General features: G+C 46.9%; 3 protein-coding genes across 5 annotated transcripts; 1 reads left to right on the top strand and 2 right to left on the bottom strand.

The window, feature by feature from the left end:
- Positions 1-12,967: 12,967 nt before the first annotated feature.
- On the bottom strand, positions 12,968-21,767 carry THNSL2 (threonine synthase like 2). Of its 2 annotated transcripts, XM_036383066.2 has the most exons (9): positions 21,529-21,767; positions 20,624-20,848; positions 19,778-19,972; positions 19,376-19,528; positions 18,438-18,668; positions 17,440-17,588; positions 14,565-14,690; positions 13,543-13,682; positions 12,968-13,422 (listed from the first exon to the last, which is right to left on the bottom strand). In XM_036383066.2, exons 2-9 carry the CDS (start codon positions 20,844-20,846, stop codon positions 13,188-13,190), a joined length of 1,452 nt encoding a protein of 483 aa, XP_036238959.2. In that variant the 5' UTR covers positions 20,847-20,848; positions 21,529-21,767; the 3' UTR covers positions 12,968-13,187. The 2 variants fall into 2 exon arrangements, with proteins under 2 accessions (XP_036238959.2, XP_054370737.1); XM_054514762.1 differs by lacking the exon at positions 21,529-21,767 and having other exon boundaries at positions 20,624-21,464.
- On the top strand, positions 21,613-34,362 carry FABP1 (fatty acid binding protein 1). Its single transcript, XM_036382577.2, has 5 exons — positions 21,613-21,672; positions 31,369-31,457; positions 32,487-32,659; positions 33,672-33,764; positions 34,312-34,362. The coding sequence occupies exons 2-5, from the start codon at positions 31,391-31,393 to the stop codon at positions 34,360-34,362; spliced, it is 384 nt and encodes a 127-aa protein (XP_036238470.1). The 5' UTR covers positions 21,613-21,672; positions 31,369-31,390.
- A 1,241-nt stretch (positions 34,363-35,603) lies between these two features.
- Positions 35,604-64,108, bottom strand: SMYD1 (SET and MYND domain containing 1). Of its 2 annotated transcripts, XM_036382856.2 has the most exons (10): positions 63,696-64,108; positions 53,481-53,657; positions 51,735-51,948; positions 50,196-50,326; positions 48,437-48,475; positions 45,557-45,749; positions 41,354-41,446; positions 39,745-39,908; positions 38,071-38,239; positions 35,604-36,617 (listed from the first exon to the last, which is right to left on the bottom strand). In XM_036382856.2, the coding sequence occupies exons 1-10, from the start codon at positions 63,830-63,832 to the stop codon at positions 36,459-36,461; spliced, it is 1,476 nt and encodes a 491-aa protein (XP_036238749.1). In that variant the 5' UTR covers positions 63,833-64,108; the 3' UTR covers positions 35,604-36,458. The 2 variants fall into 2 exon arrangements, with proteins under 2 accessions (XP_036238749.1, XP_036238750.1); XM_036382857.2 differs by lacking the exon at positions 48,437-48,475.
- Positions 64,109-69,967: the final 5,859 nt, after the last annotated feature.

Genomic DNA, 69,967 nt, shown 5'->3' with positions numbered 1-69,967 from the left:
TCCAACCCACTGATCGCTGGGTTTTGTGTCGAAAGGCTCCCTGATTACCTCATCATTAGCTGCGCCCATTAAACAAAATCCTAAAGGTTTTACACAAAGCTGAGGTTTCAGATGAGAGGGCGAAGGAATGACTCAGTGCCTTTAAACGCCAAAGTCTTCTCCTCCGTCCTGTTTGTACAGCACCTAGCACGAGGGGTCCAGGTGCATGCCTAGGGCTCTGAAACACCGCCACAATTAACTAATAAGTGTAATAGCAGCTGTACTCCCACCAGCACGGTTTCGTTTTATTATTTAAATATTCAGTTGCGCTGGGTAGCACCTCTCGGAGATGAAGTTTAATTCAGTGAGGTGGAAAATGTCCCCCCAGTGCCACTGGCAGCCAGTGCTGCAGCACAGGTACAGCCACAGGAGCAGCCCTCGTGCTGCTGAAATCAAGGATGGGGCAGAAGAGAGCAGCAGCCCAGGGTGGTGCAGCCCCCGGAGTGCTGGGGCAGAGCTGGGTGAGGGGGTTTTCAGCTGATTTAAGGAGCTTATTGGGCCGATCCGGGTGGTGAGATCTCCCTGGGATTCATCCTACTGTAGGCATCTCTGCAGCATCTCTCCAGCTGGCAGCATCTGGGGACATTGGTCACAGCAGTATCACCTGGAGTGGGATGCAGGAGAAGAGGAGCAGGGAGGGGCACCAAAACTCTCTTCTCCTCCCTTTTCACCTGGAGAGTCAGCAACAAACACCGATTTTCAACCCTAAAAAAAGAGCCGATACAAAACAAAGCAGCGCAGTGGTTTGGCAGCGCGGCCTGAGGTTTGTGCTGGTGCTCACTGAGTCACAGTCGGGCACCGAAGCCGATGGGAAGGGAACATCCAGCAGGACAGGTCTCCATGGGGACCCTGGGAACTCCCTACCCTGCTCCCGGCACCGGCAGGGAAATGCATCCTGGGTGGAGCCCAAGGCTGCTGGGGCTCTGGAAGCACTTTGGGGCTCTGGAAGTGCTTTGTGGCTCTGGAAGGACTTTGGGGCTCTGGAAGTGCTTTGGGGTTCTGGAAGCACTTTGTCCTGAGCCTGGAGCTTCCCCTGGTCCAGAGCCCATGGCTGGTGGGGCTCTGGAAGCACCTTGGGGCTTTGGAAGCACTTTGGGGGCTCTGGAAGCGCTTTGGGGCTCTGGAGGCACTTTGGGGGCCCTGGAAGCACTTTGGGGTTTTGGAAGCATTTTGCCCTGAGCCTGGAGCTTCCCCTGGTCCAGAGCCCACGGCTGGTGGGGCTCTGGAAGCACTTGGGGCTCTGGAAGCATTTGGGGCTCTGGAAGCACCTGGGGGCTCTGGAAGCCCTTTGCCCTGAGCCTGAAGCTTCCCCTGGTCCAGAGCCCATGGCTGGTGGGGCTCTGGAAGCGCTTTAGGGCTCTGGAAGCACTCTGGGGCTCTGGAGGCGCTTTAGGGGCTCTGGAGGCACTTTGCTCTGACCCTGGAGCTTTCTCTGGTCCAGAGCCCACGGTTGGTGGGGCTCTGGAAGCGCTTTAGGGCTCTGGAAGCACTTTGGGGCTCTGGAAGCACCTTGGGGCTCTGGAAGTGCTTTGCCCTGATCCTGGAGCTTCCCCTGGTCCAGGCACGGCTCGGAGCAGGGGGATACCAGCAGCTCCTATGGCAGAAGAAATAGTGCCATCTGCTGACATTCCCGCTCCGTTCCTCGAAAGCCAGCCGTGCTTCTCTGCCCCCGTGGCCGGCCTCTGGGGTCGTGCCAGCCTGAGAAACACCCGCACGGGGCCGTGCTGCGGGGGCATCCCCGCAGGTGAGCCCCGGGGACCTGAGACACCCCCAGACATCCGGGGTGGCCCTGTGGTTACTGGGAATGCAGACCCCAAGCACCCCTGGGAAGAGCTGGAGGGAAAGGTGCTGGTCACTGGCACCCAGCAGGGCTTAATTAACCCCTTCACAGCAATTAATGGAACACAGTGAAACCCCTCCAACAGGCTGCTCTTCAAGGGACATCCCCCATCCCATGCAATTCCTTAGTACAGCTTCTTCCACCCCAGCCTGTGGTCCTACCACCTGTGGGGGGCTGGAGTTACTGGGACTCCCAGAGGAATTACTGGAAAACAGCCCTTGGCTGGTATGGTGAGCATTCCATTTTTTTTTTCTTCTAATGAGCCCTCCCAAAATCACAAAAGTCTCAGGTCCCATACAAGTCCCTGGGAGGTAACTGCACTTAGCATGATGGCCCCTGCTTGAGTTCCAGACCAGATACAAGGAACAGATCTTTACAAGGAGAGGGGTGAGGCACTGGCACAGGCTGCCCAGAGAGGTGGTGGATGTCCCATCTGTGTAAATATTCAGGTCAGGTTGGCTGAGTCTGAGCACCCTGGTCCAGGCTGAAGATGCAGGAAAGTTTGGGCCAGATGAGCTTGAAAGGTCCTTTCCAACCTGGACTATTCTCTGGCTCTATAATAATACACTTATATACATTATATGCATTGGATCTATGTGACACCAGGACCGTGGCAGATGTCACTTGTCCCAGGCACTGGCAAGGCAGTGGACACTGCTCATGTCCAAAACTGCTGGGAGAAACTTTTCCCTGGGAGCATCTTTTCCCACACGGGTGGGAGGAACCCTGTGACAGGGAGATGGTCCCACCCTGCCGCCTCCCCAGGGACAGGGGACCAGGCTGAAGTGAGAACCTGGTGGAGCTCGGCCTGGGAATGGCCTGTGGAAAGTAAAGCTGCTGATTTGCTGATCTTCCAAGCTGACCTACCAATAGCAAAACCATCAAAGCAAGAGACACATTCCTGAGGTCTGACCCAGCACGGCAAAGTCAAGGAAAGATTCCCACTGAACTCAACAGCCACTGGACTGTGGCCACAACACTTACAGAGAGCCAAGACTTATTTATTATTTTTCCCCCATGGTTTTAATCAAGACTTCATCCCACTAGGGCTCTGTCTCATCCTGCAACAAGGAAGTCAGATTTATCCTACAGAGTCAGTTTAAGACAATAGATAACCAAATATATATAGTTAGACACATTACCATGTAGGTATAAATATAAAAAACATGTATATATTTTATATACATACAAATAACCTCTTAAACTAGAGGCTAGCATAAAAAACAGAGTAAACACTGTAATAGTTTTAATTATGCAACATATTCTGCCTAACATATTTATTTTTAATGGCAGACATTTTAATAGCTCTAAGGCCCTGAATTAGTCCAATATGTTCTTAACTATGTTCACTTTAAATACAAATGTTAATGACTTTTCCAGAGGGTCCAGTGCCCTGGATGAGCTTGCTACACAGCAGTATATTCTCCTTAGCATGTTTGCTTTTAATAACAGGTTTAATGATGCACTTGGGGCCTTAATAACCATGTTTAGTCACAAAGAGAAAAACCAGCTACAAAATACTTTCTCTAAAAACTAGGCTACAGGGGATTTTGCTGTTTCAAAGCCACACCAGCCATCCTTTAATGTGCCTCTGTGTGTTTTGGCTCTGCCTGCATCCAGGCTGGGGTGCCTGGCCATGGAGGAGCAGCCCTGATCGATTTTTGAGGCTGGTTTTGGGGTGCCTTGGGGACCCTGCACAGCAGCTGAGCTGTTCAGGGTGAAGGAGCACAGCCAAAGGTGGCCTCACCTTCTCCCAGCCCCAGTGCTCAGTGGTGGATTTGGGGAGACACAGGGCAAATTTCAAAGGGAGGTGTTCCCGGGCTCCAGCAGAGGCATCCTGGGCCTCTCACCGACGCTGCTGGCACAGACGTGCCAAAGGGAACGCGTTTGAAAAATCACACCCACCACCCATTAAAAAAAAAACAAAAACACAACAAAACACCAAAAAGCACCAGCAACAACTACAAAACCCCACCTCCTACATTTAGCTTGATGAGAGCTAGAAATACCACCAAATTCCGAGGCAGGCAGGCGACAGCTGCTCTCTCCTTTCATGCCCACCTCAAGCTGAGGACCTGCAGCCCCACTCGTGTCAGCCCTCCCGGCTGGGGCTGGGGGCAGGTGGGACCCCCGGGGCACATCCCTGCCAGCAGAGAGCCGATTCCAGCTCCCCAGAAGAGATTCACCCGCTGGTGTGGCTGGCAGGGCTTCTCTCCTGGCTGTGTCCAGACCTGTCCAAGGCCAGAGCTGTGTCCAGACCATGAAATCTCTCATTCCGGGGGGATGCTCAGAGCTGCCCCCATGACCTGCGGGCACAGGACCAGCCCAACCCTTCCCTCTCCACTCAGATTGAAGGGTCACCCCCCACAGGGTGTCACAGATGTCCCCAGAGTGCAGCAGGTCCCCCAGAGCATGTGCTGGCAGGGCTGGAGGTACCCCAGGGGCAGCACATTTCTCCCTCCATGCAGAAGCATTCTGGGGCATGCATCTTGCACAAAAAAAACCCTTATGGTTTGTCCTAAATATAACCATGGCAGACTTTGCCAGGCTTCAGCTCCACTTGCATGAAAAACACTTGCAAGGCTTGAACCAGCTCTGGTTTGTCTACCTTCTGCCCCAGGGCCTGAGTGAAAAGGGAGGGTGGAATCCAATAGCATGTTGTGCATAAAAAGATTATGCCAAAGATAACCTTATTGCTAATAATAACCCTGGAATCTATCCTGTGAATAGGCCCTATTGAATGCTTGAACACAGGCATTCCTCGGTTAGGTTTTTCTGCCTACAAATATTTCACTTGAGTCTTTAAATACTAATCACAGAATTCAGACGAGGGGGTTTTTATCTTCAAAGTGCTGCAGCGAAAAAAAAAATTAAAATTAATTCATTAATCAAGTATAATTAAAGGGTATAAAAGATGCCTTTTTCCAGAGCAGGGAGCCAACCAACGCAGCGTGAAGCCACCGTGGGGACTCCAAGCATCTTTCCCACCGCGAACGTGATTTTCCCGGAGCGGCGCCCGGGCAGTAGCTGTGCTTGTTCCCAGCAGCTCTGCTCAAGCTGTCTTCCTGACATGTGTTAGGCTGTATGTCTGCCACGCAGGAAATAGGGTTTGAAGCTCACAGCCAGGAGCAAAAGCTGAGATTGAAGCTTTAATGAAGCTGGGATTGAGTGGCTAGGGTGGTTCAGTGAAGCAGTAAATGCAAACACATTATCACCTGAGAACTTGCTCCAATTTCACACCAATTAACTAGGAATGAGAGAGGAGGGCTGGGGCTGGCTGCAGAGATGGCTGATAATCCTGTGAATGGGCAGAAATGGCTCGAACGCAGACGCGCTTGTGCCAAAACGAGTTTGTTAGATAACGCCAGTCCCGGTAATTTTGTCTTTGGGAGGGAGCATGTCATTACTGGAGCTGCTTTTATTAGCAAATATTAAAAACATTTGCCGAAATACAGTTGCCCGTGAGGGAAGCAGGGGTGGAAAAAGTAATAAAGCAATAGCTGATTATTTTATTCCTCTGCCAATGCGTCATATCGCAGGGGAAGGGAAGGGGAGAGGGAGAAATGGGATGGGATGTGAAAGATTATTGGGGCAAAGTCGGCAGCTCATGGAGGGGAATATCCCATCCTCGAGGAGCCCCTCGGATGCTCAGTTCTGGATTTCAGGTGGGTTTGACTTCTAATCCGCTGCCAGCAGATGTAGGTCTGAACAGGTCCCCAGAACTCACCTTGGCAGCAGCGACGGGGCCCATCCCCGTCCCCTCCACCCAGGAGCCAGCTCACCTTCACTGCACTTTAATATTTGAGTTCTTCCAAATTTTTTCCCTGCCGTGATTATTTCCATTTTAGGAGTTCAGGTGGAAGAAAGGCAGCACTTTAGAGGAAGTGCTGTTAAATGGATTTCCATGGATTGAATGCTAAAACAAATCCCACCCTCGGGGCCCCACATCACCCCTCCAGTTACTGCAGGTTTCAGTGTCTGGGAGCAACCAGCCAGATCCTCCAGATCCACCCCAGCCATGAGACATCCTGCAACCAGGAGGCTGCGCTGGAGCAAACTCTTGGATGTAAATAAAATCTCGTTTTTATTTTAAAAAGCATCAGTGATAAAAAAAGTTACTGCGAGTGCAAAGGCAAGAACCCCCTGCTGGGTTTTGTGGTGACACAAGGGGCTGGAGAAGATCTCAGGAGAAATCCCGTGTTGTGTGGTGAACCCTGGGGAAGGTCTGTGCCCCAAGGGGAGTCCTCAGTGCTCCCCCAGCTCTTCTGTGGCAAGGCAGCACCCAGGAAGTTGTGTTATTCCTGAGAGCTGCCTGCCCTGCCCTCCAGCAGGGAGCTCTAACAAAATAATTGCAAGAAAGGTGCAAACAGAGGAAAAGCAGTGACTGCAATCCTCTCACTCAATATTGAATTACTCCAGGCTACGGGAGGGACAGAGATATCTCCCTTTAAAATCAGGAAAGTGTTTTCTTCGGTGATGAAGGCTGGATAGCCAGCAAGGGAGCAGGACAAACCATAATATAGTAAAAAACCCAAGTATTGTCCACCCCATTAAGAGCCAAGGAGAGTGCTGGGGCTGGCTGCTGCTCCTTATCTCTAAGCAAAGTGGGCACTGGATGCTCCTTACCCCACTCTGAGCCCTGATTTTCAGCACCCTGCTCACTTCAGGTCCTCATTCCCTTCTGAACAGACGTGGGAAGGAGGAAAAAGCTGCAGCTTAAGTGAGCAGGGGTCAGTAACTGCTGAGCCAGGTGCTGGAGGATTCTTTCCCCAGGGCAGGCAGAGTGGGGGGCAGGGGGACACCTTGTTCCAGTTGTTCCAGCCATGGGAAGCGGGGATCTGTGGCATTCCCTGCTTCTGGCATGCAAACCACTCTCCCAAGCAGGAAAAACACTTCCAAGTGGCAGATATCCCATTCCATACACAACGGTGCTCCCCAGCCCCGGTGCAAATCCACAGGGCTCTTCCTGTCCGTGCTCTGCAGCCTGTAATTATCTTAAAGGCAACAATTAAAACTATTGAAACACATGTGATGGGTTTAGGGAGCAGAGCTTGGCTAATCCGCACAAGCATCCCGGAGGAGCGGAAGCGAGGCGTTCCCAGGGTGCTGGGGCTGTGCTGGGCAGGTAGGGACCAAGAGGAGCTGCAGGGCATCAAGCTCAGAGTGAGGAGGTGGCAGCAGCCTGGTCCCCAGGCACTGTGGGGAGTCCCCCAGGTGGCAGTGACCAGGCTAGGGGAGCTGCAGGAGGGTCCCCCTGCTCCTCACCTCGGCCCTTCCCAGGGTCACACAGAAAGTCAGTGACAGAACCATCCTCAAAACCTGTTAAGTTCTAATTGCAAACTTCAACACCAAAATATTTCATCTTCTTTCTCCCACGTCAGTCCAGGAATTAGCACAGTGAGTCCTGCTCCATTCCCTATACCAGATACCAAAATAAAGCCATGTTCAGACACAGCCCCTTCTCCCTTTCCCACTTCTTTTGCAGCATCGTGCTGCTGTTTCATTTCATGACAAAAATTCTGCAAATATCTGTGATGCTCTGCTTGAGGGGTCCCAAGGCAAGAGCAACGAGATGAATAGTGAGGAATTGCACAAAATATCACTGACCTGTGGTCATCACTTTTAATTTATTTGTTTTTCAGGAATCATTATTTTTGCTATTTTTCTGAAAGCATCACCCTCCTGGAGCCACGTTATATGGGATTTTCTGCTTTGCTTTCTTTAAGAATTGGTTTCTAACCTGCCCTAAAAGTGCTGAACCAGCTTTGGGAGCCTGAAAATGCAGGGAACTACAGAGCAAAAAAGAGAACACAAACTCTTTGTTCTCAGTATCTCGTGATCTTAAAGTGCTCGGGGTGATCTCAGGGGTGTCAGGGCAAGGACAGAGGCACACAGGGCAGCTGCTCACCAGTCTTTTCCAGCCCTCTTGTTCTGCTTTTCATCTCCCTCATAACACCTTCTTTGTCGTCATATGGTGTTGTAAATATTCCTAGAATTTGCAAAATTTCTACAGTTCCTTCTTTTTCCCAAAACTGAAACATAACTTTAACCATTTGAGCTAAAAGTGAGTAATTTTGCCTTTCAGATACCTTTTTAAGGCTCTTTTTTTTTTCAGTTTCTGCTCAAAAGAAGCTCATGTTTGCTGAAAAGAAAAAATCTTTTGATTCAATTCAAACAAATTCAAACTCCTTTTTAATTAAGCATTTAATTTCTGAATGCTTACTTTTCCCCCTGCTTTTTCCATCCTATTTCTCCTCCCTTCTCATTTTTAACATGCAAATAACTGAGAAAAAAATCCCTTCTTAGGCACTTCTGTTGCTGCTGCCCAACAGCCCCAAAGATGCTCCCACCCCATGCTTCCCTCACCACGGAAGGAGTCTCAGAGTGTCCCAGACTCCTTCTTGTGTTCCCAATTCCCTGTGGATTTCTGTCCAGCTGCATCAAAATCAAAAGATAGCCATGAGGCTGAGGGAGACAGAAAACCCCATAGCAAATCCAGCCTTGATAGGACCCCAAAAGGGCTGTGGCTGTTTTATGAACTGTGTCAGGAGTTATCAAGGCAGAGGAGCATCGCCCTGGGTGACCAAAGTGCTGCACTGCCCCAAATCGAGGATCCCCTCACAGGCAATGTGTCTGTGTTATATCCTCTGGGTATTTATTACACAAATTCTACACATCTCAGGTTATAAATTGCTCAAATGCATAATTAAATGTTTCCACTCACAAAAAAAAATTATATATATATATATATATGTGCAGCTGTTGAACACAGAAACTTTTCTCTCATGGACCATCTCTGACCAAGGCATCCTCTGAGTGAGCTGCATCTTCCCCCACCACTCTCATAAGCTTCACAGCAGACAGCCATTGTCTTTCCATGTATTTCTTGATTAACAGCAGCATTTTAAATCAGTGAAACCCAGTTGCTTTTAAGGGCAGAAAAAATTTGGGCTTAGGTGTCAGTCAGCATTGTGGTCAAATGGGAAATTTTATTTGGTGGTTGCCTTCCATCATGTGAGCATCTGACATTTTATTTGCATTTCTAGAGGCTTTAGTGTATTTTAAGATGGCAAAAGGAGAGGGCAGCAGGGCTGGGGGGAGCTCCAGCTTCCCTGAGCAGCACACCCTGAGTTGGGAGATTAATAATGACCAGAGGAGCAGCACAGGGATGGGAATTTTCAGCAGTGTCTGGTTTTTCACAGCAAGAGTGAAAAAAAATGGGGAAATCAAGAAACAAGTAGGCATGGAGAGAGAGGCATGGCATCCTATCTCCAGCTACTCAGATCAAAATGTTCATAAGGCAACAAGTTTCTTCTGGGCATGTTGAATGCATCAGGAGGATGTTCAGCAGCCTGTGTAGCCCAGAGATTAAACAAAGTGATCTCCTCTGCCTTTTAAATGTATGAAGCTGAGAGATCTTAAGGGCAAATAAACTTACTTTGATAGCAGGGCTGAGATCTTGGAAGTCACATTCCTTTAATTTCCTTGGGCTGGTTGCCTTCCCTGTGAAGGACATGCACAGGGAAGTGAGTTTTCAGTGGAAACTGGTTTTGCCTCATTTTCCACTTCTCTCCTGTTACAAGGAAAGAAGTGCAGAGCTCCAGAGGCCTACCTGCCTCTTCCTATGCAGACAGAAAGGGCTGGGTGTCTGTTTTTAATTACAGCCTGAAAGAACTGCATTTAAAAGACAACAGAAAGCTATTTAATTAATACTTATCATTAGCACACATAGGAATGCCTAGCAGCAAATTGCAACAACAAAGCAATTCCTTTTTACTTTTTTTTCCTTGCACTTTGGATAAATTCAAAAAAATAAGAGTAAACAAATGGTTTGCACCATGTTTGAGATGACATTTTACAGAGTGAGAGTAGTGGGAGTGTAGGTATCACCCTAGGAGAGCAGAGATGTCTGAGCAGCCTTCTCCATCTCCAGTTTTTCAATCTCCAGCTCTCTTGGCCAAGAAGCTTATCTTCATCCATCCATCTATCTATCCTTCTATCTCAGCATTTACACCGGGCTCATCCCCATGTCTGAGCGCCTACTTGTCTTCATACCTGTCCATAAATTACATGGGGGCCCCAGGGCATTATAAATAATAATTCAGCTCCCAAACCTTCAGAACACTGTTTTAAAGCATTGGCTTATAATTCACCACGTTGTGGGCTCCTCCCAGCTCATAAATGGAGTAGAAGGACGTGACAGCCCAGTCAGTGGGGTAATTGCCCAAAGATCAATTCATTGGGTGGCCACAAGCTGGAAGATGAGGATGGACATTGTGACAAAGCTCAGGGGAAGGCTGGACTGCTCTGCTCATGGGAAAGAGACTCCTCACCCACAGCTCCTTTGGGATTTTATATTCCTCACAATTTTATCTCAGGCAGAGCAGCAGTCAGCCAGTCATCCCACGTCTCCCTTTAGTGAATAGATCTCTTAATGGAACTCTTAATGACTGGAGTGTTGATCCACTGCATGGCTCTGCTGGCAGATGAAGCCACCATGGGGCACAGAGGCAGATGGCTTAGAGGGCAGATCCCACTGCAGTCCAACAGATCCCAAACCACACCAGGACAGGTGCCCCAATCCCTTGCTGGACACACCAACTACAAGTGAGTTTGGCTCAGGACAGCAAGTTGCTGTGGTACATGTGAGTTATTGAGTAGAAACTCCAGCTGAGCTATGACCCTATTCCTCTATCTCAACACATTCCATCTCCATCCCAAGACATTAGGAGTTGGGAACATGTCCCAGCCATGTCTTTCAGTGTCCCCATGGAGTATGGTCACCAGTTTGTGGGCATCACTATCTCCTGGATGACCTGTCAGACAGGCTTGGGTCAGGGACCTAAAACTGGAATTTTTGCTGGAGAAAAGCAAGAGCAGTTGATGTATGAGATTAATTATTTGACAAGCCTGTCCTGGGTTTGTGATCAGCTCTGGAAGGTGCAGGACTAAAATACCATAAACCCCAGGAACATGTGAACTGCCAGAGCCTGCAGCCACCCATCACTGTTGGGTGAGGAAGTACCACTTTTTGTGTGACTTTTCTCCCTCCATTTCCCATCTTTCCATCAAACCAGGCTGACCTTCCCTCTCAGCCAGAGACCCAAGGATGAGCGAGCAGAGCCCCAAGCACCAGTTCTGGGGACAGAGTGGGAACTCCCAGTGTGAGAATGGCCATGGATGCCATGGTGCCTGAGCAGGTGGTGGGACAAAGCACATCCATGGGGCCAGGTTCATTCCCACATCCCAGGCACTGGGCTGGCACACATGGCTGTGCATTGTCCTCTGTGGGAGCACAGCGCCTCTGCAAGCCAAGCCTGTCTTGCTCCCTCTGCCTTGGCTCCAGGCATGGAACATGCTTTTCCTGCTGTTCTTCTGCTCCAGAGATCTCAGAGAAGGTTTCATAGTGTCCTGCCCTAAAAAAAAGGTCTGATTTGGGCTGGGGGAGATGTAGCATCCTCACCCCATAAAGGTATCCTCAGGGATGGTTTAGAATTAAACTCCTTCTCATCCTGCAATGAGGCTGGACCCTTTACTCATCCTACTGCTTGAGGGCACTGGGATGGGAGCATGGAATGCATTTGTCACGCTTTCTGCTTGCAAAACACACCAGGATCTTGGCAGGCTGCAAGTCCAGCCCCACTCACCCCATCCTTCACAGTGCTCCCCAGTGAGGGGTTGGGGTCTTGCCAGCCAGGTTTGCAACCAATTGCAGAACTGGGTGCAATTTCGGGCCTCTCCCCTCTTGCAGGGTGTCTTGAGATATGATTAAGGGCTAAATTGCAACTGGGCCTGGCTGAGAACCACAAGATTTGGGGAGGCAGCTGTTAAGGGCAGTGGGGTCTAATAAGCATAACATCTGCATCAATGAAAGGGGAAACTGATCATGGGGGTCAAAAGGGATCAGGAAGTTTCTTATTGCCACCCCCAGAGATGTCCTGACCACCCCCAGTGAAAAGCCATGCTTTGGAGAAGGGTTATTTGTAAGGATGAAGATACTGCTTAAAGAAGAGGTATTTTGCTGGTTTGGCTCTTAAAGAAGAGGGTGAATGATGGCCTCACGAAACATCACTCCTGGACCCCACCTCCCAGCTGCTCAATCCCTGAAAGTAGAGCTGCTAGCATCAAAAACATCCAAGTGCTGTGGTTTTTACATCATTCTCAGCTAAGCTGTTTCCCTCATCCCGTTAATTAGGATGGGGCAGCCTCAGCCCCCACCCTGGAGGAGGCACAGGTCCCTCCTCTCCTGCAGGGTTTCGGTGGGATGGAAGGAGGTGGCACAGAGCCAGCTGTGCCAGAGGGAGCCAAGGAAAAGGCTGCCTGGGTGCCAGCAAGGCAGCTTGCAGCCCAGGCCAAGCTTCCCACTCTTCCCGCACATTCTGCAACATCCCAAGCTGAATCACTTCACAGAATTTACTTTTACCCTGTTAAATGCCACTAAACCTTCAAATTAATCCTCCCATTACAGGACTTCCTTTGATGTCAAAGGGGGAATTTTTTTTTTGATGGCAAAGGGGGATTTTTCCCCCTGGTATAATTATTCCTATTTTTCTTCCCCCTTTTTTAGGCACAAGAGATTCTTGCCAGATGCATGACTTGTGGAGGCAGCTCCCACACAAGGTATTTATGTATTTATATGTATATGATGAGAATGTGGTATTGAAAGACCTGAAGTTTCAGGCAGAAGATAAAGGGAATTTCCCATTTCCTACTTGTTACAGTGGAAGTTGCCTGGGAAGAGTCTGAAGCAGGACTAGGACCAAAAGCTGTGAGATACAGCACTGGAAAATAACTCTTTAAGAGAAACTTGTCCAGGGAAAACATCTGCTATTTAACACGATCACACAGCAAGTTTCAATGCCTGGGAACAATCCTGGCACTGCTTAAACTACAGGGATGGGTAAAGTGGATCCACCCCACTCTTGTATGTGTTTCCTATTGAGCATCTTGGGTGCTATTGGGATTGCTGGGCTGAACATCCCAGCACAGAGCCAGAATCACCGGACAATGCTCAAGAAGCAGGCAGCTGTGGGTAGTGCTATGACAGCTTTCTGGAACAGCCAGTAATGATGGAACAGCCAGGTTCACTCAGAGTTTTATTCAGTTTTTCTGATTTATTAGGAAAAAGGGATACAATTGCAGTGCTCTTTACTGAAAATGTTATGAAATTGTCCAATTATACAGGGAAGTGAATTTTTGCTAATACATCATTGCATGGAGACTCCCAGCATAAGACAGGGCTTTTCTGGGAGTGGAGAATGAGCCCTGGGACATTGTCCAGCTGTGCCCAGTGGTCACATCTGTGTGACTACCTGCCCTGGGGTGCAGAGTGACCTGCCTGTGCCTCCCACTGCTGTGCCACAGCTTCAATCTGGCCCCGGAGCACCTGTGCCCAGTCCTGTCCCCGCTCCAGGGCAGTGGACCTGGTCTCCATTGCTGTCAGGGCAGAGATTTCAGGGGGGATCTGGGAAGCCAGGCCAGCTCGGAGAAGGGCATCCTGAAATTTGGCTGCAGAGGCTGGAGCCAAGCAACACCGGGGGATGCTGAAAGTAAAGACAAGCAAAGAAAACTTATGGTGTAAGTGAGCTGGGCTGGAGATGCTGCAGGAGCAAGGGGATAGTGATGGTCCAGTCCCTAATGCTCCTGACCATGGCTGTCCCTACCTGGGTGGCTGTGAGTAGTGGTAGTGAGCAGCCACAGCAGAGTGGGGGCACAGCAGGTACTGGTTCTCCTCCCAGCAGCGCCGCATGGCTCCCACAATGTCCTGGTCAGAGGCTGAGCACGATCCCAGGGTCTCAGAGAGCTGTGGAGAAACAGGGAGGGTCACACAGGGCACCACCCCCCAGCTGGCTTTAAAGCAGGTGGAAATAGAGAGGCTGGAGGATGGGTTCCCCCAGAGACTGAAGGAAAAGGGGCTGCTGCTGCAGCCTGGGGATGAGGTACTGCTGGAATAAACCACAGGGATGGAGTGTGGGCAAGGGGCTTCTGTCCACAGGTGCTGTGAGTCTGGGTGAGCAGGAGCCAGGGCTCAGCTCCTCACCTCTGCACTGCTATTTCCATGCTCTGAGGGAGTTTCTGAGGACTTGTAAAATCCACCTCAGTGTAACAGTTCTTTTTGCTTTTAATAATAAAATAGTTTTTTATTTATCTTTCTGCAGCATAAGCAGGAGCGGACACTGGGCAAAGGCTGCTCTGTGAAGGAGAACACATCAAAAATTGGACAGGAAAAGGCAGGATTTTGTACCTGTCCCTCTCACAACTTAAATCTTTGGTTTTCTCTTGTATCTCTCTGCTTTGTGTTTGTGCTCCCCTTTGCTGTAACAGCAAGGCTGAATTGCACCAAATTCAGCAGACCCACTCCCAAACACCTGATTTGTGCCAGCATCCACTGTACAATGCCTCAGTGCATGGCCAAGGATAGGCCAATTTCATATGCTACCCAAATAACTGCAAGTAATTTTTAACTTACTTTTGTGAAGAAGAGAGAGCATTCTTAAAAAAAAAATATAAAGGGGTTTTTAGTATCTCCATGCCCACACATTGATATCAAACTGTTATGGAGTCACGCTTAAATTTTTGGTTGCATACTCTTCATTATGATTTTTTTAATTCTGAAAATGAATTGAAAATACCTGGCAGTAATCTTACACACACACACACACCATTGTATGGGTGAGGAACTGACCTTTCTGTGCAAATCCTCTGGCAGCTTCAGCCTTTTTGAGATGTTGAATTGCTCCATCAGAGTTTTTATCAGGTGGCCATCAGAGCCCGAGAGCAGCCAGAGGATCCTCTCCACATTGTAAGGCTCCTGGTATAACAAGGCAAGAGGTGAGGAAATTCAAACAGGGGGGAGCATCCTTGTGGATTCTCTGATGTCTCATTAGGGCTGAGGTCCTACCACTGTGTTTTTCTTGTTGGAAGTCAGGGTGGGCTTTTTTACATCTCAGGACAAGTCTTTGGGAACACAATGTCTTTTGAACCTCTGACCTGTCAGAGCAGTCTGTCAGTGACCATCAGATTAAAACAGAAAATGAAGGGATGGCTGATGAATCAACAGCTTGACCACATCTGTACCATCACTGTGAGGAGCCCAGGCTAATAACACACTGTGTACTGGAGAACCAGACATATCCAGCTGTTTACTCAGTGTTGCAGATGCTGCTGTGAGTCAGCTCCTGCGTGACTTAATGAGACACCCAGCTCGCTGCAGGGCTGGCTGATAATCTCCCTGAATTCATAGGGCACATATAGGGCCTGACTGGCCTATATGGCTGTGTAGCAATCAGCATTGCAACACTGCAGCAGAACTCTGTGCAAGACCATACAGGAGGGTCCCAAACCAATTTCTCTGCCCTGCCTCATTCCTGTACATTTACAAGCACCAAGAAATATTCATCCAGGTGGTTTGGCTGAGATACCTTGTAGGGACAGACAAGACAAGGGCACCAATTTACAGAGTCCTCATCACACCTCCTGGGCTCAAGTTTGGATAAACTCTTCATAACTTTTAGCAGCTGACAGCGCCTGTGACCTTTTGTCACTCCATTGTGTCCTACCTTGTCAAGTCATCAGGACTTACTCAGCCTTTTGTGTCCTTATCTGGGTGTCTTATGGGCTCAGTTCTGTTCTTCATCTTCCCACCATCATCTCCCAGAGCCTTCAGCCTCTAATCTTTAGTCTAGTCTGGGTGTAGCCTGCCCTCTGCTCTAGGTTGTCCCCTGTTTTAGGCTGTCCTGGTCAGTGTGCCTGGACTTCCATGACCTGCTCCTGGATGTGCCTCCAACACTGTGCTCCTGACACCCTTTCTCCTGTCCTTCTTTCTGCTGTTCCCACATCCTTCCCACATCTTCCCACATTTCCCCTTCACCCTCCATTCCCACCAGCCTTACAGTTTCCATTACAGAACACTATGGTGACACCAGTAAGTTGAACTGGGCCAGGGCACTGGTGCAAGTACCAGCCTCACCATCTAAGTAAGGCTTTTGCTTGTGTCCCACACCACCAGAGCTCTCCAGGAGAATGTGTTTTGCTTGTGTCCCACACCACCAGAGCTCTCCAGGAGAATGTGTTTGGCTTGTGTCCCACACCACCAAAGCTCTCCAGGAGAATGTGTTTTGCTTGTGTCCCACACCACCAGAGCTCTCCAGGAGAATTGTCGGGGCCCAGTTTGGAGGCCAGCTCATGCTGGGGACAACGTTTTGCAGTGTGGATATGAGCTCTGTGGCTCTTCCTGATCTCAGGGACAGAGAAAAGCCCCTGCTTGGCTGCAAAGACACAGCATCTGCTGGGATTGTCCTGGGATTGCTCCTTGCAAGGCTCATCCACATCAGACTTTCTGCTTCACCTTCAACTCTTCAGGCAGCATCTAACAGGAAAGTTTTCTCTGCCTTATCTTAGTCTGCAGAAGCAGCAACCTTAAGAGGCTGTGCACTCTCCATCTTCAAAGGTTTCCAACACCCAAATGGACAAAGACCTGAGCAATCCCACTTGACCTCAAGGGTGAATCTGCTTTAAACAAGTCCCAACCAGAGACCTCCTGAACTCCCCTCCAGAACAAATGTTCTCTTTAGCTACAGAAATATTTGCATGGATGTTTCAGATGTGAGTGAACGGTGACATCCCATGCAGCCATGGAGAGGAATGTGCAGAGGGATTCACTCATCCAGCTCCTCAGGAATCTCAGGAAATCTCCTCACCTGACTGCCCCCAAGATCCCAAAGTGTGACACTTGCTGACCAGTGCTACTGAAGGGAGATGGGCTAAGAGGAGCCCAGTTATCCCTGGAGCTCTGAGGAGCCCCACAAGTTCCTGGCTCAGGAGGAAAGCCAAGCACAGCCTGGTGAAAGGAGCACAAGGACTTAGTGACTGCAAAGCATGGCAATCCCTCCAGACTCCCAGGTCCTCCCAGTGTGTTTGAACAGCTTTTGGAAAATCCAGGTAGCTTAAGGCCACAGAGATGCAACACCAAGGGTTTCCCACTTTGATCACTTGTTTGGAAGCAGATCCAATCCCTGGGGATCCCAGGGTGGGAATGAAAGGGGAGGTATGTGCTTCCAGGTGTTTGGTTTCTGTACCTCCATGACTTTTCTTTCTGAGGCCTTTCCCTGCCTGCTGGGACTTGTTTTGCTCTGAGCAAGCTGCAGGCAGCCATGAACAAGGCATTTCTTCTGGACTTCTCCACCTCCTTCCTAGTCTCTCCTCTTGCTCTTTGTGGAGCTTTTCAGAAGCATCAACAAAACCCTCGAGACATTATGCCATTTTTAGTTCTCTAGTTGTCTCATGTTGTGAAAATGTCCCTGTCTTGCTAAGCTTGCACAGAACAATCCCCAGAAACCCAGAACTCAACAAGAAAGATCAGAAAGTCAGACCCTGAGAAGTGAGGGAGAAGGAGTTTGATCTATCTCAACTCAGCAGCCTGTAGCATAAATGGTCAATAGGAGTCACACCTCCTAATGCATCATCGAGTGGCAGAATTTTACAGGCAGAACAGAGTACAAGATTAAAAAACAGCCCAGCAATATTTTCTATTTTTGCATTTTGGCCAGTTCACTACATACCTGGATATCCATGGCTGATGCCAACGTAGCCTTCACGCTCTCTGCCAGTGAGAAATCTCCACGTTGAACAGTCCTATGAATGATGTCGTTGCTGTTCACCACAGTAACAAGTTGAATTGGGAGACCCATTTTCTGGGCAATACAGCCAGCTAGGGAAAAAAAAGTGAAAAAAATGCATGAGTGCTCGATGAAGAAACATTTGAAGGAGATTTTGCAAAGAAGTCATCATACAAATTGATTGAGCATCTAGTTCAGAAGCAGGCAGAAATTATATTCCCTAGTGGACTCTGAGATATCTGACTTCAGTGGCTTGGTAGAGCACAGATTATAAAACCCAGGGATGCAATGCTCCACCTGCCATTGAACACAGACCCTTGCTCATCTTCACTTTTGCTGGTGGACAGGCAGGGGGCAGAGAGTTCAGGCAGCTAGCAGGCAAGAAGGAGAGATGAAGATTTTGGGCTTTTGCCTCTCTGATGGCAGCCTGGAAGAGCAGTGAATATATAAAATCCTTTATTGCTTTCATAAGACAGTTCTACACCTATTTTGGGACTGAGGCAATCAAGGACTCTCATTTAGAAGGCCAGATTATGCAATTAAGAGTGGTTGTCCTGACCATGCATTACCATGCAAACCAGAGAGGACCAGGCAGGACTCCACACCTCTGTTAATGTCTCACTTAAGAAATCAGAGCCACAGCATTTTCCCTCTTTTCTGCATCAAACGCATTCTGTCCTCTCCCAATGTGCCCATCCTCAAGATAGTTACAGTCATCATCAAAGAGTGGTTTGGGTTTTTCTGCACCTTGCAAATCATCAGTGACACTTAAATTGAGTAATAACCATACATGAGTAATAAAATATAAGTGGTTCTGAAGAAATCCCACCAGAGAGTGGGTGTTTTAATAAATAGCAATACCCAGTATCTGCAAAGTGCTTTTGGTCCATAGATCAGAGCATTCTCTCTCTCTTATCTAACCCATCTCTTTTTCCCTTTACCCGTGATATTTCCTCCTCCTCCCGTGGGCACAACAATTTCCACCATTGGCAGCTGGGTGGTATCCAGGGATGGGGCACACTGAAAGTAAGCATAGAAGTAGTGGGCAATCTGCACCATAATCCTGGACCAATTGACAGAATTCAAGCTCATCAGGTTGTATTTTCCAGCAAAATTGACATCAGCAAACAGTTCCTTAATCGGCTCATCAATTTCATCGCTGTTCCCATGAGCTGTCAAAAGGAGAAAGGAAAGATTAGATCTGCCAGCAGCAGTGCATCAGGCACGAGGTGTTTCTGCTCAGAAATAGGGCTGGTCTCAAGCCCTGGGGTTTGCTGTGGCCAGGAGTTGCCCATCTGCCCTGGGGGCTGTGTGAACCAGGGCCTGAGTGGCACCCTGTGGATGTCAGGTGGTTTCTGCAGACACAGCACTCTGGGCTCCTGCTTCTACAAAATATAAACCTGCCAGGAAGGCAAATGCTGCATCCCCTTGTGAGATGCCAAGGTGAGACCAGGTTGAGCAGAGGACTCCATAGGAACTCAAGCAGCTCAAGCACCCAGTGCTGATGCCAACCCACAGAGACGGCATGGTGGTAGGAGGTGGCTCACCCATGAAGGCAAGAGAACAGAGGGAAAGGGTGGTTCCAAATCCTTTTAGTGACAAAAAATGGTGCTGAATTTAGTTCAACCAAACACCAACCACCTGCATGGAGGCAGCTCTGATCTACAGCCAGGAGAAAAAGAAGCCTTAAACTGCTTGGTTGTCAAACTGGGGATGTTGTCTCTTGTTAGCCAGGTGTCTGGGCATGGTGATAGCAATGACCCAGCTGGCTGCAGCTGCTAAAGCTGCAAACCCCACTGAGCAGCCCCCTCAGACTTTTAGGGTCAAGGTTTTGGCATAGCAGGGCCATAACGTGGACAGTTCAAGCAGCAGTGCCAACCAGCAAAGACGTGGACATTGTCTTCAATGACAGTGGTCATCTGAAGCTCCTGTATCTGGGTGCAGAGCCCCTTGGGCAGCAGAACAAAGATGTCCACGTTCTTCTGCCCTCTCACGCTCTCGATGGCCGAGCTCCCCGTGTCCCCCGAAGTCCCTGTTTCAAGGTGAGGAAGCAGAAAGAAAAGCAAAAAATTGCTGTGTCAATCAAACCTGCACCACTGCACTTTGGGAAAAAGATGCAGAGATGCTCTATGAGATGTTTTTGGCCAGAGCAGCCACTCTGGCATTGCTTGGAGATTATGAGGCAATACCATCCCGGGGCATCTTTGGGGAGGGCTGTAGGATGGTGGCTCTCAAGGTAAAAGCCTGCCCAAGAACCTTACCTCCAAGGAGTCATACTCACCCACCAGAATATTGACATGCTTCTGCTTTTTCTCCAAGAAATACTGTAAAAACTGCCCTGTGCAGGACAAGGACAGGTCCTTAAATGCATACGTAACACCATGCCAGAGCTCCAAAATGTTCAGCCCATCTTTCAGCCTGGACAGATGCACAACATTCTTGTGTCTGAATCTGCTGAAGGCCTTATCGATCAACTCTAGAGGGAAAATGGATAAATGGCCTGTTAAATGAAAGGAGTGTTTTTCTGACCCATGGCTTCCTGCATCTGTGCTCTTTGTGCTCCTGGGTACCTTCCTGCACAACCAAAGCTCTGTGCAGTGACAGGTACCCCAAAAGTTATTTGTGGTTATTAGGAATGAACCAGCCCAGCTTCATGCTGTTGGATAACTCTGTGCTAAGTAATCCCAGGGGACATGCCACACAATCAGAAAACTACATTAATACATAAAATACAGGAAACCTGAGTTTTATACCAATGTGTTGTTGAGACAGAGGTTGCAGCTGCCCTCTGGTGGAAAAGATAGCTCATAAGTGTTAAAAACATTTAAAAACACACATCAAGGCAAGTGTGAAGCAGAAGAAAGCCCTGGAGGGAGTGCCAGCACAGAGCAGGGCCACAACATCAGCTTGTTGCTGTCACCAGAACCCTTATTTTTAAACAGGGGACACCTTTCCATTAGTGCCAGAAAGGTGACAGAGGAGAGCAGGCTACAGACAGGAGCAGGGAATGTGCAGCAGGCTCCTTCTCTTGGGGGGCTGTGAAGAGGATGGAGAAAGGCAGGCAGAAGCATCCAGACCCCCCAAACCCTTGTCCACATCCCCACGAGCAGCTCCCCACTCAGCTCACCATTGAGCACGTTCCGTGGGACCAGCTCGGCCGGGATGAAGAGGGAGCACAGCTCCTTCACCAGCTCAGGGTAGGACAGGCTGCTCCACCTTCGCAGGGTGTCCCTGTGCAGCGAGGGGATGCACTGGGGCATGAAGAGGCCCCCATCGGGGGCATAGCCAGAGAAAAGGGCTCCCTCGAAGTCCACGGCCCCCGTGCCTCCCCGTGTGCTGATGTACTCCATGGCTGCTGAGAAGGCACCGGCAATCACTGCCAGCAACACAGAGCACCCCCACACCAGGAACAGGCCCTCACCCCAAAACAACTCCCTTCAAAACCTCCTCTGTGGGCAGAGAGAACTCGCGAGGGGACAAACCACCTCCTCCCACAAGGAGCTGGAGCAGCCAGGGTCAGTGCAGGGCACTCGGCATTTTGCAGGAGGTGGAAAGGCTGCCTGGGATTTGTGCCAAGGCTGGAGCCTCCTTTGGAGCCTCCTTGTCCGGCTTTCCCTCTACCCTGCCCGGGGAGACGCTTCCCGCCTGAGGAAAAGCCCTGACGGCGCACAAGTCGCTGCAGAAGCACGTCATGAACCTTTGGTGGGCTGCTTGCAAAAGCTGGAACTTTAAATTAAAAAAGAAATCACTACGTTTTCAGAGCAGGCTGGTTTTGTTCAAAGGGGTTAAACTAAGGACAGGATTTGACGCAGTGTAGGAAGGGCTGAGCTAAATCCTCCGGACCGGCGCAAATCCCGCCGGCGCTGCTGGGACCGGCCCGGTCTCCCCCTGCCCCTGTGCCCCCCTCGGCTGTGCCTCCCTCAGGCCCTGGGGCAGCGCTGCCCCCTCAGCGCGGCTCAGCACGGCGGGGAACTGCCCAAAGAAGCTGCGGCCACCGCTTCCAGCCCGGCCACCCTTTGCGCTGGTGCTCACGGAAAATTGTCCCCAGTGCCACCCGCCGGTGTTCCCGGTGCCACGGCAGAGACGGCCGGCAGCAAGCCTGGAATGGGAATACGCGGGAGAGACGGAGCTCGGCTGCTTTCTGCCGGTGCCAGGAGCCGGGACAAGGGGCAGCAGGTGCGAGCTGCAGCGAGGGGGAAATCTGGTTAAATATTAGGAGCCAGCTTTTAACCTGAGAGTGATCAGGCACAGGGCATGGAGACGTTGTGGTCTCTTGTGTAACCCGGGAGATATTCCGACTTCGAGTGGGGAAACATGGAGACACCTGATTAAATCATGAGTTTGGACTTAAATTTGAGATTGAAACTGCCTAAAGAAGGGTTTGAGTCAGGAAACCACAGAAGCACAATCAGTCTGGAGCTCAGCTCTGCTCAGCCTCCCAACAGCCCTGTCACATCAACGGGGAAACTGAGGCACAGGGGAGAGAGGAGACATGGGAGGCGTTGTGCAAAAAATCCAATTCTTTGCAGGGAAGGGTTGTGCATCCCTTTGCTGCTTTTTTATTTTAATACAATCAGAATTTTTTGAAGGGAAAGGTCAGCACAGGACCAGTGGCTGCACAAACCCAGGACACAGCTCAGTGCTGGAGAAAGCAAAAGGACTTCAGCCCAGGCAGGCAGGAGCTGAGGTACAGGATGTTATCAGCTGAGCAAAGGATGGCTGATAACAGCCTGCTATGAGCCACGGAAGCCACATCTGCAGCAGAGGACATACCACCTGTCAGAGCACTGGAGTCTGCCCCAAATACATTGCCTCTCTCTCTTATTCTTATGGTTGTAACTGGAGCAATGAGAAAAATATCTGGTGGAGGGTGGTCCAGTCATTGCCCTGGACAGTGGTGTGGAAAATGAATTTTCTACACCCAACATCCCAAAAGACTCTTTCTGCAGGCTCTTTAGATAGAGGCAATAGGTAAACTTCAGGCTCTGGACAGAGCTGCTTTTGGTGGTGTTGCTGAAGGTTGAACAGGGCAGAGCAGGAAGCAAACAGAAGTGTTTTAATAATATATCTGAGCTCAAACAGTGGGGCAGAGAGAGCACACCTCTAGGAAATCAGCTAGGAAGGGAGCTATTTAACTATATAAATTACATCGCCAGCCAGCCTGCATCTCCCCACCATCTCTGTGCTCAGTATTCCTCATGACATTGCAAAGATGAAGCCTGAGCCACCCAAACCTGCTGTGGCCCCATAGTTCTCCCTGTACCTGTAGTCACCAGATGCTTTTGGCACAATGGCATGCAGTGGGGTGCTCACCCTGTAATGGAGTTCTGTCCCCATTCCAGATGTGGGTCCAGGTCTTTTCAGAAGGTTCTGGATAAAACAGCAAGGCTGGACCTTGTTTTTCAGGGATTGGTCAGGCTTAAATTGATGGTGAAACCTCCCTATCACCATCCCTGGAGTCACTGGAAGCTCCTAGTGATGCTTTACTTAGATGCTGGGGGGAGTGGCTGATATCTCCAAAACAGTCTCAGCTCCTCAACATGCTCCAGTGGTAGCTGCCACAAAAAACTGCAAGTAGTATCTCTGGACAAAATATCTGAAATATTAGAAATAAAGGAAAGAGCAAAAGCTGCAGGATATGTGATTTGCCTCCTCTGTGCTAACCTCTCCCCTTTTCCATGATGGTGTGCCAAGGTGAACTCAGGATTTTCCTTCCTTGCCCATGCAGAGGCAGAGCACACTTTGAGCTCAGCTCAGATTCAGGCTAGAACAAGGACAGAATCAAATCCATAGGAAGAACTGCACCAGCTGATAGTTTTTATTACCAATGCAAGTATATAATATCACCAGTGTACATCTTTGCAAGAGTCACCCAGCACACTTCAATGAGACCTCACCTTTTCCCACCAGCATGGGACCTTGTGGCTCTGGGCATTCACTTGCCATGTGTCTAATTCTTTTAATGTGTGTTTTAGCTGTGTGAAATGACTTCATTAATGCATGCAATTTTTTTTTCCAAGTGAAGAGCTTACAATGAGATTGATGATTCCTTCAGCATCACATCCCTCTGGGATGCAGGAGCCCTGCAAAAATATAAAATTGATTACAGCAGGATACCTGCTGCTCTGCATCTGCAAAGAGGCTGTTGCCACAGGTCTGTCCATGCCCTGGGTCTATCAGCAGTGATAACCCTCATTAACAAGGTCAGTGGTTACTGCTGGGGCGCAGGGACTGCTGATGTGGCAGTCACAGGTGAGCACAGAACACAGCCTGGGACACAAACCAGGATGACACTGCCATTTGCTTGGAGAGGTTTTTCCATGCTCAGCCCTACAATTTCCATGAACTCAAGTTTAGAGTGGCATTTCATTTTGGGTGGAGCTCTGAGCAACCTGGTCTAGTGAAAGGTGTCCCTGCCCATGGCAGGGGAGTTGGAACTAGATGATCTTTAAGGTCCCTTCCAACCCAAACCATCATGATTCCATGATTCATTCTATGATTCTTTAATATTATTTTGAATTTTTAAGAAAAGGAGGGGAGGAGTGTGCCCATGCTGCCTGTCAGGACGCATCCACTGCAGCAACAGATGAAGAGCTAGAAAATGTAATAGCCTTTAATTAACCTGGCCTTACTCACTGCCTCCATATTTCTGCTGGGATTTGCAATTCTAGTTTGGACCTTGCCCATTCCTGAGCAGTTCATGGTCTCTGGACTCCTATGTCAAGAATCACCTGTATTTACAAACCCCAGATCAAGTTGCTCTCAGACTTTCCCTTTTTTTTCCTCTCTTTTTTTTTTCTTTTTTTGGAATGCATCATTTTTCATCCCTCCAGGTGGATTTCCTCAACCTCTCCACCTTCCAAAGGCATCCCAAAGCATGATGACTGAGGAAGCAGAGAGGCGTGTAACAGCAAAAATTCAATTTTTTCCTGTACCAATCCCCCTAAAATAGCATCTGTCAGCCCCGAGTGTTGCAGCACTCAAAGACAAGCACAGCAAAACTCTCAACTTCGTGTTTGCTGAGCAGCTTTTCCATCCTCTCCAGCAAAGTGTGCCCCTCTACGTGTCCCAAGCACAAGAGGCGCGTTGGGTGGGGGTTCCCGGCCCATTTCCCGGCAGAGCATCCCCAGGAGCGCCGTGGACCAGCGGCTCTGCCGGCGAATCCCAAGTCACTAGATGGCGGCAGTGCCTCGTGTCCTGGCATCCTGGAGGAGCTGCACATCCCTCTCCCTGATCCCCTCCAGCCTTTCCCACTCTGCCACAGGTCCCTCCGCCCTTCGGGTTAGGGGCGCTGTCCCAACAAAAGCCGGGAAACACCTCTCCAAAGTTTTGGAGCTGAGGAAAAGGAAGCACGGGCGGTGTCCTGCGGCAGGAGGGTTGGATACAAAGCTGATGCAAGAGCTCATCGGGGTGGGAAGGAGGTTCTTCATGTTCACCCATCTTCTCCCCAGAGGATTCCATCCTGGGATTTTAATACCTTCTTTTCAGTGAGATCTCTCCTGCCCCCAGTGAGACACTCAGAAAAGGGCACACAGAAAGGACCCCAACTCTCATGCAGGTCCAGAAAGGTCCACCACATTTAATAAAAAAGTAACACATAACCCTGAGCAGAACAAAAATGTCCCCATTGCTCCCAGTCCTGTCTCTGCCCACAAGTTGTCTGGGGTCTGAAAACCACATTCAAACAAAGGCTACCAGACCCAGACAACACCAGGCAGGTCAGAAAGGCAGTGACCAGGATATTTGGGATTTTGCAATGCCATTTACTGCCTTGTACAGAGTGCCTCCCAGTGGGAAGTGTGTTACATTGGCTGAGAAAAATTCCAGGAGTTTATCACTGGGGGTTGTGGAAGTTTTGTGTCCCCTGCCCTCTCATGTACAGAAGTTTGAACATTCACAAAGAGAACAGGGAGATTCTTGGTAAAAACTTCAAGGTTATGACCAGAAATCAAAGTATTTCAGTTGTGCCTTCTCAGAGGCAGGCACACCTTAGTCAGGCTCAGAATCTACACCAGAAAGGGGGCTAAGGAAGTTTGCAGAATGTCTGCAGCTGCACAGGCAAACATGCACCCAGAATTATTTATTTGAGCCTCATGTCAAGGAGATATAAGACAGAAATGTATGACTGTAAATAAATTAAACTCTTAAAAGCTGCATCTTTGTTACAGCAAAGGTGGCTCTTTCCCCCAGTTTCTAAATCTGATCTAAATTGCCAGTATCTCAGCTGTGATGTGAGGCAGAACTTCCACATGATCACCTCCTCTCATCTGCAAATGTGCACATGGAGACTTTTCCACCTCTGCTGATTTTGCAGGGCAAGGAGCTGCCAGCATGTCAGCCCTTTCCCCACATTTGGGTGCAACACTCTTGCCTCAGAGCAAGGTGTTTCACAACCAGGTCAAGGACATCTGTGTTGTGGTTTGGGTCTTGTAGGTCAAAGTGCAGGACCCACTCATAAAGGAAGAGCAGAAAAGGAGCTCAAGGAATTGTGCAGTGCTGGCATCCCTGGTGGGATACTGGAGAAGCTGTTGTATCCTGGAGAAGGTTGTGCAATCTGGTTTTACCATGCTGAAGTTTACATTGTACCCCATAGCCACATTTTTTTATCAAAATCTGCAATCCCATAGCGTGTGGGCTCTACGACCCCCAGTTAGGGACTGGACAAGGAAGATGCTTTATCAGCTTCTCCAGGTGACTTTGGAAAAGTCAGGCTCCATAATGTGCAAAATGGGGATACCTGTGCTCAGGGAGACACTTTGACTATAAAAACACGACAGGACCAAGTGGACAGTGGCAATCCTGGGTTTTGTCCACAGCTCTGCTCTTGCTGGCACCATGCTTGTTCCCCATGGAGCACCTGTGTGGCCCTGAACCTGGTGAAGGCTCAGTTGCTGTCAGACTCCATGCAATTCTCTGCCCCCCTCACAGCTGTGTCCTGCCTCAGCACTGACCCCCTGGATGGTGCATCACTCTTGGCTCATTGCTTTCCCCAGCCAAGAGTCACCGTGTGCCAGGGAAGGTCTTGGGGTTTATTGCTTGGACTTTCCTACATTTTCTATATAAATTGTGGTTATATATTTACCTCAGGGAGAGACAGGAACAGGCTCCTCCCCACACTTGTCTGGCCCCAAGATGCTCTCCTTGGCTAATCACCTGCAGCCCTCTGTGAGGAGCACTGAGTGAGCCACTGTGCTTGATAAATCAGGATGAAGGGGAGCACAGCTGGACAGGTGAGTACTGGCCCACAGTGACAGCCAGGTGTCCCTCCAGGACAGGAGTTCACCTGACCACCTGTGGCACTTGGAGGCTGCTCCCTTTCCATGCCAACACACCGGTCTCCTGCACTTGCTCATATAAGTTTCCTTGTCCCCACCGTGTCTCAGGGGCTCTTCACGTGCCTGGATCAGAGGGAAATGTTTGCACTGCAGATGTGTGGTGGGGTCAGATGCACCATTGGTTAAATCGTCACTGGCTCTGCTTTGGGGGTCTCTTCCAGCCCTTTCTCACTCAAGAACATTGACTGCTAACGGCTTCATTTCTTCCCCAACATTTTCTTTCCTTGTCCTGGCACAAACTAGTTCCATAAGCAATGAGCACCATTTTCAGTCCTTTACCCTGACTCCACAAGGGCTGTGGGATGGAGAGCAGCCTCACCCCACCAAAGGCCAACCTGCTGGGACAATACACATCCTCTGAGGGCATAAACAGAGGGTCCCTGTGCCTGGAGAGAGGCCACAGCTCTACACCACAGATGTTGGAAGCAAGAGAATGGGAAGTGGGTGGCAGAGCCAGCAGCTTTATTCCTATTGTAAAGCAAGATCCCAGCAGCAAAGTCCAACTCTTCTGTAAGCTGTGGTCCCCAGGTGATCATTGATAAGCAGAGCTAAGGCTCTTCTGCTATCAGTGCTAGAGCCACCTTGACCTTGAAGAAGCAATACAAATCCTTTGCTCCCTTTGGCACCTTTGCAATAAGATGACAAGGGCTGAGGGCTGCTCTTTTCTGAGTCACAGCATCCATGGAAAGCTTTAACAAGCAGCAGCTCTGTGCACAAGCTCCTGCTTTTGCATTCTTATCAGGGCTCTGATAATGACATATCTAATCTAAACCTATAGGAAATGGCACTTGCATATCTGCAGCTTGGAAGTTACAGCTTGGAGGCAGGAATCTCAGCAGACTGCCAAGGGCATTTTAAAAAGAGAAGAATCTGGGAAAGATGCTGTATTTAATCTCAGTGCTGTCTTGGTAACACAGCACAAGGAAAACCAAGAGGGATGGAGAGCTTTCGGCAGCAGCAGCATCTTCTCCATCCCATCCAACCTCTCGAAGCAATGCACTCATGTGGCCTGATGAAGAAACCTTTGTACCCCAAGGTTCAAACTAATCATACCAGAGATGTGAAAACCTGGCAGCAGACCAAGTTTCCAGGTTCAAGGGTAGCAGAAATAGAATTACCCAACAATACTATGGGTTGAGACAGAGGGGAGCCCACCTGGGGATCTGTGACTGGCAAGCTTAAGACGAAGCTTTTTAAAAAATGTCTAGGGGTTTTGGGGTGTTCAACTAGACCTGCACTAGGAAAATCCAGGACTGAATCATCAAAGGTCCTGCCTTGTATCCTTTCACATTTGGGCCAAGAAAATCCTAGTGTAGAGCCCAACCCTGGCTTCCCAAAGCACTGAGGTGCTGGGCTCACTGGAGTCTGGGGAGTCACTGGTGGGACAGATAAGAGAAGCAAGTGAGCTGATAGAGAGCTGATAGAGGAAAGATGCATGAAGACATTCCCAGACCTCCACAATGCTGCCAGGGACCCTCCCCTGGGCTACAGAAGTGCCTCTCCCCATACTTTGGCTGTAAAGTCATTTTTGCAGTTCAGAACTTAATTAAGAGCTTCAGTTTGAACTGGAGGAGGCAGAGACACTTTATTTTTTCCTGTAGGAGCCATAAACCTGAAAATCTAGTTATAATGTCCAACTTACCAAGGAGTGCAGGTAGGGGGTGGCTTCCCAGACAGTGAGTGAAAGTGAGAGCTGAGAGCTGAGCTCAGGAATCCCAGGGAAGGGTTGAGGAGATGCCATAAAAGGATGCAACTGCTCCACAGGCAGCTACAGAGATGACAGAGACAAATTCTTCTTGATTATGGAGATGTTGTAACATGAGGCACCAGCCACAAATTGCAGTTTGGGAGGTTTGGGTTGAGCACCTCTCCTTCAAGAGGTGGGTCTTGGAGACCCAGGATGAGTGCCCAGGGAGATGGAGGAGGTGAGGTTTAAAATTTGGCCAAAACCATGGCTGATCCACTGGTGCTATTCTTGCCTAGATGTTCTGGATGTCCCTATCTCTGACTCAGGTGCAAAAAGCAGAAATAAGATACTTCAGTCTTTTTTTTTTCTGACAAGCTTCTAAGATCCTCTGCTTTATTTTCAAAGCAGCTTAAAGACAGAAGTACCTACTGGCTTCCCTCAAGATGTAGCTTCCTCAATAATTTTTGAAAATGGTCCATGCCTTTTCTCTTTATACAAACCAGATTCAAGTTTTAGGGTATGGATTTACTTTAATCAAATTATCACTCAACATGGCCTCATGTTAATGCAAATCAAGTGCATTTTCTTGGAAAGTTAAAATTATATCATACTTTAAAAGATGCTGTATTCTGTTGGGGAGATGTACAAGTATTCTGAACTTTGCTATTGAGATTAAGTTTATCTCACCTGCCATTTGCTCAGCAGGCCTGGCTAGATAATAATTACCTTGGCCAAATTTCATTCAATAAGCATTTCTCCTTTCTTTAGTACGAACTGCATATCTTTGCTAAAGAAAATAAAAGAACATTGAGCCCAACAGAACACAAAGAGGTTTTATTTTTGTTCATTGATCAAAAATCAGTTGGTCACATTTCCAAACTTTCGAACAGCGACCCATAGTCCCCACTCAGCAATAGCAAATCAGAAGCAGAGATGTGTTGTAGCTATTCACAGTAAGGAGAGGAGGAGAGGATACCTACAGAAAACAATTTGTGTTCCAAATTGGATGAATTCTTTCATGAGTTGTCCATTTCTGTGAATGGAAAAATTTCTACCCTGTTACCAAGAGAGTCCTGGACAATTATATTCCCCTTTTAACATTTGATGAGTGACATCCAGCCCTTAGGACCTTCATTTCCATGGACACTGTGGGCCTGGGAACTCTGCAGTTTTTTCAAGGCTAATCTCTCTCCCCATCATGCAAAGAGAGGGAACCTGAATTGCCTGGAGGAGCAGCTGGAGGTCCAGGGCATAAAAATGTGGGAGGCACACATGTGCTTCCAAGCAGCCCACGGGCAGAGAATGTTGGCTGACAGGAGGCAGGGATCTAGCAGCTCAGGGTGCTGCCAGGACACAGCAAGAGAGGTCAGTCACCGCTGTCCCCATGAAGAGGACACTGAAAAGGGACATGTCAGCACAGCTCCATGTGACACCGGGCTATTCACCTGAGGCAGGCATAAAAATGAAATGCAGTTCCTAACATGACATCATTTCTGAGGGGATAAAATGGAAAAAAACCCAAAAAGCTGTTTGGAGAAATTGCTGAGTCAATCCACCCCTCCATGAATGCTCTCTGAACCTGCCTGGCTCCCTCCATGGTGCACAGGGATGATGTCCCTGCAGGTTTTCCCCCCTCCCAGCCAACTTCATCCACTGTCCATCCCACCAGCCAAGGTTTTCCCTCTCTTGCCTCATCTGGCAGACACTGCCTGTACTAATTAACCAGAAACTGAGGCTCACTGCTGCAGCACAGAGAGCGTGGCTGAGGTGGCAGCAGCAAGACAGACAGCAGCAGAAGGCTCTGACAGCATCTCCAAATTGGAAGGAGATAGGTCTTTTTCATTCTTATACATTATTTCACTTCAAAAAGGGACAAAGATGTGAGCTGACTTTGGGAGGGAGGAGGAATTCATTGAGGCAAGAAGCCCAGCCTGGGAGTTCAGACCCAGAGGATGGATGCTCAGATGCCATGAAGCCATCCTGGGGTGCTCAGCCAAAGGGACTGGAAGAGGAGCCCAGCTCTGGGTCCTGCTTTGGAGGGAGGAATTTCGCTCAGCTTGGAGGCTGCTGCTGGCCCTTCTTCTGATGTGGCACCTGGGAGAATTGCAGCTCCAAGGCTTGGGATGCTTCTCAGTACAGAGTGACTGTGGCTCCTATGGGAAAAGGAGATGAAAGTGATTTGGTAGATCACTAATGGCACCAGCTCTCTATCCACACAGGACCATAGAGGTGGAGCCTGATTCAAACTGCAGTCTTCAGGTGGGCCAGTGCAAAGCCAGGAATTGATTTGGAGCATTTTTCTTAGAGGACAGCCATGGGTTTGTGCTGCTGCTACGTCTGGGTTACACCAAACCCCACCAGCACAGGTCTGTGAGTGAGTCAGTCCCTGCCACTGTGCAGCCACTATTCTGCCAGTGCTAAAGACCCACCATGCACACACCAGTGAGCAGAAACCCCCCCAGTGTCAGCCCCAGGGGACACACAGTCACCACATTCTCCTCCTCCTCCACATACGTGCTTCCAGACTGCAAACTCATTAGATGATTTGGCTCGTTCCTCTGATAATGAGACTCTTTGCACAATTATTATTATATTTTTATCATTTGTTTATGGATGCCACATTGCAACCTCCATAAAACATATTTTATGGGGTTTTCCCTGCCCCCACGTTGTAAATTGTGGTTTGTAAAATGTAGAGAAATTTATCACTGACCATTGCCCAGTTTTATGTTAATGTTTGAACATGCCCATAAACCAATTACATCATCTTACCTCTGGCCAACTTTTAAGGTGGAAGGATGATATAAAACCAAGCTCTGCTTACCAGCAAGGCACCTTCTCTTGTGTTAGGAGCACAGAGAGCTTTTCCACCATGAGCTTCACTGGGAAATATGAGCTCCAGCACCAGGAAAACTTTGAGCCCTTCATGAGAGCCCTTGGTATGTGCCTGCATGTGCTGTGTACTGCTTTGTCTCTGCAAATCCCACTGATTTTTGGGAGCCAACTGTGCTGATGTACTGATGATGTAGATTGAGACATCTCTGAAATTTGCTATTTCTGTCTGTCACCTTGTAATTATTGGGGTTTTAAATGTATTTGTGGGGAGATGTGATCTCAAAATAGAAGAGAAAGCATCTCTCTGTCTGGGGCAAGGGGTCAAGAGATGATGGGTGAAGTTTTATGGCTTGCAGGAAGTCAGTCCTGGCAGGTTCTGCAGCCACTGGCCAGTGTGGCTGAGTGCTGCACACATGTGATAAGCCTGCAGGACCTTGGTGACTTAGGGACACTGCAGACCTGCTCCATCAGGCTGTGAAATTTGGGGGCAAGCAGGACATTGCTCAGCCACTGTGCTGTGATGCTGCACAGCCTCACATCCCACCATTCATCAGAACAATAGTTGGTGTTGTTTAAATGCTGAATGATGAATGTGTCTGAAAGATTTCCACTTGTGTCTGTGACAGGGAATGTGGTCCTGCAGGGATCCAGGGGGCTTTGCAATATTTCTGCACAGTTACATGTCAGAATGGCTCTACCTGTCAGATCACCTTCAGGCTTTGGGAAAAGATTTTATAAACTGGTTCTGAGGAATCCTGGATCTCATTAAAAAATGCTTTGTTCCTTTATTCTATTTATTTAATCCATTTTTCCTTGCCTGTCAGTGAAGGAAGGAAAGCAGGATTTATTCTTAGACAGGGAGGTGGTGTTTGTGCTCCCAGCCAGGTCAGCAAGACATGGGACATGCCTAGTTCCCACACAAAATTCAGGATGACAGAATTAATCTTCCTCCCCAGCAGACTCAGGGACATATGGCTCTTGGGGAAGCACCATTACTGAAAGGTTTTTCCACACTGGAATAGAAATTTTCCTAGCTGTAGGTCCCCAAATCCTGCCACATTGATTTGTTCAGCAGCAGCAATCTGCCCACAGATGGCTCCACCGTTCACTCCATGTCTTTTGTTCCTGGGCAGGGCTCCCTGAGGACCAGATCCAGAAGGGCAAGGACCTCAAGAGCATCTCAGAAATTGTGCAGGATGGGAAGAAGTTCACAGTTACCATAACCACTGGCTCCAAAGTGGTGAAAAACCAGTTCACCATTGGAGAGGAGAGTGAGATAGAGATGCTGAATGGAGAGAAAGTGAAGGTGAGTGAGCAGCCCCTCCTCTGCCAGGGCCATGGGGGCTCAGGGACATTAAATTTCCTTTCCAGCCATTCCCTCTGCATATGAGCAAAGTGACTGACCATACCACAGGTGTTAATTAATGCACTGCACTTCCTGCAGAAGAAGCCTTGTATTTCTGAATCTATTTCAATAGTAATTTTGGAAAACATTAGAAGCCAGTGTTTTAATATCCCATTTGGAAAAAGGGTTGGGTAAAAATTTTTGACAGGAAGAGTTCTGAAACATTTGAGGTGGAAAAGGATTGACTTTGTGTCATGTTGCAACACAAAACATACCTCTGCCTTAATTTTGTTGATTCAAAGGTAGTGCAGGAAAATCAGATAATCAATCATAAACCAATAAATCTTCTTTTAAGTCCCAGTAGCTTCTCTGCTGCCTTTCTCACTGCTTCAGGTTACCCTGGGGGAGATGATTTGGCAAGGTGAGGAGTTACCACCCTTTAACTTGGGTGCTCCCTTTCCTGGACATTAGTTTCCAATGGTTCATAGAGTGTCAAGGCAACACCACTGGCAAAATCTGCCTCTCATCTCTGTCTCAAGAGAAGATGGAATTGCAGGGACTTTTGAAAGCAGGAGGGGTGATCACCAACGAAATGCTCTGTGAATGGGGCTCTGAGAGCTCTACCAGCTGTGTCATAATTTCCAGCATCTCTGTACCCCCTTTGGCATAAACTCTTTTGGAAAGAGTTATTAGAAGACTTTTAGCCTCTGTACATCAGCAGCTCAAGGGCAAATGAACACATCTTATAGCTGGGCAAGACAGATAAACAGAAATGGGCTTTGCTGTCTTATCTATTTGGTTAATTTCATTGATCAGTGACAGCTGCCCTGAGGGTGCTGGTGCTGTCTGTAGCCTTTTCAGATGTGCAGCTCAGGTGGCTCTGCAGTCCCCTCCTGCTGTGGCAGGGGAAGGACAGCATGCAGGGGTCCAGGTGGTCTCCAGCAATAACATGAATGCTTCTGTCTTCCACCAGGCTGTTGTGCAGCTGGAGGGTAACAACAAACTGGTCACACAGGTGAAAGGGATGAAATCCGTCACGGAGCTCAACGGAGACACCATCACCTACGTGAGTGTAGAAGGGCAATGGCTGGAACAGCAGGGCTGCCTTCAGGAGCCTGCCCCAGGAAGCTACAGAGGCACTGGGAGGTGCTGGAGCAGAGCACGTGCTTGCACACAGGCTCTGCAGCCAGGAGCTGAAGGCAGTGTCTCAGTAGACTATGATACAGAAAGTACTTTTTAAGACCCCAGTTTAGGCACGGCTGATCAAAGTTTTGGGTAATGAGGGCATGTTCTCACCCAGCCAGAGGACACAGGTATGTGCCAGGACTTGGCACTCTTAGAGCAGAAAGCTGAGGCAAACTGATCCCAGCTGAGGGATGCCAGCTTTTCCATGCTTTACATGCTTTGGGATAGTCATGAAGAAATTAAAAGTTTTAAAAACCCAGTTTTTGAGAGGTAGACTGGGGATCAGTCCTGTTTTGATTTGCAAGACCAGATCCTAAGCATAGTTTGGAGCTAAATACCATGATGATCCTTATGTGTGCCTTTCAACTTGATATATACAACGATTCTACAAATTCATAAAAAGCTAATACTTTCCATTTCTTTTTCAGACAATGACCATGGGTGACCTCACCTTGAAGAGAGTCAGCAAGAGAATCTAGAAATATTACACATGCCAGTAGTTTACCATGTAAAATGTGGCCATTAAATAATTTTTTTTGAATCCTCTTCATTGTCATCAACCTTTTCATTGCTACTATAAATAGACATAAGCCTCAAAAGCTCAAGGAAGCAATGGTAGAAATTGGGCAACAAACTGACCTAAGGGTGTGCTGGTGTTGGAGAATGGAGCTGAGGCAAGGCACAGGCTCAGAGCCACTGAGTGACACATGCTGGGGAGTTTCTTCCAGCCCTTTCCTGGGGACAGGTGCCAGCAGCCTGGTGGGGGTGCCCTGGTGGGTCCTGCACCCGTGGCTGATCTGGGCTGGGGAGCACTGGGCAGGAAAAGGGCTCTGTTCCCTTTCCTTGCAGACATGGCCCAAGTGATCAGAGTGACCAGCAGGGCCAAAGGATTTGGGGTGGTTTTGGTGGAGTCAAGGAAGCACCAGTGACCCTGTTTGGAAAGCTGCCTTGGGAAAGACACCAGCATGGGATACCAGCTGCTGTCTTCATCCTCACACCTCTGCAGTGGGATCCAGCCCTAAAGGCTCTGGCCACCCCATCCCCATCTCCTCCCCACCCCTTCCCACCAGCAGGAGGATCACAACTCCCTTCAGGTATCCAGTGTGTGTTTCACCCCAAGCTGCACCTGATAAATTGGGTTGAACTGGAATGAAACACTTCTTCCAGGGTGAAATACAGGCTTTCTCTCCTGGCAGGAGATGGGCTGGTTGTTCACAGTGTAGACAGAGGGAGCACCAAAGTCATCTCCTGTACTCTTTTCAAGCCAAATGGAGATGTGGTTTTCTGCTGCACACAGGAAAGGAAACTCTTTCCTCTTACCTGCCTTTTCCAAGGCTGCTGCCAGGACTCCTCTGCACCCAGGAAAGCTTTTCATATTACAAATCAACATTGACCCTCATGCCAAGAACTGAACCAATATGGATTGTCACACAGGGCAGCAGAGGCACCTCACAGACAAATGGAAGGGCTTAGCTAAACGGTACCTAAAATTCAGGTGTTGGTCTTTAGTGAACTCAGACCTGGAGAAACATTCAGGAAAAATCACTGAATAAACCTTTTCCTCTCCTGGCTGCCACTGAAAATGTGCAGGAAATCAGTTGGATTTTGAGACATATGGGCAGACAACAAATACATTTTTTAATATTTAGAAATCCAACTTTAGCCATTAGACTTCTCCTTAATTCTGTTAGCAGTCCACTGGCAGCTGATCTATGGACTATCCTTTATTCCTCAGTGAAAAATTGGTTAAACACCTAAGATAAAAGGCAGATGTTTTAAGTCATCAGAGCCCCCAGCTCACCCTAAAGGTGAGCAAGGGTGATTCCCCTCCCTGGAAACTCCTTGTCCAGTTAGAACAATCCACACAGCCAGTGCACCAAACTATAGCAACTGGCTTCTGGCATGGCCCTGTGTCCATCACTGTGGACATTTTCTAGCTTGTAACTAAGGAGAATAATTTCTCAATTAACGTATCTTGATGTAAGGATTCCAGGTAGTCTCACTTGCAAATGGCCCACAGTTTGATGTTGCACCTGTGACAGCTGCAAAATCATTTTCCAGCAGAAAAAATATCATTTAACACAAAACACCATCTGTGGGTCTTGTTCAGTTTGCATTCATTGCCCACAGGTGTACATGGCACTTCTTGGGACTGGCTTCCCACTTCTATCATCCCTTGGACACCACTGGAAAGATATTATGTCCTCTCAAGGAAGTGGTAGAACCTCTTAGGAAAAATCAATCAAAATTTAACAAAGGAATTCAGAACCAGGACATGTGTAGAGAGAAACACACTTCCAATAAAAATGTAAATAATTTTATAACAAGGTTTTTTCTTTGATTATTTAATGCCTTAGTGATAGAAAAAGGGGTGTTGTTTCTGCCAGGACCTCTTCTGCTTTAAGCCCTCAGAAGAGCTTTCAGGATGCTCCCCCAGCAGGTCCATGCTGTCAGACTTGTGCCACTGGAAACAATCCTTGTGGATATATCCCATGGCTGTATCACATTCCCAGTGTTTGGAAGTACCACGGGTGATGGTATCCTGCAGGCATGAATTGGTGTCAAGGCTCTGGGTTTATTCTTTTTTGTGGAAGAGGCTTGGTGCATTCTCATTGCTGGGCTCAGGCATGACTTGGATCTTCTGGTTCTTGAGGGCAGCTTCCCTCATCTTGTAATACATGAACTCGTTCTGCTGGAACATGCGCAGCTCCATCTCCGTCTGCACACGCATGACCTGGGGACACAGCAGGTTACAAACCCTGGCACACAGGGACCTCAAAGCACGTGAGTCAAACACTGCCAGTTTCAGGCACTGTCCCCAAGGGATGTCCTAGGCCATGCAGTGGCTGAGGCACCTTGCCCTCAGTGTCCCACCAGCAGGACCAAAGCTGGCTGGACACAGATATTCTGCTCCTTTCTCGCTCCCATTTGCCTGTGTGCTGAAGAAAGCATCAGCCTTTCCCACATCCAGCTTTTCCACAGCCTACTGTGAAGCCTCACACTCCAAAAAGTGATGCAGGACCTGGAGGTGATGCTGTGCAGAGCCAGGAAATGAGTGCACTTCCCATCCACACCCTGGGCCTGGCCCTTGGGGTGGCCCATCACGAGGGTGGGGGACACCTCAAGTGGGAGAAGAGGGTTGCTCAGTCCCACAGTTGCACCCTTTAGACCCCAGGATTCAGCAGCAGCAGTCATTCCTAGTGCTGCATTATAGCAGAGGATCAAAAGGGATTCTAGGATATATATTTACACCTGTCTGTGTGTTTATTCAGCCCTTTGTTTAGGAGCACAGGGATAAGCATGTGCCATATATCTGCTGTTTTCTTCCTAAAATGTGAAGGGAAACACAGAAATGGAGGTGCTGTGTCTCATCCTTTGCTACACATATGGAAACAGTCAACAGGTTGGCTTTAGGTAGTAGATATTAATTTTTCTGAAGATATAAAATTGCACCAATAAAGGTTATAGCTCTGCTATATGGGGACTAAGACATCAATAAAGGATTTCATCTAGTATCCTATAATTTTTTGGGGGCAATAAAGGAGAATGCTATAAAGCAAACAGGTTACATGAAGTGAATTAGGGGCTACAGAAATAATAGATCCCCAGCTGAAATTGTAAATAATTCCTCACATCTGAGCAGGTGCAATTCCCTGGGATCTCCACTCTTGACTCTAAGCTAGGAAATGCATCTATCAGTCATCTGAGGAAAAAACACACTGCTGCTGAGAAGGAGTGGGGAGTGCTAAATAAAGAAGAATGGACACCAATAAAGAAAATCAGGTGGGAAACTGGGCACATCCACCACATGTAATTTGATATACTCAAATTGCAATGTCATTCATCTGAGAGCAGTGAAATCAGCCTGCTGGAAAAATGGGGGCTCTGTCTTTTGGCACAGCAATTTCAAAGAAGATTCAGGGGCTCAGCTGCTGTTTCTCACGTATCTTCTGGTGCAGAATAAAAGCTGGGATGAATTTTCGCTGGAATTTTCAGGGATGAAAATTTCCAATAAGAAAGGACATGCATTTCCCAGCAGAATGTAACAGAATCTAATTAAAACCACAGCACTGGTAAGAAGCAGTCAGCACTTCATACATCTCAGCTCTTATAGGTTGTTGTTTCTACAGTTTAACTGTCATCCTGCCCAGGTAGAGAGCAGAGACAAGACAGGAGATGGCACCTACCTCCAGGTCTTTGGTAATTGGGTGGGAAGGTCCATGGGTTATCAGGAGAATGGCATAGGCTTTGCAGATCAAGCCATGGCCAGCTTCAATGAGGCCAGCGTGCCAGTGAGTCACTCCCGCCCGCATCACGGCCATCCCCAGCTGAGCGTTGTTGGGATGGTAAATTTTCCTGGGAAAACATTGGGTAATTTTAGTTCAGGAGAAATCTGGGTTCCTAAAAGTGTCACTGACACGATATGTTTGCCAAAGAGCAGGTTGTTTACTCAGGTGAAGAGCCTGTTGCAGCTAATGCCCTTGAAATGTGCCCTTCTTAGAAAGGGGAGGGGACACATTACTCAAGGACAGAGCTGTACAGGGTCATGAGTTATGAAAGATGGGATGTGAACTGGGAAAGTTCAGCTCCTGCCTTGGAGAAAGCCAAGCTTTGTCATCTCATGCCAAGAGAAAACCACGCTCTGTCAATATTTTGGCACAAGCAGAGCACAGATCTGAGCCTACAGCTCAGAGGGCAGCAGCTTAACCCGACACACTTAGTGGGGTAACGATGCAACAATCACCAGTTCCTCATTCAAAGCAGGAAGAGAAACAGGTGGTTCCAGAAACTCCAGAAATGTTCATCTCACCCTCTGCAGATGCATCCCTTCATCTGGGAATTTTCATTGCCTAAGGTGGGAAAAATGAAAGTTCTCCTCTATATCCAACTTTGAGAGCTGAAGCAGAGTTAGAAGCTGCTTGGACTTAGCTGAAAACCCACTCTCAAGGGCTTCTTTGGAATTTTGAATTGGCACTTATACCAAGAAAGAAAACTACCAAGGTTCTAAACATGGGCTGAAAAGCTGAGGAACACAGAGGGGAAGGAATTTTCTCTCTGTCAATTAGCTCAGCACCAGGGCTGGGACATGAAGTTGCTGGTCAGGCCTGCAAGCCAGGGAGGTGACTGTCACCCCTCTGCAAATGAACAAAATATAACAGGCCTTTGGAGTAGAATGCCCAAAAAGATAAGTAATGAGTGAGATGTCCTCAGCAGGAGGGTGAATGAGATGATGAATTAGGCTTTTCTCTCTTCTCAACAGTTTCCATTCTTTTTCTTTCTTTCCTTTTTTTCCCCTTCTGTTTTATGACAGGACTCATCAGTCCTGTCATAAAACCTCAGTAATAATAAAGCATGTAATTTTTAATGTGAGGTTTACCCTGGATCTAAACCTGAATTTCTTTATTCTCAGTAAGCTTTTACCATAGGACTATATAATGAGCCAAGAGAAAATCATGTAATATTGAGGAGTGAGGGGACATCTTGAGTGACAGCCATTTGACATGGTTTCTCTTTGACCTCTCTTTCCTGCAGGGTGCAGGGAACAGGCATCTCCTGCAGTGACAGCCCAGGCTCTGTGTCTTGCTATCAGGGCAGCCCTAAGATGCCTCTGAGACAAAACAAAAAGGCCAGTGAAAGATGTTCCTAAACCATTTGCCAATTCCAGTTTAGTAAATCAAGGTGTTTGGGAGCCTTTGTGCACTTAGGAAGGGACCCCTCTCTGTCTGGTGGTACAAAAAGGTCCCCATATGAATTTCACCATCACTGCCCTCATGGGAGCAGACTAGGAAAATGATTCCTGTGACACACTGCTGAACATGGCAGGAGCACAGAGAGCTGCCAGGAGTAGGGCACACACGCACAGGTAGCCATCCACCATCCTCTTGGCATAGTCAGCTGCTTCCTCAAACATCTGCAGGTAGGAGAGCACCTCGGAGGCAATGCTGAGGATCCTCAGCAGGTAAATGTTGGTGTCCCCCAGCACAGGCTCCTGTTTCTTCAGGCAGTCACGGCACAGCTTCACAACCTGGGTGTGGAGGAAGCAGGGACAGGAAGGGTCAGTCCAAGCACCTTTGTGAAATAGGAGCCTCCTCAAGCCAGGTCTCATAAGCTCTTGGAGGTCTACATCACACCCAAGATAGTTCAGCTACCTTAGAAGGCATAAAATCAGCAGGATGGCTTCTGTTGCAGTGTTGGAAACAAAAAGGTTTAATAAAAGGCAAAATAACAAAACTCTTTACAGCGAAAAACCGATCCAGGTCGGCTCTCCTGCCCCTGGTAAAACACCTCACAAAAGCAATAAGTTGCTTTGCTTTCTTTTTTTCCTAGTAAATTGCCCAGGCAGGACTTTTTGGCTCCTGTCCAATTAGCTATCCTTAAGTTTGAAGTGAAGTTCTCCAGGCCTATAAGATGCCTTTTTCACCTGATCAAAGAAAAAAACTTCTAGACTTATTTCCTTTTTAAGGGTGCAAAGGATAGTTTTGTCACTCTGTCTACAGAAGGCACATTCCTACACCTTTGGGCCTGAAGCTGACCCAAGACCCTGTGGTTTGCACAGTCCATAGCAGTCCCAGAAGCTGAGCCAGCCTCTGTGAAGGTTGGGGAAGAGAGGATGTGCTTTGATTTATTGAGAGAATTCAGCCTATGAAAATGATTGGAACTCACAGCTTTCTCTCCCAGGCTTACACTCCTAAAACTGGTGAGGAAAAAGTGATTTCTACTGCTCAGGAGAAGAAAGACACCAAGTGCCTGTAGGACTCATACCCCAGTGCCATCCACCAGCCTTCTGAAGATATTCAGTGCAAGGAATACTCTTAATACCCTTGGGGCTGGAGACACAGAGCTGCACTGTTCCATGCCTGATCTAGCCATGAGTCAGTGTCCAGATTTCTGTTCCAGGGGGCTTCAGCCTTTTCCCAAAGACATTTAAAACCCAGAGGTCATTACTCAACCTGGAGTGCTTTCTGAGGAGAACAATTAAATATTTCCTGGGTGAGCAAAAGAGAGAGAGAAAAAAGAAATTGCTTGAGTTCTCTCAGCCATTGCCCTTGCAGCTTGGGCTCCAAGGTGGGACATGGTTCACCCAAACCACACACCTATCCTCAGCACCCAACAAATGAGCAACACAGGACACTGAAGAGATCAACACAAAGACCCCTGATGGTCTTGTTCCTTTCCCAAACCCACTGTCCTTCTTTTTTTGAGGCTACCTGCCAGGGCTGACTCGTTACACCTGCCCTGTAACTCATGAGTTTCACCCGGGAGCCCTGGCTTCAACACCTGTGTCAGTCAGAGGCGCTGGAAGTCACCTGAATCTCCTGGTGTCATCACTACAAAAGAAATTAGTCTGGGGTGTCTCAGACATGGTTGTGCTTTACAGTTTCATCCATAAATCAGGAATGTAGAGGGGGACAAGGCCTCCTTTCCTGGGCAGTGTGTGTGCAGCAAGAGAGCAGAAGCACCAGGACTCACCTCATGGTAATGTCCCTCCATGCGGGCCTTGTTGATCTTCTCCAGCGTGTCCTTGGAGAGCTGGATCACCTCCTTCACCGTGTCTGCAGAGGGCTGGGGACAGCAGTGGGGACACCAATGAGGAAAAGGCACTGCCTCACACATGCCAGGAGGTGCTGGTTGAAAGAATGCTTGGTCCAAATCACCCTGGTGGGATGCTTCCCACATCACCGCTTCCCACTGCTGGTTGCAAATGCCAGTGTGCCCCTCAGACCTGCCCAAGGCTGAAGTGGGCTGCAATGTCCCAGTTCCAGGTCAAAAGGTGAAGGTCCTGCTGACTTCACTGAGTGTTTCCTGTCAGGGTACTGGCCATGTGCCTCTGAGATGCGTGGCTAGGTTCCTCAACCCTCCCTGCCACTCTTCCCTTCTGGAGAAGGGGCAGAATTCACCCTGCAACTGTGAGGTCTTGTGAGGTACCAAAGAGGCTGTGAAAGCCACCAGCTGGTGAGTATAAGGTGCTCTTAGTGCAGCTGCTAGAGAGAAATGAGGCTCTTCAATGAGAGATCAGTGGAATAGGAAAGATCCCTGGATTTTACCTACCCTGAGAAATGCTGTCATTATTTCCAAATTCCCTAAGATGTCTGAGGTCAGATTTCAGCTGCACCCCAATAGGGAAATGTGTTTTCCCTCATACCTCAAAGAAGTTTGTGTTTCACCATGCTTTTAGAGACATGAAGCACATCTAGGAACCCCTGGCAAAACATAATGAGCTCATAATTAGCTGCCACCTCTTTCTTCTCTTAATACTGAAATATAACATGATATCCAGCACAACCATTCATCCTCTGCTTCTCTGAGCCCTTCAAATTTGCACTTCCCAACAATTCTATCTATCATGGCCTTCCTTTTCATAAATGAGGAATCTGAAATCAGCCCACAGTCACATGACTCTGGGAATTTTTGGCAAGAGCCTGGTCTGGAGACACACAGCAGAGCCAGCAGCCAGGAAAGACCTCTGGGTGTAGATCAAAAGCAGAGTCCCAACATTGCAATGAAGGATGCAAAGATTGGCAGTCAGGACTGTAGGACTGAACTATTGTCTTTTTGCCACACCTGGTCAATGAGACTTCTGAGAAATCTGAAATTCATCTAGTTGGGAGATCCTCTTCAAAGTCTAGTATTGAAGGAAAACCCATCATTTTCAGATCCATTTACCCCTGTTTCAGATGTTATTATGTTAACATTTGTGTTATGATTTATTATTCTATAGCGTTATACTGAAGCTACTGTAGCTAATCAGATTTGGGCAGCTGTCTGAGCAGCACAGGGTGTCCTGGGGCACGGAGCACACCCAAAGGCAATGTTAATGGCAATGTTAATGTCAGTGCAAATCACATTGCTGTGCTGTCTGAGTCAAGACTCCCAGAATAGGCACCTTAAGCAGCATTTCCACAGTGGCTTTGTCTAATAAAAATCCTCCCTTGCCTTTACTAGACTTCTAAGTCAGTTGCCACTATAAACAATGGGAACTTTGCTACTCTTTGGAAGGGGTGAAGGACTGGAGGTCAGAGCAGCTGTTGAGGATGGAAGCTGTCCATCTCCCATGTATTCCTAGCTCTTTTTCCATGCAGCTGTGAGTGCTGCTGCCCCCAGACAGGTGTGCCTGAGCTCAGGAATGTGACACAGCCAACGTGCTCTGAGCGTGAGGTCAGCCTGGATACTTATTGTCTGTGGATGGGGTGTATTTTTAATAGCTGAAATCATGCACCTGGCATACTTACAGGCTTTTTCTGCACAAGCACTTCACACTGTGGAGGACATTCCCCCAGAAGTGCATGTTTTCCTGCTATGTGCTGTGCTCTCAAAAAGGGAATGGTGCATGTCCAGTGGAAGGGTGTCCCTGCTCATGGTAGGGCAGATGGAATGAGGTGATCTATAAGGTCCCTTCCAAGCCAAATCATTCTGTGATTCATGGTCTCACTGTTCAGTCAAGACTTGATAGCAGGTGTTGAATGAGGGATGAGATTTTTTTTTTAATGCTGTCTACTGAGAATGTGTTCAAAAATACTCCTGCAGAAAACCAGATAAAAATCCTTCTGCATCAGAGAACTGAGCTCTGAACAGCTTTATATTAGAAGTGCAGAGGTACAGTTGTCAGCATTAGCTGTAAGATGAAGCCTGATAATTTAAAATGGGTTTATAGCAGGGTCATTTGCAGCAGAGGAGAACTTGACCCAGCAAGGAAAGGGTCTCCTCTAGTTCCATCTCCTGTCACTCCTATAAGGCACCTCCCTTGTATCAGCTCAATAGTATTTCTCTAAACCTTTCTCAAGGAGAGATTTGCACTCTGCAGTATCCACCTTACCTGGCTGCATCTCTCTGAAAGAAGAGTTACAGGACTGAGCTTGGCATCCTGGCACCTCCTGAGAGGGAGGCTGAGAATTCTGTGCTCCTTCCCAGGAAGCTGCATCTCACTGGGCCTCTCCTGGTGGCACTGCTTCTGTGAGGTCACATTACCTCATCCCAACTTTTCTGTTTCCTTTCCCACCTGCTCCACATCAGCCCTGGGCTCTTTGATTCATGGTGGGACTGCTCAACACTGCAGATCAATGACTTGGTGATACACTTATTGCTCTGCCTTGCTTTGCCTTCCCTTATAAACTTTATAAGGCTTGCAGGAGTAGAAATCCCCAAGCTAACACTGCCAGAGATCACAAAACCTGTGAGCAATTATATCCTTGGGCAGAGGAACTAAAAAGAAGCTCTTAGAGCTGGCAGCACACTCATAAACTGGAGCTGCTGGCCAAGCCACTGCCAACAGCAAGATACAGCCTTATACCTCCTACTGGATGACTCGTGAGACCTCCAAGGAAAAGAAAGACTTCTTAAAAATGAGCAGTTCAACATGTTAATTCCTCACAGTCAGTCTGCTTGCAGCAAGCCTGCAAAGATGTCAAGTGAAGGTGCAAACTCCTTGTGACAGGCCTTTGCAAAGAGGGGCTGGAAGTTCAGGCTTCCCACATTCCTGGAGCCGCTGTGAGGGTACAAAGCACAGAGTTCCAGCAGCCCTCATTAGTCCTGTCACCGTGGGTCACCTGCAACACATTTCTCTTTCTGCACTCAAAATGTAGAGTCCCTTGCAGTTTTTCAGAAAACAAAAACAAAACAAAACAAAACCAAAAAAAAACCAACAAAAAAAAAACCAAAAAACCAACCAACCAAACAAACAAAAACAAACAAAAAACCACAACAATCTCAAAATGCCAGCATTTTTTCTCAGCTCTAGACCTAATTTTACAATATTTTTGCATCCTGTCTATTGTTGGATTTTTAGGTTAAAGGCAACTTCTGGAGGCTTTTTAAAATTAAAAACTGTACTTATCTTGCATAATAAGGATTAAGCTAGCCTTGTATGTTGGGCTTGAATTGCTGTTGTGCCCAATCAAGGTCCAGTTCTGCTCTCATTTTTTTTACAATGCCAAAATCTGACTATGTTCCTATCGAGACTGCTGAGAAACCACAAACCTAGAGACCCGCAGGTGCCTTGGTAGAGGAGAAGCAGCCACCCCTTGTGGGAACTCAGCACATCGCTCTGGATGTCCAGAGTTGCCAGGAGAACCCTTGGGGGTCTCGGAAATCCTGGAATGTTGCCAAGAGTGTTTGGTGGCTTGATTTTGATCCATCCACAGAAGTGACAGCAGTTTGAGGGCTTGAGAATCACTTTAGAGTGAAGGGTGTAAAAGAGACACATTTATAGGGTGAAATATAAACTTTAAGGTTTTTGGTACAGGGGGGTTATGGAGACAAGATGGAGGGGTCAGGGCGTGTCTCGTCCTTCTTCTTTCTTCTTCTTGTCTTCCATCTCCTGTGGTGATGTTGGCACTTGGGGATTGGTTTGTGGTGAAGGTGCACTTGCCAACATGGGTGAAAAGTATTAGAAAATAAAGGTAAATATCATGTACGTAGATTTTAGTATAAAAAGACATGACCGCCCCGTGGGTAGTCAGAGTGCCCTTGGCTGCCTTGCAGACCAGACCTCTGTTGGGCAGACAGAAAATTTTGTAGATAAGAAACAATAAACAATCTGAAGACCGAAAAGCTGAAGAGTCCAGACTCGTCCTTTGAAAGGCGTGCCACCCAAGAACCACCCTACCCGTGTCGGGGCAGAGACAGACAGCCGGACCGGACAACCCCTGGGTTTGGACACTGCAGGACAGACCATACCTTGCTTTCCCCTGCCTTCACTGCCAGCATCAGGTCATCCTTGAGCTGTTTCTTGCAGTGCTCACAGGTGCAGTCGAAGTAATATTGCTTCTTCAGCTGCTTCCGCCGCTCCTCGCTCAGGCTGAGGAAATCCACGTAGGAAACTGTCAGCTCATCCCCCGGGGAAATCTTGTTCAGGGCCCTCAGCTCGATCCTGGGGGCACAGGAGATGGGATGTGCGTTTGGAGAAGCAGCAGAAGCAGAAGTGCAGCCACAGAGCCGGCAGGGACAAATCCTGCAGCCTGCCCTGCTTGCAGAGGTGAGCCCTCGCCCTAAGGCGCTGCTTTAAGTCTTCAGGGAGGCAGTGCAGAGGTGAACAGCAGCCTGGTAACTGAATACAGAGCATGAACACACTCACACCAGGTTTTCCTGCTCTTCTACAAGTCCCTGGTAGGGGTATGTAAAGGTCTGAGCTATAAAGAAGTTATAGCTCCATTAATTTATCCATGTGGTGACTCAACCTAGACATCAATTTTTAGTTTGTTGCAGATCTCACCAGAAGAAAAAAAAAAAAACATTGAGATCAGAAATACACACCAAAATGCTGAGTTTGGATTTGGGGTCTTTTTTTAAGTGCTGTTTTGCATTCTACCCACACACCCCTGGCTATACTCCCAGATCCTGAGCTCTGCTGCCTTTGGTATCATTTTCACTTTGAAAAGTTAAGATAAATTCCCTCTGGGTGCTGCATAAGAGATGTCCTCACCCTGATCATGCATTTCCACATAAAAGCTTAGAAGTAATTATCTGGAGAGAGTCTATTTTTAAGTAGCTCATTTGCCCCATTACCACAATTCAGTTGCCAATCTCTGTTACTGAAATCCATGGCAAGCCCCTGATGATGGGATTTGGAAAGCCAGACCTTTGTACCTCCCTTTTCCTCATGTCATTCCCTACAAAAGGTCTTAAATAATGTGGAGATTCAGAGCTATTCCCTTGCTGTTTCACTCCACATACTGAATGTCCCAGTTACTCTGGGCCATCTCTCAGATGTAGGGGCTAAACAGGCACAACTGGCTAGAGAATTTGGCCAGAATGGGGAAAAAATCCATCAAATACCAACTGTGAGGGCTTCTTTTGTATCCACCTCCTCTCCCAGCTACTAGTGAGCTCAACAGTGTGTTTAATGTACAGTCTGCCCTGAGATGGACCTGGGGGGGACCTGCTGGCTCCCACCTGAGCATGAGGTGCCCTAGGTGGAACCCAACAAAAGCCTCACCAAAGGCAGAGGTGGCAGAGGACTCACAGCTATCACCTGGTGCTTTAGAAGGAAGCCTTTTGGGAAGGACATGACTTATTCTATGGGATCATGTTTTTGCAAAGGGATTTTAATTCTCCTTTAATTCCCTTTTAATTCCCTTGGAATTCCTGTTACAGGCTCTCAGTACCAAGGGCGTAGCTCTGTCTTCCAGCTCTGCTAAAGCTGCTGTCAAAATTCTTCTCCAAGGCTGGTCTTGATCTTCTCTGGGTGTTGCCATATCAAAACCAAGTTTCATACAAAATTTACCACCAAACATGCCATTGTCACAAAGGGCAGCTATTAGTTATGTCACAACCACAGGAAAGTGCCAGACAGAGAAAGGTGCAACCAGCTATTCCAGGAGGAAGTGCACAAAAAAGAGCAATTCCCATCTGAAAAGTTTACACACATAAACATTCCTGTTCACACTTCACAGGATCCTTGTCAAAGTGAGTCATGCAACCAGAGAAGCAAAATCAAGCCTCTGACTTTCATGATGCCCCTGATAGCCCAAGCACCACAGGGGTATTTTAAGCAGCCATCCCTTGTGTGGAGGGCATTGATAGCCCTTGGGGTAAGCCAGGAAACACATGGCATATTTTAAATACTGTAGTTAAAGAGACACTGTCAGCCAGGAGCACACCACTGAGCTTGTCAAGGGCTCTTTCCCCAGTGTCTGCCACGAGCAGCAGGGACCTGGATAGCTGCATGCACAGGCACAGAGAGTGCCTGATAGCTCAAAACTCAAATTGCCCCAAATAGCAACTCTAATCAGAATTGAAACTCTTTTTTCCCCTTTTTTATGGCCCTATCTATAATGTACTGAGTAAGATTCAGTGGTGGAGAAGAGCACTTCAAATGCATTTCACATCTTCTTTGAGGAAAGTGCATGCCTGCTTGAAATTAAATTTTAAAGGCAAACAGTGTCCCCTTAAGAACACTAACTATAATGTACCAAATGCCATGAGTTAAGCAAAGACTTTTTTTTTGCACATATTTTTGTGATTTATTTGGTTTGGATCAGGTAACAGTGGCATCATTAAAAGGTGGAACATTAATCATGGATTATGATAAAAGGGATTTGAAACCTACATCTCATGGTACTGCTCCTGTAGGCAACACATTCCTCGGGCACAGTTTGTTGCAGGAGAAACATGAGTTGCATGAGTATTTAGTGTGTCAGTAACACAGTCATTTCTCATCTCCTAATATGCAAGGCTTTATTTTGGGCTGTACAAGATTAGCAAGACCTTGTTCTGACTTTCATGCTCTTGCCATGGTCAGGGGAGGAGAAATGAGAAGTGGAGAGGGGAAATACTGACAGGGAGGAAGCCAAGGGAGGGGGTGGGAAGGCAGAGAGTGAATTCACCCTGGGGAAGACAGTCTATTACCACTATTATTTTAATTTACTACAAAATGCAGAGTTAAGTGAGGTTTGGGTTTAGTGGAGCTTTACACAGGGGAAGAGGAGAAGTTTAGAAAACAGGAAAAGTGGAATTTGGAGTAAACAGAGGGAGCCCCTTGGGGTCTTTGCATCTTTTCCATTAGACATGGGGGGTACAGGGTAATGGAGGAGAATGATGCTTTCAAGACTGACCCACCTCATCTGTGTGTGGAACATTGATCTTACAGCCTCATGACTGAAAGACAAAACAAACATCTGCAGTTTACACGTGTACAAGTACAACAACAAAAAAATGGGTACATGGCATAGCACTGGACACTGCACTGACAGGAGACAAGGGGGCTGCCTGTGCCTGGCACTGCAGGAGAGCTTCCCTTTGGATGTGCAGCTGCCAGGACCAAAGTGTCCATCCCTGGGCCATAGAGGATTTGGTGGAGAACTGCCCTGGCACTGTGATCTTAGGAGTGGTCTAGGTCAGGGAACACAAAAAACCTGCTCCTGATATTTGGCAGGAGCAAGGGGACTGGATCTCCTGCACAGAAAGGTCTCCACTGACATCAGCTGTGCTCTCTAGAACACAGCTTGAAATGGAAATCAGACTGGGCTATCAGCCACAATTTACCTGGCCAATAACCAGATGGTCAAGTTTAAAGTCAGTAACCAGATACATGTGGGAGCTTTGACAAGCTGCCAGGCAAATCAATGCCATTCCTGTACTTGCCCAGAAAGTCAGGGCTGTTATCACTGCTGGGAGCTGTTTGGAGAGGCTTTTCTATCAGCCCACTATGGATCCAATCCAGGGCAACTGGATATCATAGTACAGACTCCAACCTGACTTTGGATCAGACTCTATTTCCCACCAAGGTAATCACCCAGTTTTGTTTTCTCTTGGCTTATCAGCTGCTTGGAAAATTCTGGTGTAGTTTTATCAGGGAAAACCAGCAGTGATAACTGGAGTGCAGAACCAATGTGTTAGTTAAAAAAGGAGGGGCAGGGGGGAAGAGGGGTGGTTAAGTTATAGCACTGAAGTTTAGTGAGGACAGGTAGCTGTAAAATAGCAGAAAGATCAGAGGAAATCCTGTGGCTGTGCAGTTTTTGGCAAGCAATTTCCCACAGTTAATGTTTTGCACACACTGCAACTTTCTGAATCAACAGCAGCTTATACCTGCCATGGATTGGAAACTGGGAAGGGCAGAGCATCCCTCCTGTGGGCTACCTCCACTCCCAGCTCTGCTGAAACATCTCCCATTTCCCACTGAATGTTTTCCCATCTCACTCATCCTGCAGAGGTTTTCTTACAGGACCTGGGGTGGGAATAGGAAAAGACCAGAGACTGAGAGCACCCTGCACTCTCAGGTGACTCTGCTTGCAGATAACAATCACACCTGTCACTAAGGTCCCGTTGCTAAAGAGTTAATCAGTGATTAATTGAGATGGCACTCTCACCAGCTGGGGGCTGTGTTAGAATGGTTATAAACACACCAGCAGACAGTGATACACAGCTGAGTGCAAGCTTCAGTTAGGAGAAACTCCTGGGTTGGAGACTCAGCATAATCCTTGATAATTTGCAAGTAGAATTACTCCTCAACTGTCTATAAATGAGACTTCAATCTAAGGGGTGAGTTAAACAGCTGCTTACTACTTTAGCTACCTATTTTGAGACTAGTTACAAAACTCATAAGAGACTAGGGAAAAATTCTTTGCTGGTTGCTGGATTTGGAGTCAAATCTTATGTATTTGTTAGTGCATCAGATGGCAATTTTTTAAATAACAAGCAGAGAAAAACAGTTTGTCTTCAGCAAGAAAATACTGTTTGGGGTTTTTTTCTGAGCTAGAGAAGGAAAGAAGAATGAATAGACTTTCTGGGGCAGTCTGGCACTGGGGGTGGCAGACCCTGCTGAGTTTTGGCTGTTAGGATCCATCCCTGCTGCACCAAAGGAAAGAAATCCACTCACTTGCCATTGTTGAAGATGACAGTGCAGTTGGGCCAGCAGTCGTGGTTGGCCTGGCAGAGGTTGGGGAAGATTCCCACACCAACAGCCTGCAGTCCTCTTTGGTCACTGAGGGTAAAGCCATTGCAGCTGATCTAGCCCCAAAACACAGGCAGGAAGAAGTGTTAAAGCAGAAAAAGCTGAAACACTCCATTTGGCATAAAGCATCAGAAGAGAAGCAATGCAGGACTCGTGCAGAGGGACCAGGCCAGAGCTGAGTCAATGTTAGAGAATATTTGCTGTCAGTGTTCACTTGGGATGCCTAAGATAAACTTGGTTTGGCCATGCATTGATTTCCTTATATTTGGTTCCTGAAAATAATCCAGAGAAAGGTCACAGGAAAATGACTTTGAGGCAATTCAAGCAGAAAGCAAAGTTCACACTCATGAAAACAGGTATCAGTTAGAAATTAACCTTGACTGCTGTATTGAACCTGTTCATGTTTGCTGGGTTGCCCTCAAAACTCATAAAAACCAGCTACTACTCTTAGCTGTGAATTTTCAGCATTACTACTTTTGCGTGGCATATATTCCAAGAATGAATTATTTCACGTTTCTATATGATCCACTATTATGAACAGAGCAGTTCTTAGGCACAAGCATAAATAATGGAAATATCTGCAAAGAGAAAACATGATAGGATAAATCAAAGGAAATAATTAACTCAGCTGCTGATTATTTTATCCTGTTAATAGTTTTATTTCCTTTGTGAACTGATTCTGTTGTTTTTCTGTACTTCCTTCTCCTGCACAGACAAGCTGTGCTGGTCACTAGCACATAGGGTCTCCCTGTGTCCAGTGGACTGGGTTTTCTTTGTGGTGTGGGTACCAAAAGAAAGGACCAAAGCATGCTGTGCCCTCTCCCTGTGCTGGGAGTGGCAAAGGCCAGCTTGTCTTGCACAGCAGCCACTGGCAGAGGGGTGAGCAGAGCTTGTGTCTCCTCTTGGCAGTGTTGGGAGCTGAGGGGGCAGTGCAGGGATACCCAGGGCTGGGAGCAGAGCAGCTCAGCCTGAACTGGAATTTTCCTCTCTGCTACACTGAGAACAAAAATGTGTAGTTAACAACTTTGTGATTGATATTATTAAATATATTTCCATTTTTTACTATTTTTATTGTATATATTATGTCAATGTAAAAAATCTAATGCACACAATATTAGTAGACATTAATGTATCTACTAAACCAGATCTTCTATATTCAAATATATTCTAGATGTATAGACACTAAAAATACACTTTCTCAGCTCTCCCAGGTGCAGAGAGATGCCCGGTGGGACTTGTGATGAAAATGTAGCACCTATGGTTGAGCAAAACACTTGTCTGCACATTGAGACAGACAAAATGCTTCAGCCTTTGCTATGCCTCAGTTTCCCAGTATCAGTGCAGAGGAGAAGCAGGTGGGGAATGGGATGAAGTCAGCCATCCTCCCATGAGGCCAGCTGCAGAGTTTCTCCCCAAGCTGGCATTACAAACCCTCCCCAGGTGCACTGCCCCCCTCGGACATACCACCCCGAAGATGTGGGAGATGAGCTGCATCCCGAACTGCTGGCAGTGGGGCGGCCAGAACTCCAGGAAGCTCTCCACGTCAGCACGCAGCTCCTTCTTCTCCTCCTCCCCAAAGCTGTCCACATGGTTCTGCAGCTCCTCGATGGCCACCAGGCAGCCCTCGGACAGCCCGGTGCCCTCCCGCTCCATCTTCCACAGGATGCGGGCAGCCAGCCTGGCCAGGGGACAGCCACGGGGTCACAGCACCAGCACCCCGGGCAGAGAACAAAATTCATCAAAGCTCATCGTGGAGAAACAAAATTCATCAAAGCTCATCGTGGAGAAAACAAATTCATCAAAACTCATCTCCTGGGGGGAATGGTGTGAAGGTAGATTGACTGAGACAGGCTCAGCACCCAGTGGGTGATGGATGGTCAGCATCCTCAGCCTTCTGAAGGACAGGGAGATGCAGGGTTTGTCCCAGCACGTGTGTTCTCATCTGGAGATGTTCTACACATCCCCAGGTCCCCAGCCCTCCATAACTGCTCCCAGTTCCCTTGAGGATTCCTCTCATTTTTTTATGGTGGAGCTAGAATGTGAAGACAAGGTATGTGCCATTCACATTCTCTGGAAAAATCCCTTTGCCCAGGATTTTTCTCCTGGGAAGCTGAGAAGCCTCAAAAAAAGGAAAACAATTCTTATCTCATTTGCTTCTCCTGTGTTGTGCTCATGTGGAATGTGTTTGGAGATTGTTCACCCACAGGTGATTGTTCCATTGGACTCCGGTGTTAATTGGTTTCAGTCTTTGGCCAATCAGGGCCAAGCTGTGTCAGGACTTTGGAGAGAGTCACAAGTTTTCATTATTAGTTTCATTATTTTCATTTTTATCTATCTTTTTAGTGTTGAGTAAGTATCCTTTCTGTATTCTTTAGTATAGTATAGTATTCTTTAATATAATATAGTATTATAAAGTAACAAATTAGCCTTCTGAGAACATGGAGTCAGAGTCATCATTCCTGCCTTCATCGGGACATTCCCAGCAAATACAATAAAGTTAGTGTATCCTATAGGCAAACTGGGGAAGAACCCATCTCTTCTTTCACTTTCCCACCTCCTCCCCAGTTTCCCACACTTCCTAAACCATGCAGGGTAGCTTTACCTTACCATGTTCAGAGTTTTTGGGGCCCAGCACCAAAAAAAACCTAAACAAGAACACATCTCTTGCACCACTGATGCTCCTCTGTCACCATGATATTTTATGAAAAATCCCTTCACCAGGATTTCTTCTCCTGGCAAGATGAGAAGCCTCAGCTTCTCCATGTTTTGCTCCTCTGGAATGTGATCTGGAGAATTGTTTACCCAGCATGTGAATTGTTTTAACTTAATGACCAATCCCAGTCCAGGTGTGTTGGGACTCTGGTCAGTCATGAGTTTTCATTATCATTTCTTGTCTAGCCTTCTGCTGAGTCCTTTCTCTTTTTTTTAATACAGTTTTAGTATATAATTTAATATAATATCATAAAATAATAAATCATCCTTCTGAGAACTTGGTGTCAGATTCTCATCTCTCACCTCGTCCTGGGGACCCTCACACACCACAACACTCCTCCACGTACCTTCCCTATCTCAGGGATGCTCCTGGCCTATCCTAAACCTTCTCCCACCTCTACCTTGCCCAAATCAGGACACCCAGCTGTTCTTTGCCACAAGAAGAACATGTCCCAGGTCTGTCCTGTCCTCTCCCAGGCCACGGGGGCCAGCTCTCACCTGATGTTTTCGGTGGGTGCCTTGCCATGCCTCTTGATGGCAGAGCACTCGTTTTTGTGGTTGAGCCAGGCTGCTCTCTGGCAGGTCCTGTCGCAGTAATGGGCAAACTTGCACTGCCCACAGCGGTGCAGCCTCTCCTGCCTCTTGAAGCAGGTGTGACAGATGACGTGTGTCAGGCTGCAAGGACAGAAGGACACCTTGGATCAGTGAGGCCCCAGCTCTGCCCAGTGAAGTCCCTGCCAGTTTTGTACCCCTGCACACAAATGAACTGCCACTGTGGTATTTTATGAAAAATCCCTTTGCCAGGATTTCTTCTCCTGGCAAGATGAGAAGCCTCAGCTTCTCCATGTTTTGTTCCTCTATAATGTGGCCTGGAGATTGTTTATCAAAACATGTGAACTGTTTTTAATTAATGACCAATCACAGCCAGCTGTGTCAGACTCTCTGAGTCAGTCACGGGTTTTTTATTATTCATTCTTGTCTAGCCTTCTGATGTCTCCTTTCTCTTTCTTTAGTATAGTTTTAGTATATCAGTTTAATATAATATAATAATATAATATCAGCCTTCTGAGAACCTGGAGTCAGATTCTCATCTCTCACCTCATCCTGGGGACCCTCTCAACACCACAACAATGAACCCCTCAAGATTTTTGGGGAGGATGGAGAAACATCCCACCCAGCTTAATGGTTGTGTTCTTGCCTGGTGCTGTTGCTGTAAGTTAAATGGTGATGGAATAACTGGGACCCCTTCAAAAGGGGTATTTCATCTTTGGGGAGTTCAAAACAGGATTTCCAAGAAGCATCCTACAACTGTGTGCATGTAACTATAACCAAGGCTGGGGGAGGATACTGATGATGAAGTCTGACCTCACATCCTCCCTCTGAGAGTGTCCAGGGTCCCAGAGTGGGGGAAACCTCCCCCATATTCCCCTTCAGGTGTCCAGCTCTTGCTCCTAGAACTTAATTCACTGAGAAGGAGGGGGAGACACTTTGGTCTCCTGTCCAAAAAATTTTGGGACTTTCCCCTTGCTGCTAGAGAAGGCTTTTCAGTGCCTGATTTGGTGTCTGCAGCTGTCTGCTTCTCCAGGCAACCACCCACTTTATCTGGGCCTCCAGCCAGGCTTGACAGTACAGGAGAATTTAAATTCCCATCACTCAGGCACTGCTGGTGCCAGAAGGGAGGTTCTCCTCACTGCAAAAAGCTCAGGAACCACAGAGGCTTCGTGATCAAAGGAACATTTATAATTGTGCACAGTGCAGAGTGGGGAAACTGAGGCATGGGGAAATAAAAAAAGATTATTGATGAGCCTGTAAGGAGGATGTGCCACAAGCAGGAATCAGACTCACAGCCCCAGAGATTCCAGCCCAAAGATTCTCCTTTGTCTCTGCGCTACCTATACCTATATATAGGTACACACATACATATGCATATTTATATTTATATCACAGTACATTTTAAATGCATTTTCTTTTCTCTGAAAATATTGTGTGAGCTGCTGACTTAATCTACCCTGTGCCTTGGCTCTTGCAGGACAAAGAGGGCCACATATTTAAAAGCAGGATGACCCCCACATCAGACAAAACCATGTGCAAAAATGAGGTTTGGGAAAAAAAAGGTTTAGGAAAGTGAGCAGTGCTGGAGGGAGCCCAGTGTAAGGCAAGCAGCTGGGATGGGGCATGGGGAAATGTGTCTGGGAAGGGGGATGCAGCCAGCTCCGCTGTGTCCAATGGGAGAGCTGAGAGCTGGTGAGAAATGTGAGGCTGTGCTCTGTCAGCTGTCAGGTCAGGGGGGCAGAGAGGTGCAAGAGAGATTAAACTCCTTGTAAGGCAAAGCAGAGCCAGAGAGCTGATAAACCCACATGGTTACATCGTGCCAGGAAGCACAGGGAGATATCTCACATGGGGAATGGGGGTCCCTCCAGCCATCCAAGTGTTTTAAGGGCCATCAGGAAGAAAGAAAAAAAAAATAAAAATCCAAGGCTTCAACAGGTACTTCTCTCCCCTCAGTTTGCTCCTGGAGAATAAAATAATACTGAAATGCTGACTTTGCATTTTGCTGTTTATTGCATGGGGTGTCCAGATTTTCCAAAGCAAACCTGGCTGTCAGAACTTAGCACCAGCTCTGGAGATCCCTCATTTCTGAGGAGATGCAGAAATGCTCCAAAAATGTTATACAAGACTTTCTGAGAAAGAGAAGGAGCAGCCATTGTGGTATTGAAACTACAGAGACAATCACTCCCAGGTAATCTGACTGGCAAGTGTAAGAAATACTGCAGCTCTTACAAAACCATTATGGGATCCTCTGTGCCCCAAAATGGTCTCAAAGAATACTGGATCTGTGGATTCTGTGTGTTATCAGGACTCTAGAGGCCTGGGCTCAACTCCTGGCACAGTAAAAAATATCAGGAGACACAAGTATTTGAGATCCATTCCATAAAACTTCAATAGCATTGCTTAAGCATCTGCAAGCACCTAAATCCCCCAGGTGCCCCTTGGCAGTTGTGAAACTCCTGCTGTGTCAGAGGAGCTCAGAGCTGGATGCTCCAAAAGGGAGGGACAAAGTGGGGCTCTGCCTTGGCTGGGTTCTGGTTCCACCTGTCTTGGAGACACACAACACCCAGACACCAAAGGCTTGCATGGTTCACAGGCTCCTCTCTCATCCCCTCTGCAAGGCTGAGGTTCTCCAGGTGGAGCAGACTGAGATTAAATTTAAGTCTCTCAGCCTGCGGAAATCATTGGTCTACAAAACCTTCTCTGTCTGGTCGAGAAAGTATTTGACACAACCCAAAATGGTGCCAGGTACCCCAGATCTCCCCTCCAGAACAGAGAGCAGCCCATGCCCATGCATGGCCAGGCTGATGCCTTGTGAGGGCTGACCTAGAGCAGAGGCTGGACAAAGCTAAAGAATAAAGTAGGGATTTATTAGAAGGCCTCCATGGATGCACCTTGGGCAGCACAAGAGCCCAGCCAGGGCTGCACCCAAGATGAACCAAAATGGTCACAAAATGCACAACCAGTTACAGGGTCTGTCATTTTTATAAGTTCTGGTCCATTTGCATATTGGAGTTAATTGTCCAATTACAGCTTCAGTTTATGAAGTCCCATCCTTGTTTTTCTCTCTTCAGTCCACGTTGTTTATGCTCTTGGGTTTGAGATTTGTCCTTGGTCCCAGCTGGAGAAGGAATTGTCTCCCCCTGCTCTGTGCAGAGAGCTCACCATCCCCTAATATGAAGCTCAGAATTACACACTAAAGCAGCACAGAATCTGAAAAATATAAAAGCTAAAACCTGAGGCACAAAGGCAGCACTAAAAGTTCCTGGAGAGGAGCCTGGGGATGTGCCTTCTGCTGTGGCACCCACTAAGGAACCCTGGAGGTCTGAACCCTCTGGGTCTTGCTGCTCAGCATCCCTTGCCTCATCACAGGGACAGCACAACTGATTTCTGCTCTGTCTGTGCACTCCACAACCCCTGAGGTGATCAGTGCCCTTTTCCACACATAGTGAGAACTGGTTCTCACCCTGCCCAAACCAGGACCTTCTTCAGTACAGTGATGCCTCCAGCCCATCACAAGCTTGCCAGGTCAGGATTTAGGGCTGACTTAGAGGGCAGATGCCACTGACTGAGTCACTGAATGACTTTGTGGGGAGCCTCAGGTTTCCTTGGCCACTTTTCCTTCCCACCCCAGCATCAACCCAGCTGAAGGGCTCACATGCTCTGGTGTCACTTAGGTGTGGAAACCCAGGGCACCAGGGAATATTTCTCTGTCTGCTCTGGAGTGCCCTGACCCCCAGGGCAGCACTGACTCTCACCCTCATTCATGGAGAAAGTTTCCCAGACTTCAAGATAGACTGGAATCCACAGAAGTGTGAAATAGATTATAGAGAGCAGTGTAGGTGTATCACTTGGGGAGAAATTTAGGTTTTGGGATTTTTAGTGTGTTGTGGATGGAAGCAAGATGGAGGGCACAGGGTGTCATCCTGGGTTTCCCCTTCATGCTTCTTCTTCCTTCTTCTTCTTCACGGGTTTGGGTGGCACTTTGTAATTGGGCAGAAGAGTCTGCACTGTGGGCTCTGTGGGATGAGTTATTGGGTTAAAAGGGAAAATAATCTAGGTGTCCTTTCTTAATTGGATAGTTTAGTCTTAAAAGATCTTGGAACAAGAGATTGTTGGCCATTTTGTGCCTTCTAATGAAAAGCTGCTGGATTCACAGTAGTGAGACTGTTTTACTGATCAGAAATAATAAACACTTGAGTCCAAACACAATTTACTGTCTCAAGTGCCTAAAATCCAGAACCAGAGAAATCAACAACTGGGACCCTGCCAACTGGGACCCCCACACTTAGGTGGGACACACAGCTCCAACTAATCCTGAATGCAGCTACAGTGATTCAACGTGCCAGCCAACAAATGCAAGAGGTAACACAGCACTGACAGCTAAACCATGGCTCCTGCAAGCCCAGCTTGCAGTGAAAGCACAAGAAACAAATAACTCTTGTAACTGCTTGGATTGGATTCAGACAGATTAAGGTCTGTTGGACCTGCCAGAACTGAGCACTGTCACAAGGAAATGTATTACCCTCATCTCTGAGACATGCACAGCCCGAACATCTGCCATCCAGCACACAAAACATCTCATTCAGCGGCCTGGGGAAGCCAGGTGAGATGGCTTTAGTGCAAAGAACCGAGGAGGATTTCATTGAGGAGCTGATAGACACAGTGAGTAGCTCCCAAACTGTTAACCATGGGTCCCTGCTATTCTGTACATCACAGATGATACACAGACATAGCCTAACTTACACCTAAATCCTATTTATTATTGCTTGGCAGGACATCTCTCTCCTCAGTCTGCTACAGAGAACAGCATAAGAACAACTTAGGATGTAGGGCAAAGTCTCCTTGGTTTTCAAAGCAGAGGCTGTAACACTTCATTAAAGACAACAGCCTAAGAAAATGCACCTGCTACCTAAAGATGAATTATCAGCATAAGAATGGGTTTGCTCCTTTAAAAAAGAGTTGGAGCTTAGTACTTTCATCTTTAAAATGTCAGGGATGAGATATCCTAGTTTTTCTGATTTGAGAGGAGGATTTATTTTAGACTAATTTTTGACTATTTTATTTTTAGTCTTTCATTACAAGATTTCCCAGCCTTTTCTTAGAGGTGTGGGTGAGATTTTCTTTTAGAAATCTGGGTTTGTTCCCAGGTTTTAATTAGGCTTTTGAACAAAAGAGATAGTAATAAAAGATCAAACCCCAGAACATTTTTAAAATATGAATATGATCACACTAGCCCTCAGTTTTTATTGGTGACAACTCAAAGAATTTTTTCCCATAATCTTTTCAGTTATGCTGTTATGGAAAATTTTGGATTTCTTATCTGTCTAGATCATCCTAACTACAATAGCAGACCTCCCCACATTTCCTTGGAAAATGTTTTTGGCCTGTTTGTACATCAAAAAGACACGCAAAAATTGCATGATCTCAGTTTTTTATCAATTTGCAGATCACTCATCAAGCAGACCTTCAGGTGATCTCAACTTTCCACCACATGACACTGTTTCCCTTGACCACTGTCCCTCAAATCCTGCTGGTTAAAGAGCAAATTTCTCTTGGCAAAGGCTGACAGAGACATATGTGGCCTCCCCTTGCTTATAGGAAATGTAAACTCTTGTAGGTTTGAGAGCCAAGGGATGTGTCAGAGGAGAAGGTCACATACAGCACATTGAGACCAGGCACTGGGAATGCCATGGTCGGGAAGGTGATGGAGGAAAGGAGACCTGGGATCTTCAGGGAGAAAGCAAAGAGGGAGGGAGCATTAGAAAAAGCTTCAGTGAGAGGCTCAAGACCTTTGCAAATTGAAAAATTACCCCAACAAAAGCAAAGAATCCCTTGAGAAGATGCATTTCCAGCTTTCTACATCAGAGCAAAGCCTGACAGTGATGTTTTCTGGGTGATATTTCAGCTGGGGACAGCAAGGGTAAATCAGAGATCAGGCTGTGCCTGCACTTTATCCTGGAAATCACACAGAGTTCTGCATCCCTTTGCCATCAGTATTCACCATTTCTTTAAGCAGCCTGCTCTCATTCAGGTAGAAGCAACAGGCTTGATAGAGGAGTCAATGCTAAGTACACACTGTGTTAAGCAACTAAGTCATAAAATCATAAAATCAGAATGGTTTGGGTTGGAAGGGACCTTTAAAGGTCACCCAGTCCTAGTCCAACCCCCCTGAAATGAACAGGGTTAGCCTTGTGAGTCATGCTCTGGCCTTAAAATCTGACTGTGAGCTGGCTGGTGTTTATAGGAACCTCATTTTTCTTTGAGTTTTACGTACTTCTGGATTAAAAGTCTCTGGCACTATGTAAAAAACTGCTGCTCAGATGGCCATCATTGTCCTAAAGAGTACAAGCCCTCCCCAACTTAAACAACTTTAGGGGCTTTCAGGGTCCCTGTGACCTTCAGGGATTTCCAGGGTGGGATGCAGCCTGTAGATTTGGACACCTAGATGTGCTCATCTTAACCCCCTGTGTCTGAGTAGAGATTCCCCACCAGACTCAGTGGGGTCTGGAAAGCCATTCAGCTCAAAGGTAGATGTCTGTGTTCACTGAACATACAAAATTCCAATAATTATATCAGCATTTAGTGTTGGATTCACTTGTCTGGACACAGAAGTCCAGTGTTAGGCTCTACCTGATGATAGAGTTTTGTCAAAGGAAACATTTGCCTTTTTTCCTAGCAAAATAAAATCTCAATTCCTCAAATTCAGCTTCCTGCTGAAAGACAGACATCAATAAAGTGCAGTTGGGTGACAAATTACTTTGACAGCTCCTCACATGTATCTGTGTGCCTAGGTATCCATCTCTATCTACACATGTCAGTCAGGTTGGAGTCTGTACTGTGATATCCACAGTGTTTATATATAAATGTATGTATGTGTATATATAAAAATGCATATATATATATGTATGTGTGTGTACATATATGCATTTAGACAAATATAAATATATTTATAAAATATATAAATATATAAAATATATATATATACATATATATATATATATATATATATATATATATATATATATATATATATATATATGGGTTGGATCCATAGTGGGCTGATAGAAGAACCTCTCCAAACAGCTCCCAGCAGTGATCACAGCCCTGACTTTCTGGGTAAGTGCAGGAAGGGCATTGATTGATTTGCCTGGCAGCTCGTCTAAGCTCCCATGTGTAACTTGCTACTGACTTTAAACTTGACCATCTGGTTATTGGCCAGGTAAATTGTGGCTGATAGCCCAGTCTGATCTCCATTCCAAGCTGTGCTCTGGACAGCACAACAGTGTTGTATCTCTGCAGAGCTGCTCCTCCTAATCTCAGAGATCTTTGCTTTGCCTGCACATCCTATGCAGCCATACAGAAATCCCTGTGTGGCCTCTGCACTGCAGCTGCCTTCCAGACACTTTTCAACAGCAAAACTCAGGGGAAGGATTTCAGGGTCTCAACACCCACAGACTGGGAATGGACTTCTCAAAGGACTGAGTTCTTCAAAGGGCTGCAAAGCAGAGACCAGCTCTGCACTCTGGTGCATCTGTGTGGTCTTTATGCTCAAAGACAGCTGAGATCTCTGGAAAATCTGGTCACATATTTGGTAGGGCCTGAGCCAAAAGCTTAAACCCAGCACTCATTCATATTTGAGTCCCTTTTCCATAGTACACAGTGCTTTCAGCAAGGCATGGGAGATACTGAGTTGAATTAGGATGAGGGACTCTGGATTTTTGGTTTCCCTGTGCAGGCTGAGGCCCTTTTCTAATAGTGCAGATTCAACAGCAATTTTAGGAGCTATACACCTGTGTTTGTGGGCTAGGAAAGGCACATGCCCCTTCACTGGGCTCTTCATCCATGCAGAGACAACAGCAGTTCCTCTAGGATAAAACCAGCTACCAAGGCCAGGTGTGGATGTAATCTTGCAGGAATAAAGAATATGAGGATGCAGGCAACCCTTCTTTGACAGCAATTAATTCAATGGAGTTTGATGCAGCTGAAACCCTGGGACAGCAATAGAAGGGACCTTTAAAGCCAAAGCCCTGGGTGTGGAAGAAAAGCATCAGGGTAATAGCCACAAGAAAAATGTGTGTTTCCATTATATCTCACACCCAGGCTATGTCCTGCTAAGCTCTTACCAACAAGCATTTGGTCTGTTTCGGAGATTTTGGGACTGTGTTTCACCCCTGACCCATATTCAGTGCTTTGAGATGAAATGTGCCACAGGAGGGTCAGAATCCATTGTTATTGCTCAACAGTTGCAGAGAAGGGCTGTGCTTACCTTGACTTCTGCTGCTCAACCTCTGGACCTGCCCTCTGGGAGCTAAACAAGCCCAGCTTGGGCAGGAAGGGAGGGAAACACATCTGAGGTTTTCTGTTGGAAACCTCAGCCTGAGACCCAGCCTGCAGTCTGAGCTGTGACAGCTTCTGCCCTTATCTCACATTACACCAGTGACATTTGAAAATGCAGCAAAGTTGCAGCTCTTCAGCATGGGCAGCTCTGCTCTCTGCATGGTGCGACATTGCACATGGAAGAAAAAATATTTTTAACCCACCATCAAAAGCCAAGATGTTTCCAGCTGTTTAAAAAAAAAGTATTTTTAATAAGGCATTTGATAGAAATAATTGTCCGTAGCACTTCCAAAGCAAATCACCACAAAATTCCAGCTAGTGACATGAGTGAAACAAGTACTGACTGAAGAGCTAAAAGGACACATCAAGGAGAAATTATTTTGTCACCAACTCCTGTAATTGAGCTCAGGGTTAAGACTTCAAGAACTCAACATTTTAAAGTGAAATATGGCATTTTTCATGTGAGCTCTTGCAATGACATATTAAAATAAAAACTAAAGGTGTCATTCCTGCTATGGCAAAGATTCATAATCATGTTCACCCACTGACAGTTAAAGGACAAAGAAACAGTGAATGAAAGACACATAAAAAAACTTATTTCTTCCTCTGCACATTTAATATCCAATTCTCTGTTACTGCCAGATCACACCGTGGCACTGAGCAGCTTCAGCTATGATATGAGCAGGGCTAATACAGCAGCACAGCCTCTGCTTGTGCCCCAGACTTCATCAGCAGAGCTGGTTTAATTAGACAAACTCAGCTAAGCAGAATTGCTCACAGCCCTGTTTGGTGTGCAGGGTTAGGGTTATTTACTGGAGTCACTGGCTGTCTGGGGCTAAAAATTCAGTCTCAGGACTCACCATGATGCCCTTGAAGAGCACTCACAACTTTCTTCAGCTCAGAAGTAAACCTTCAGCTGCCATCTAAGTCCTCAGTTTAAAAATCAGGGCCACATTCTGTTCTCAGTTACTATGTTATAAGGCTGAAGAAATTTCATTTGTGTCAGAGGCTTTAATTTATATTTAATCCAATGGAAATCAACACAGAAATCCATTTTTGTATCTTTTCTGTTCCAGGTTATTTAAGTGAATCTTCCACTGATCCAAAGGGCAGAAGTGTGCACCTAACCAGCAACACCAGCAGCACAGGTTGAGTGAATGTTGTGATTAAAACAAGCAGCAGAAAAGAAAAATATCCTTGCACCAGAACTCAGAGTCTGGCTACATCAGTGTGAACATAAATTCAAAACCAGTCTCGTGAAAGAGCAAAAGCAGACATTTGTCTCCAGTTAGCTCAGCCAGCTGTAAATATTAAATCTGTTTAACAGAAACAGTGTCACTTGCTGATCCCCCACCAGCTCCTCGCTCCAGGGCAGCTGGGGATGGTAAAAGTGAGCAGAGCACCACAGAACTCACTTTTATCATGTGTTACCCACCAGAGACTTCTGCAAAGCCAGTCTGGCACTCCTGTAGCTGAATTACCCTGGCTCCTGGCAGTTCTCTGCAGTGCAGCACGGGGCTGCTTCTGTGGGGCACTGAGTGCATGCACCTTTCCCTGCTTCTCTCAAAGGTTCCACCACCAAGCACCTTGCAGGGTCACATCCTGGAAACAAACTGCACCTACTGCAAGTGAGCCAGCGGGTCTGAGCCCTGGGAAGGACATTCACTATAAACTGTGAAGGTGTCTTTCCAGAAGACTTCTGACTTCCCTCTGATCCCTTCTCTGATGTCATCCAGGCACCTCCAAACTTTTGTACAACCACCCAGATGAAATTTTGCAGCGAGATTATTTTTGCTCTGAGTTTTCCAAGCGCTTTTCTCTTACCTGTCAAAAACCACGGCTGCGTAGGCTGGCTCTGCAAAGATGACATCCCCAGGCAAGAATTCCTTCTGGGCTTTCAAACCCCTGCCTTTGCCTTCAGTTGTGAACAATTCCACTGACTCCATTCCTCCTTTGGTCATCCCAGGGACCCCAGGCTTTGGGACGTGGGTGTCTCAGAGCAAGCCAAACCTCCTGGCGCTGCTGCCAGCTTGGATGTGCTGGGAGGTTTATAAAAGGAGAGCTGCTCTGCCCCCACCCCTGGGCACATGGATTCCCATAGGAGGGCCAGGGGGTGGGAGCAGGAGAGGCAGGAGATCCTCTGCTCAATAGCCCTGAGCTATGCAGGGATGGGACAGGGCTGGGGTTTCTGCTTCATTAGGAAAACCCTCTCCCAAAGTGACGTGGGGAGGTGTTTCACCCAGCCACAAGAAGTTGTATATATTACAACTCAGCTTAATTTATACTCTCCCATTGGAGAGAGAGTGTATTCTCTTCACAGGGTATTTTTAGCCACCACATGCTTCTGTCTCTCAGGAAGCAACAGCTGAGACAGTGGGATGGGGAGGGCTGGGATGCCTATTTCTGACCCCTGCTCTGCTGTCTGGCTTTTTCTAGAAATCAAACAAAGCTGCTTTATTTTTACCCTCCAAGAGATGGACAGCGAGTTCAGAGGCAGGGATAACAGAGAAACATGTGCCTTGACATTCTCAGCATCCTGTCAGCACCAGGAAAAGAGGAATTCACATCCCAAATGCCAGTGGCAGCGTGTGTGCAGAGCAGTGGGGAAGGAGCTGGAAGGACACCAAGAGTTCAGCACAGACTGCAGGAGCAAGCAGGACATCCTGATACTCTCACCATCTTGGATGCTCTAAACCTCTTTGAACCAGCACCTGAGAGCTGTCTCCACCTCCAGTGCTCAGCTGTGGAACAGAATCTGAGCCTCCTGAGTGGAAAAGGATGGGCCCAACAGAGAGACCAAACTCAGGAGCAGCAAGGCCCTGGCTTTACTCTCTGCACCAGTGCAAGTCCAGGGATCCCCAAGGAAAGGCCCTCATGTGTAAGAGTGAACTCATTGTGAAAACTGAACCCAGCCCACACTGCCCTTCAGCATTTCTTCATCATTCAACAGCATTCACAGGGCTGGTTCCTGCTAATCTCACCCTCCACTGAGGAAACCTGATGCTGTGTCCTGCTCTAAGCACTGTGCAGATAACAGTGATTGCAGTCGCCTTCCCACATCTCTGTGCTGCACAGGAAAATCTGCCTGGTTAACAGCAAAAGTGAGCTGCAGAGAAATAAAGAGGGGAAATCCTGTGCATCCTGTGGCAGTAAAATGAATCCTCTACATTTCAGAGGCAGTGGGAGGTATCACTGGGCTCTTTGAGACACAGAACTGCACAGCAGCTTCTGCTAAAAGCCTCTGGCAGTGTTTCTTGCCTGCAGATGAAGTCTGGTATCATAACAAATCCCTGCCTTATAGCCTGCCTGCAAGACAAGTACCTTGTCTTGTTTGTGCCAAGCACAAGCAGGATCAATCCACAGCTCCATAAATGCAGCGTGATCTGGCTATTCATGTGGCTGGGAGCAGTATTTCCATAACCACCAGACACCTCCACTGCTCCTGAGGAGGACCAGAGGTGTCCCAGAGCCACCAGCACAAGGCTCCCAGTTCACCCTGAGCAGCACAGAAAAGTCACTACAGGCAATTGACTCCCACAAGCAATGGCAATTTGAGCTGCAATGCTCTGCATGTGTGGTAGGTGATGGCAGGAGATGCTCTGGTCTCATCTCTTGTTCAGAGGTCATTCCCTTGGCTATAGGCATCTTTTAGAAGGACTTCAGCACCTCAAAATCACTGCTGATTGGTTTTTTCCTCCCAAACTCACTCAGTTTGGAGTGTGGCTACATTGAACACAGTCATTAATCACACCAAGCATTGTTTCTGGTTCCCAAATAACAAACAATACAGAACAGAATAATAAAATTACAACAAAGAATCTATATTTTCAAAGTAGGTGCTGGATATCAGGGATTCCTTCTTTTTCAATCCATATTTAGAGCAGTGAACCTACTCTGAGCCCCTTGAAAAAACCATTGAATTTCAGAGCCAGCTGCAGAAGAGCACCAGTTTTGGAGCATGGAGCAAGGCTGAGCCCTCAGCAGGAGATTATTCTGGGCTTTGGGTCTGTCTGGATTTTGGGCTGGAGGGGTGAATGGTCCCATCCTCCCAACGGGAGAATTAACAGCACCCTCTGCTGCCCTCTAAAAATTATCCAAAGCACGATTTTTATCAAATTTAATGGCAGCAGCTTTGGAATGTTGTGAGCAGAGCTCAGACAAGCCATGAATTAGAGAGGAAAAAAACAAAAAAGCACAAGGAAAAAAATCCCTGTGCCAAGCAGGAGCCCCTGAGACTCCTCCTGCCACTGCAACCCAGCTTTAACCACCTACAGCTGAGAGGAGGCCCTGATCTCAGTGAAGCCCCTTTTAGGGGAAAAGTGGGGGGAAATTACTCTGCTCATTCTCCTTGGGGTGGAAACAATGGGAATTCAGCCCTGAAAAGGGTTGGGTCAATGGGGCCATGAAGGGAAGGGCTGGAATTAGGCATAGTATCAACTAGGCAGTTACAAAGCACTTACTGAGATATTACCAACAGTTACCACAATTATTATATCAAATTATTATTATATCAAATTATTATTATATCAAATTATTATATCAAATTATTATTATTATTATTATTATTATTATTATTATTATTATTATTATTATTATTATTATTATTATTATTATTATTATTATGTTATTGCAATTTGTTAGACTGTTCCTAGTAGTTACTGAGAAACTCTTCTTGCAGTTACTGAGCTGTTCCTAGGGACTTGCTAGCTGTAGTAGTTACTGGGAATTACTAGACAGGTTCTTCTAGCTCTGAGGCAATTACAAGGCAGTTACTAACTAATTACCAGCATTCTCTAAAATTCATTGAATGGCTTTGGTCAGTGGTTAAGCATTGACTGATAGGTTGTATAATGAAAATCAAGTTAAAAAACTAAAACCCCACACACTTAGCAACACATAAATGTGGGCTATATTTAAAATATGTGAGACATCCATTAGCAGCAGCTTTCCCCATTGTCAGTTAAATTTGTTAGTATTCTTGGGAGCAGAAATAACTCCAGTGGAATTAATCACTCCCTTTAGAAAGCTGACAGCTATTTTAAGCAGTCAGCTTTCTGGAGGAAAGTATGAGAGCTCTCCAAAAGAATATACTTGGGGAAAGTTCCAACATGGCCTTGCTATGTTTAGGTTTAAATTCCTACTTTCACACATATTTCCTAAATTGAATTGCCATGTTTCTGAACTCCAAAATCTGCTTTGGTACATTAACAACTTCAGAAGCACTCTGAGCTCCTGGAAATTGCAAGGGGTTTAGGAGTCTGAGGGTTGTGGTTTTTAACCTTTAGAGGTAGCTCACACTCTTATTTTTAGTGCAGAGCTGGTCCAGGTTTTGTCATGAGCCAGACACAGCAAGGACTGTTGGTTGTGTTTGTCAGTTCATACCTCTGCCAAACAGAGGTGTTGAACTGCATATTTTGGGTACTTTCTGGTCTGAGAATCTGTGAGAACAGAGGGTACCCTTTTCTTCAATGCAAAATCAGCAGTAACTTTCAGCTTTGGAAAGCTCAATGGCACAATTCTTGATGATTTTATCACACAACACACACATCCTCCCCTTGGAGCTGAGGATTAGTTTGATTAAATGATAAAGAATTTATCATTTTTGTTTCTTTTTGTTTGTTTTTGTGTAAGGAATTTCTTTTGACTCAGTGTTCAAGCTAAAACCCCTTGGTACCTGTAGGAATGGACTCAGTCTGTAGTTAAAGTCATGCATCCTTTTAAAAGACTCAATAAGTAGCTCTCAGATGTTAGAAATTACTCATTTTCCTCTCTCCCTTCTTCAGCACATCTTATTCACTTACTGGAGAGGAGAAAGAGTTTGGGTACCAATTTACTGATTGTGTTTCTCACCCAGTATTCCACAAACCCCTCTTCAAGGGCACTGAGAGGAGGCTGGGAAATAACACTGTACAAAGTGCTCTCTTGCAATCAAATGGGAGCATTTGTGTGTCAGAAAGGAGCTGGACAGAAGGACAAGAACCTTGTCTTAACCTGCCCCAGAGAGTCTGCAAAGTGAGGTGTATTTCTTACTGTGTTCTCAGGGCACAAGGAGCACTAAAACATGCCAGTGTGGAAAAGGGAAAGAGTCTATTATCCTAAGGATTCTTCTTTGGAAGGAATCAACCACTCAGCATAGACTTAATCAGCTTTCTGCTGCACCCTGGTCAAGTTTTTGGTGTATTTCGAGAATTAAAGCACAGCTGGATCAAACCGTACTCACAGAAACTGAAACAAAAAATCAAATCCTTGTTTTCTGAAATCCTGAGCTACTGGTTTCAATAAAAATATTTTGATACTTTAAAAAAGTGCAGCTTTTTCTTCCCCATAAAATCAGAATAGCTGATTTCAGTCTGCTGCAGCACTGATAATCTGGCCCAGTTCTCATGGGTGTGATAGAAAGGAGGAAGCAGAGGACAGGCTTAGTGCTGTGTTATAGCCAAATTAATGCTAATGTAGTGTTCAAAGATGCCTATGAAAGCTTGTAAATTAACTCTTGTTTCAGTATTCTGTGGGGGGAAGTTCTTTGGTTTTGAGTGATGAAACTAGTTTATGGAAACATGCAGTGCCAGCATTAACAGCATTCATTTCCAAGCAGAAACCAGTCTGGTGTTTCAATTTTGTGCATTCCCATGAGCTTTGAAAACAAAACAAAAATCACTCAAAATATATTCAGAGAGTAAGCTCACTGAGTGAATGAAAATTTAATGCTACTACAATATTGTTTGCTTGGATAAGCCTTTCACCTAACTGCAGAAATGGAAGTCTCACTAGTAGAGCCTCCCTTTCTCATTTGAAATACAGAGCTGTAACACCACAGTCCAGAGTACTTGATAGGGGATTTGAAGTCTGTTACCTTTGCCTGCCCTTTCTAAGTTGAATTTCTGTGGGTATCTGAGTGAATTTCCATGTTTGCTCCTCCTGTGCACTGCCCCTGCTTCCTGCTGCCCACAGCCCAAAGGGATTTCAGTGCTGCTCTTTGCCTGCAGCTTGACACACCTGATACTCTCAGCATCCAAGCTTTTGTTCATCTTTCCTCCCTTTATGGAGCAGGAATAAGATGCCTGATAGAGTTTTAGCATGATGTGGAGCTGCAAGCAGTCAGCTGAGCCAGTGACAGCCTGCAGGCGCCTGCCTTCGCTGCTTGCAGAGTGAAACAAATGAATGTGGATATTAATGAGGTGCACGTGATGCAAATGAACCTGTTCTGTGTGCTGCTGGGACAGGCTTGAGCATGCACAGCTCCAGTGGGGCTGCCAGGTGGTCCTGGTGAGGTTTGTAACCCCAGGATTGCCAGCCAGGGGTTTATGTACAAACCACAAACTGGACAGAGCTGCTGTGGGACACTCGAGCTGTTTGTTTTGCAGCATCAGTCTCATTCCATGGTTATGACAATGGGAAGGTGCCAGCAGCTCACATCCCAGTCAGCAGACAAAGAACTCAATGTTACAACTCACTTCAAAAGTTTTTTGACCCATCACACAAAGCAAAAGCACATTGACAGTAGATTTAGCCAACCACTATAAGCACACGTATGTATCTGCATTTCTCTTCACAGAGAAAAGCAAGACACAACTTCCCAAGAATATTTCTGGGATTCACATTCTCTGAACCTCAGAAAAAGGAAAAGCGATTCCTATCTCATTTACTGCTCCTGTGTTGTTCACAAGTGGAATGCATCGTGGAAGATTGCTTACCTGAAGGGAATTGGTAATTGGATTCTGCTGTGAGTGTTTTGATTCACTGGCCAATGGAATCCATGTGTGTGTCAGGACTGTGGGCTGACAGTCACGAGATTCTGAGCAGTTGAGTTGGGTGCTTGTGCAGATTCAGTTTATATGTAGTGTAATATAATATAGAATAATATAGTATAATAAAGTAATTCATTAGTCTTCTGATATTGATGGAGTCCTCCTCATCGCTTCTCTCCCCTCGTCAGGGTTGCCCTGCTTTTAGATACACATACTTTAGTTAAAAAAATTTTAAACAATTGCTTATTTTGATTACAATGCCTGCTTGTAACCTTGAAATACAATGCACAGAGCTCCATTATGAAGCTTAGAACTTCCTAATATCTTCCTAGATAAACTTTTCTGTAG

The sequence above is a fragment of the Molothrus ater genome, chromosome 4 (assembly GCF_012460135.2).
Source record: "Molothrus ater isolate BHLD 08-10-18 breed brown headed cowbird chromosome 4, BPBGC_Mater_1.1, whole genome shotgun sequence".
In the NCBI taxonomy this organism is placed as follows: domain Eukaryota; kingdom Metazoa; phylum Chordata; class Aves; order Passeriformes; family Icteridae; genus Molothrus; species Molothrus ater.
Note: the sequence above shows the minus strand (reverse complement) of the source record. Positions and strands in the feature narration are given on the sequence as shown.

Coding starts and splice junctions, on each gene's coding strand:
- SMYD1 (XM_036382856.2), bottom strand. CDS start 63,832: ATGACCAAAGGAGGAATGGAGTCAGTGGAATTGTTCACAACTGAAGGC. Junction 53,658..63,695: donor GCAGCCGTGGTTTTTGACAG/GTAAGAGAAAAG, acceptor CTGTCCTTGCAG/CCTGACACACGTCATCTGTC. Junction 38,240..39,744: donor AGGATGGTGGATGGCTACCT/GTGCGTGTGTGC, acceptor ATGTTTTCCCAG/GAAAATTTACCATCCCAACA.
- THNSL2 (XM_036383066.2), bottom strand. CDS start 20,846: ATGGAGTACATCAGCACACGGGGAGGCACGGGGGCCGTGGACTTCGAG. Junction 13,683..14,564: donor CAGAGGATTTGCACAGAAAG/GTCAGTTCCTCA, acceptor GTTTCTCCACAG/CTCTCTGAGACCCTGGGATC. Junction 13,423..13,542: donor CACTACTCACAGCCACCCAG/GTAGGGACAGCC, acceptor CTTTACTTTCAG/CATCCCCCGGTGTTGCTTGG.
- FABP1 (XM_036382577.2), top strand. CDS start 31,391: ATGAGCTTCACTGGGAAATATGAGCTCCAGCACCAGGAAAACTTTGAG. Junction 32,660..33,671: donor TGAATGGAGAGAAAGTGAAG/GTGAGTGAGCAG, acceptor GTCTTCCACCAG/GCTGTTGTGCAGCTGGAGGG. Junction 33,765..34,311: donor ACGGAGACACCATCACCTAC/GTGAGTGTAGAA, acceptor TTTCTTTTTCAG/ACAATGACCATGGGTGACCT.